The 70927-nt window shown below is 45.9% G+C and overlaps 3 protein-coding genes across 7 annotated transcripts; 2 read left to right on the forward strand and 1 right to left on the reverse strand.

Moving 5' to 3' along the window:
* Positions 1-3752: 3752 nt before the first annotated feature.
* On the forward strand, positions 3753-8105 carry ttpal (tocopherol (alpha) transfer protein-like). Of its 2 annotated transcripts, none has more exons than XM_018748983.1 (5): positions 3753-3789; positions 4758-5218; positions 5586-5779; positions 5949-6059; positions 6286-8105. In XM_018748983.1, exons 2-5 carry the CDS (start codon positions 4777-4779, stop codon positions 6562-6564), a joined length of 1026 nt encoding a protein of 341 aa, XP_018604499.1. In that variant the 5' UTR covers positions 3753-3789; positions 4758-4776; the 3' UTR covers positions 6565-8105. The 2 variants fall into 2 exon arrangements, with proteins under 2 accessions (XP_018604499.1, XP_018604500.1); XM_018748984.1 differs by lacking the exon at positions 3753-3789 and adding an exon at positions 4190-4325.
* A 782-nt stretch (positions 8106-8887) lies between these two features.
* Positions 8888-31393, forward strand: pkig (protein kinase (cAMP-dependent, catalytic) inhibitor gamma). 4 transcript variants are annotated; one of them, XM_018749028.2, is made up of 4 exons: positions 8888-9376; positions 10505-10651; positions 29005-29183; positions 30757-31393. In XM_018749028.2, the coding sequence occupies exons 2-4, from the start codon at positions 10608-10610 to the stop codon at positions 30840-30842; spliced, it is 309 nt and encodes a 102-aa protein (XP_018604544.1). In that variant the 5' UTR covers positions 8888-9376; positions 10505-10607; the 3' UTR covers positions 30843-31393. The 4 variants fall into 4 exon arrangements, with proteins under 4 accessions (XP_018604544.1, XP_018604543.2, XP_018604549.1 ...); XM_018749033.1 differs by lacking the exons at positions 8888-9376; positions 10505-10651 and adding exons at positions 10658-10747; positions 13886-14125 and having other exon boundaries at positions 30757-31392; XM_018749027.2 differs by lacking the exon at positions 10505-10651 and having other exon boundaries at positions 30757-31392.
* Positions 31394-32362: 969 nt separating this feature from the next.
* On the reverse strand, positions 32363-50302 carry ada (adenosine deaminase). Its single transcript, XM_018749026.2, has 11 exons — positions 50156-50302; positions 43445-43506; positions 42565-42687; positions 41208-41351; positions 40667-40782; positions 39303-39427; positions 37848-37919; positions 37214-37315; positions 35714-35781; positions 35468-35597; positions 32363-35354 (listed from the first exon to the last, which is right to left on the reverse strand). The coding sequence occupies exons 1-11, from the start codon at positions 50204-50206 to the stop codon at positions 35250-35252; spliced, it is 1098 nt and encodes a 365-aa protein (XP_018604542.1). The 5' UTR covers positions 50207-50302; the 3' UTR covers positions 32363-35249.
* Between the last annotated feature and the right edge of the window lie 20625 nt (positions 50303-70927).

Below are 70927 nucleotides of genomic sequence, written 5' to 3' on the forward strand. Positions count from 1 at the left end.
TCTCCCATTCATCCTCGTTATTTCTCCTCAGCTCACATGTGCTCCGCTCAGCGCTGAAATTTGACGTAGTGAATTTTTTTTAAACTTTTAAAATTGTGCTTCTGCGAAACAGTCATGTTACATTTCAAAGCAGTCTCATTTGATCAAAATTTTCTAAACTGAATTCTTATTTCTACTCTCATGTGCCCTCTGATATGGAGATAAAATGAGATTAGAACAAAATCTTTAAAAAGCTCCTTATGAATATGTTGTAGTCAAACAAAGCTCATTGTTGTTTTATTTTCCTCAACCTTTATATAATTTGCCCGCTTGCTCACTCAGTCATTCAGTCACTCGTTCGCTTGCTCGCTCACTCACTCACTCACTCACTCACTCACTTGCCTCAAGGTTACACCCAAGATGGGATGCCAGTCCATTGCAGCCTTTATATAATTACTGATAAAATGTGGAGGGGGTGCAGTGGGTTTGGCCAGGTCCTGCACTCTGGTGTGTCTGGGGTTCGAGTCCCGCTTGAGGTACCTTGTGACGGACTGGCATCCCATTCTGGGTGTGTCCCCTCCCCCTCCAGCCCTGCGCTCTGTGTTATAGGGTTAGGGTCTGATTCGCTGCGACCCCACTTGGGACAAGCGCTTTCAGACAATGTGTGTGTGTGCGATTAAAATATAAGGACAGAATTGGTTTCTGAATTATGTACATCCCCATATGAGCTGGGGAAATATGATGAATCAGTACTACTTCAGTTGCAGCTTCCTTCCAGCCTCCAAGTTTTGGTAGTAGTACAACATGATAAACTCTAGGTAACTAGGTAAATATTCCACTGAAGAAAAAAAACTGTTATGGTGTCCAGCTGGCACAGAACTGGTTTAAATGTTTCACCTGGGAAGACTGATAAAGGAATATCAGGATAGAGTTGCTTGACACTTTTGTGTTATGCCTTCATGCTTATGCCATCTCACTTTATGAATTGTGTACCAGTAATCAGTATCACGGCTGGCATCACAGTCATTTAAAAAGTGAAGATGAAATGATAGCAAAAAATGTATCATAAATGCATACGTATTGTATTTATACATTGCACAGCCAGAAATATAGCAACTAAATATGAGATATGGACCTCATATGAGGTCTTATAGCTCTACCATGAAGACTCACCTGTCGTTGGTGCCAATGGCCTAATATACAAAGTATTACCTGAGTGAAAGTTGTAAATTTTGGAAATTCGTGTTCCTTTCAATGGATCTTGATTTTGAAACAGAGCAAGAAATGTGAAACATTTTGTCTGGTGAGCGCTTAATAAAAGCACTGTACATCTCCCCAGATCAATTTTTTATACACAAACATTCATGAAGTTATTATCAAATAAAAAAAAATGTATTACGTGTTGCTATTTTTTCATAGAATCTCTAGTTTTTTCTATTGTTACGACAGTAGTATGTGACACGGTCGCATGAAAGAACAGGAAAGGCTAATATTATTTTAGAAGATCTGTGCTTTTATCTCCCATTGAAGTTCAGAATGTGCAGAAATTGTTTGCAGAGCAAATATTGGGAATCCAGCAAAGTTTGAGAAATTAGTAAATGGTTCAACCCAAGAAAAACAAAGCTGGTACAGGACAAATTTTCAGAGAAATATGCAAGGAGGACATTACTTGAAAATGTCATGACAACTATTAAAGTGATAAGGGATAAAAAAATGCCAGAGAACTGCAAATCAGACACTTGATATGAGAGAACAAGAAGAGGGTTTGGAGATTTTCCTAATACAACCTTTACTCAAGATTTTCATCATTCTTAATAGGAATTGCAACGTTTGCTGGGGTTACAAGATAAATAATTAGCTATGGTTACAGTCTTGGAGCAAAAAAGCCCAAACTTAACCGCAACTTGACCACACTCACAGTTTATTTAAACCATGCGTTGATGATCTTTACTCTCAACACAATAACAAATAATTACGTTCAACTTTTGAACGTATGAGGAGCAGTGGCTCAGTGGGCAGCGGGTTGCAGTGACTTGTGCGCTGACCTTTGGCCTGTTCTGAGTGTAATTTCTAACTTTTCCTCGCGTTAATCATGTTCTACGAATGGCAGTTTCCTCGTGCATTTTTAAAAAGAAATCGTTCAGGTTTATTGGTAAATGTGCCTTTGGTTTTTTTGACTCTGGCTGGGTGTGACTGTCCTGCTGCAAACTGGTCCATCAACCAGACAGCACCTTTGCCTTCACCCTAATACTTACCTGCAGGCGAGAACCACTATACAAGTAAAAAGGACAGGCACTACATATATCCCACAGTGAAGTGCATATGCAGGGGGAAAAGAGCAATAGGATAGGGTAAGTTCCACCGAGTCAATTTCAACTCCTTGTAACTACTGTACTCACAGCGTTTTCATGGTAAGGTAACAGGAGTGGTTTACCATTGCCTTCTGCCACCAAAAAGGACCAGAACCGTGCAACAGGTAACTTATGTAGCCAAACAGAGTATTCCTGTGAAAAATGTGTCATCTCAGCATTCACACCATGTCTGTCCGTCAACACTTGTCTCTGCAAAAGGGTTCAGGAGGCAACTCCGCAGCGCTGGATGTAGAAAATACCGGGAACTTAAATGTTTTCCGGTAAGTATTTAAGAAAAAGAGCATATGAATTATTTACAAACCACAGCACTACTCTGTCAACTGCATTAGAAGAGGTATCATAAATATTTAGAGGTCTACGTGGCAGATCACAGTCAAGGAATTTTTAGTAGCAGGGTGGACTTTATTGGTACAGAGTAATAAAAATGTCACAACCATTGTGCTAAAGATTATTCTCAGGATTACAGTAAGCCTACTATATGTATATATATATCTATAGAGTCGCACCTAACAACAACATATATATATATATAAGATGGAGAAGTATCAAGGGCTGAAGGAAGAACTGGAACGGATGTGGGAGGTGAAGTCCAGAATGGTCCCAGTGGTAATAGGAGCACTGTGGCCGTGACCCCCAAACCAGGAGAGGGGCTCCAGCACGTACTGGGAACAGCAGGTGAAGTGTGTGTCGAGAAGAGCGCAGTCCTAGAAACAGCTAAGATACTGCGCAGAACAGAACCCTCACACTCCAAGGCCTCTGGTAGAGGAGTCGAGCTTGAGGAAGACACACACACACACACACACACACACACACACACACACACACACACACACACACACACACACACACACACACACACACACACACACACACACACACACACACACACACACACATCTTCAGAACCGCTTGTCCCTTACGGGGTCACGGGGAACCGGAGCCTACCCGGCAACACACGGCGTAAGGCCGGAGGAGGAAGGGGACACACCCAGGACGGGACGCCAGTCCGCCGCAAGGCACCCCAAGCGGGACCCGAACCCCAGACCCACCGGAGAGCAGGACTGCGGTCCAACCCACTGCGCCACCGCACCCCCTATTTGACAAGACTTCCAATAAAATCCATTGGTCCCTGTACCACTGCAAGTTTGTATGTGGTGAGAGCGCCCCCTGACCGCACAACGCAGCATAACGTATCCTAGGGTGTTTCCCGGAGACGTTCAGGTTTGAAATCTGTGAAATATTTGCCATCGCCTGATACATAATTACACCTTAAAGTTAAATAAAGCAGCGCCTCAGCTCCCCCGCTGTACAGAACACCGGGCGAATAAATAAATACAAGAAGGACTAAATCGATGACGCGCATAGGGTCACGTGTTCCACACCAGCCAATGAGAGCTCGCCTTCCGGTGTACCCGGAACCACCGACATCTCGGCAAAGGTCGGTTTATCGTCGCTTCACTTTTCCTCAAAAATGACTCTCATGTCGTGGGTTGTGTGTGTTTCGGAACATAACTGCTTGCTGCTCTTTGGTTGCGTGTATGAAAATTGAGTGTTTCGTAGTAAACGGAAGAAGCCCAGGTATGAGGTAGCTAGCTGAGGGGCGAACAAGAACAGTCAGGTACACGGTGTGTGTCACTGCGGCGGGTCGAACCGAACGGTGGTAAAAACCGCGGGAAAACCGCACAGTGGAAAAGCTAAGAGCTAAAGCTCATCGCCTAAACTAAAGCCACACACTTAAACAGCTAAATAGCAAGTGAATTGTGCACTTACTGAGAGTAAACACAGCAGGAGGCTAGTAGAAATGAACTTTTTCTGTTGCCGGCCCACTATTTCATTCCCCTACTGTTGTTTACTCAGATAAATGTGTCACTTCACTGTTCAGCTGAGTTAGAGTAGGTATCTGTCAAGAGTTCAGCTGATGGGGGGTCTTGAAGCCAAATTTACTCATGTCCTTCACCACTACACCCCCTACTGGTAGGTCATTGTATCTCTGACCGAAAACAGATTTACTTTGATAAGAACTCATACATGATCCGGATCTTCATCTTTCCGGTCACAAGTGCAGTGCATTTAATAATGTGCTTTTTTTGTTTAATAATTATAAATACTGGAACAGCACTTCACTTTGGCTGCTTTTAATTACACCGAGGTTACATGTGACTCTCAGCTACACAGAGGTGTTGAGTGATGCATGAAATCGTGGAATAATTACGCTTAAATTATTCAGAGAAAATATTCCTGTGATATTTGCCATCTAACGTCCTAAAGAACATGCAATATTTAGTTGTTTTGTGGTTTCACTGTCTTTATTCTGCTTTGAATTCCATATAGAGTATATTATGAGTATTTCTGCTTGCAGTTACCGCTTTGTGTTTTGCGTCCTGATTTCTTTTTGCTTCTATCTAGAACCCAGCTAAAGTGAGAGATGGCAGAAGAAAGTGACTTCATGAACACTGGGCCTTCGGTGGGACCTCAGGAGGGAGGTGGGTTTCCTGCAGCACCGCCACCCATTTACACCTGCACGTTGACTCCTGAGCTGGTGGTTAAGGCGCGGGAGGAGCTGCAGGAGAAGCCAGAATGGCGGCTGCGGGACGTGCAGGCCCTGAGGGACATGGTCCTCAAGGAGCAGCCAAACCTCAGAACCCGGCTTGATGATGCCTTCCTGTTGCGATTCCTGCGTGCCCGGAAGTTTGACTATGACCGTGCTCTACAGCTGCTCATCAACTACCACATGAGCCGGCGTGCTTGGCCAGAGGTCTTCCATGACCTACGACCTTCAACCGTCAAGCACGTACTTGACCGGGGCTTCCTCACAGTTCTGCCGCACCCAGACCCACATGGCCGCTACATCCTCTGCCTCCGACCTGGTCAGTTCCTCTTTCCTCACAGAACTGGGGTTCACTTGTCTCAGTATGGCCCCCTCTTTTTTTTTTTTTTTTTGTCCAGATTGGACAAATAATGATGATTTTTGTCCAGCGGTTAAGTAATTTATGATATGGGAAGACTAAAAATATTTTTAAACTGCCTTTAGAAATGTAACTGTTTAGTCACACATTTCTTTTTTTAAATTACTGGTTAAAAAATTTAAAACAAGACTGTGCACTGTTAACATTCATGTTCTCCCCCTTGGATTTGAGATGGAAATAAAAGTGAGAAATACAACACTTTGTTTCCGTCACGCATCATATAGGTCATCTGGTTTCTTACTGAAAACTCATTTTTGGTTTTCTCCAGGGAAATGGAAACCAAACGACTACCCATTTGTTGATAACATACGTGCCATATACCTGACCTTGGAGAAACTCATCCAACCCGAGGAGACTCAGGTCAACGGGATTGTGATCCTGGCCGACTACACTGGAGTGGGCTTGACGCACGCCTCCAGCATAGGCCCCTTGCTTGCTAAGAAGGTTGTGGGTATTCTTCAGGTATGACACATTAGACACGACCGTCTCAGCTACACACCATCACATTTGCTCTCCTCCTTTTATTTGTGTTCTTTGTATATTCCACTTAATTGTTGTGAATAAGCAGAGACATCCATTGTTAATACCATGTGTGCCTTAGTGCTTGTAATGTATGTTTACTGTTTTTCAGGATGGATTTCCAATTAGAATTAAAGCAGTCAACATAATAAATGAACCACGGATTTTCAAAGGAATATTTGCAATCATTAAGCCTTTCCTGAAGGAGAAAATGGCAGAAAGGGTGAGTGCCCAGCTCGGCTGACAAATGCAGATTGCTCTTTGCAGACTTTGAGTCTCTGCTTGTGAAATAGAAAGTATTCACTACTTTAGACTTAGGAAAATGGGGCAAAGTAGAAATTACATTTCATCTCCTTTATTGCAGAAGTGGCTGTGAACATGTAGCTGCTGGGATGTGGTTAGTTGGGGTCAGTGCTCCTTGAGTGACGCTGTGTTGTGCCTTCACGCAGTATATACTTCACGGCTCACACCTAAGCTCCCTGCACCGCAACATCCCTCGCTGTGTCCTTCCCGAGGAGTACGGCGGGGTGTTGGGTGACTTGGACTCGTCCGCGTGGTCCAGGACTCTGATGGATTCCGAGGTGGAGTTTGTGGTGGAGTTCTGCCAGCCCGATCCCCTAGAGGGTGTCGTGTTTCCGGACTCCATGGTGTTCGAGGGGGAAGAGGCGAGGGGCCACAGCGAGGACACCTTTCGAGGGCTGCGCTCCCAGCTTTACTACTGCTACTGACCCAGGGTGGTAACAACTACTAGAATAGAACTGTTTCTCTTCTGCATTGTTTATTGCTCTTTTAATTCAGCCAGCTGGATATTGTTTCTGCAGAGGGCACTGCAGTTCAATTTGTTTTGCCTTCCACAATTCAGTTCTGTGAGGTAAATTCTTTCTTCATGGTACTGCCATTCATTTAATAGTCAAATAAGCTCTTGGGGCAGCTGACATTGAAACAACATTGAAGCAGGTCTTTGTTTTAACAGTCTGCAGCTATGCGATATTTTAAAGGGAAAGAGATTATGGTATGATCTTAGACTGCTCTGTGTATATCGCTCTCTCTTTCTTTCTTACAATCAGAAGCATATTGATTCAAATCTTACAGCAATAACATTTCTCAGTTTGCCTTTTCCAAACGGTCTTAAATGCAGTATACTTTTGTGAAGTACCTAAGCTCATAAAAATCTGTGAATGCAGAGTAAGGCAGCACCGTCTCCTGCAGTTTTAAATTATTCCAAAGATGCGTTACTTTCAGCTCTGCAAAGCGGTCTTGAATTTCGTAAACCTGACAATTTATAAAGGATTTCTTTATTGGGGCTTATGGAGAAGCTCACTGCGCCTTAATGATAGTCCACAGTGCAATATCAGATAGGTGCATACTTTACTTTTGCATCTAAAATATTATTCCTATAATCTAGACACTACAAACACTTATTTGAGGCACATTTAGAGTGTAGGTTGAAGGTTTAATAATTTGTGCGAATGTCCAGTTCTGTACTATTACTCTCTTAATCTTCACAGTAGGAGTCCAGAGCAATATTATTCAGGCATTTGTTAATGATCTCTACCAGGGTTTTATGGATTTTTTTCCTTTCGTTTTAGAATGTAGTTATTGCTCATTTAATATTTTACCCTTACTGTGTCTAAGTAGTATATTAATATAAGTAGTCTGTTAGGAAAATAGAAATTAGTAATAGTCTCAACTTTTTTTTTTTTTGAAGTGTTCAGCAAACAAGGGTATTAGTAGGGTAGCAAAATATGAAATGGCTTAACTGGCCTTTATACCACCATGTGTTTACAATAGCAGAGTTTATTTTTGTATTTGCTGCAATCCGCCTTACGTGTGCATTTCTGTATTTTTCCAATTACTGTATGAATTTCCTGTATGTGTCAGTCCTCATTATTTACTTTCTAAGCTGCTGAAGACCTGTCATATAGGACGAGGGTTCCTAATGTGGGGATAGTTCCTATCTGTTACATGCACTGTAAGCATTTTCCAGGCATTGCCAGTGGGTTATCAGTAATGTTTAATTTTGACATCACTCTGTGATCCCTGTGAGTTGTGTTGCACTTAAGTCACTGTTTGCCAAACATAACCAAGAGTCATGTAGATGTCACACTCTTTTATTACATTTTCTAGACACGTGTATATATATATATATATGTGGGTTATTATTTATGCTATAATAGAATTAAATTTTTTTTTTACTTATTTTTGTGTGCCATGTTGAATTTCTGTAATCAAGCCAAACTATTAAAATTGTGTTGCGTGTGGTCACAAAGTAAGAAGTGTATTGGCTTAATGTACCATTAAGCAGATAATAAACTGGTGCAAAATAAATGCAATGTGCACATTGCCCCTTCACTATTAATATACATCATTGAGCTTAAGATGATTTAGTTACATAACTTTAAACAAGGGACTTATATGAGCTGTTGAAGTTTGTTCTTTTATGGTGTTACCTGAAGAGACTATATTTTTTAGATCAAGTGCATTTTATGTAAAGCAATGGTAAAATGTTTTATACAGAAATTGTACATCTCTTCATTTGTACAGTCTGCACATAAATAGTTCATAAATATGATTTCTAAAGTGTTGCTTAATTACCTTTGCCATGCAAGGCCACTTATTTTTAGTAGAAGAGAAAATCTATACACTTTAATCATCCACCCATCCATGGCTCCCTCCACCCAATTTCAATAACTGAGTGGGTCGCGGTGATCCGGAGCACTGGGCTGAGCTCCATGTCTTTGGACTGTGAGAGGAAACCGGAGCACCCGAGAGAAACCCACACGGAGTACATAAAGTCCACGCAAACCGGTTCGAACCCATGCCCTCTCACACCAGCACCTTAAAAATATTATCTCAAGATCAAAACTTCGAATGTTCAACTATTTTACAGTGATTTAGAGCAAGTGTTATTGTGAAATTTCAATAAACACGAATACGCAATACAAGTTTAAAAAAATTGAAGACACGGCGAGCACTGTACTATTGTAGTGTAGGAAACGCACGCGCTGCTATAATCTTCATTCCACATCAGCGTCCCTACATGATACGGACGATGTTGGGGGGCGGCGGGGGGCACCTCCATGTTGAAAATATATCTATCCTGTGTGTGTGTGCGCGTTCTGGGCTCAGGCATGGCTTCCCGACTCCGTCGCCAACGCCACACGGACCGATCGACCGGACCTCTCTGAGCGGCGCTCACTGGACACCAGTTTGCAGGAGAGTCGCTGAGGCGACGAGGTGTCGCGGCGGGGCTTCGCTTCCATTCCCGCCGAGGCGCTTACTTAGCGGTGCGACGCGCCGATGTTCGACAGCGCTCCTCCATTTCAGGAGAGAGCGGACGCAGCAACCGCTTGCTCCTGTTTCTGCGCAGAAACACACACACACACAGAGAGAGAGAGAGAGAGAGAGAGAGAGAGAGAGAGAGAGAGCGACGCGGCGGCTGCACATTATCATTGTTCCGCGTTTCCCGGCTGAGGCGGCAGAGCGCAGGTCGGAGCCTCGGCGCCTCTGCTTTCCCGCGCTGCACATCCAGCACAAACGGTAAGAAATGGAGGCTTTTCCGCGCAACAGGAGACACCATTTCCGCGGGTTGTCTCGGGTGTGAAGCGCTCGAGTGGAGGACGGGGGCGCTTCCACGACCACGGAGCAACGCGTGGACGGCCGGGCTCGGTTACATTACAGAACCGCGCTCTCGTGTTCCTTTTCATCCAGGGGCCGTTTGCGCGCTGCTGGCGATGCGGCCCGCGCCGACTGCACGTGCGCGCGCGCGCGCACACACGCAACGAGCAGTGTCGCCCGCGAGTGTTTTCTGGTGCACACGCCTCTTATTCTTATTCCAGAGATTAAATAAGTAGAAGGTGGGAGCCCCGCCGTGGACACTGATTCTCCCACACGAGTGGTTTTTTTTGGTGAGTCAGTTCCCGCGGCCGCTCTCTTGCTGCGCTTCCCCGAGCGCGACCGTAGGGGGCGCTAGAGAGGCCCCGGTGTGAGCGCAACAGGGGGTTGAACTCCTATTGAGAGCAAGTGGGATTTAGTGGCACATTCCCCCCGGCCTCCACTGCTGCCTGTGTTGTGCGGAGAAGAGAAGGTGAGGAAAGGACGGGGAGCTGGTGGCGGTCGCTCGCTGTGCGAGACCCCCTGCGGAGACCTTCTCCACCAGGAGCACCAGACAGGAATTCAAGCTCTTTCCTCCCCCTCCGTGAGCTGCCACGCTGCCATGCGTTTCTTAAAATGACCGAAACCCTACTGTGTCTAAGCAGAGTGTGGGCGGAAACCAGAGCGGCTGATGAAAGCCCAAGTACAGACAGGTTTGCCCGCCGCGTCAGGGGAAACGTGGGGGTACTTATCTCTGCTCATCTCTGTGGCGGATCACCGGGCACTAGGGGACAAAGTGGTCGATTCGTGGAAGGCCCCCCCATGGCATGTTGAAGGTCCACCCCTTTTTCCCAAGCAGCCGGTGCCATGGTGGGTAGAGCTGCTGCCTTTGGCTTTGAAGGACCAAGGTTAAATCCCACCTCCTGCTGTAGTAGCCTTGAGCAAGGTACTTACCCTGAACACTACAGTAAAAATTACCCAGCTGTGTGAATGAGTAAATCACTGTAAGTTACTTTGATGAAAAGTATCAGCTCCGTGAATGAATGTAACACTTTGCATCTGTCCCCACAACAGAGGACGCGTTTATTTTCCCTGCACCTCATCCCTCGTGCTCGATGGCCTCTCGGCGGTGAAATAAAGACTCGGAACGCACAAAGAAGGAAGGAGGATTAAAACGATGAGACCTTTGAAACGAACGTCACGATTTGTCAAGCAACGCTGGTGAGATGTGAAGTGCTGCAGGGTACGAGCGCATCGAACACCCCATCGCTCTGCTTTTTCAAGTCCCTGTGTAGAAGGAGAGGAGCACCCAGTAAAGTAGGTCTTATGTGTCCTTTTCTGAATAAATGTAGTAAATGCAACAAATAAGCATTAATAAATAAATTTTATTAAAGAAATTTATTGCAAAGGGCCATAGCAGTGGACGTGAAGTGTCTTCATAGCTCTAAAATCTCATCTCATGCTTCAGATGCATTTTATAGATGTAGAATTAATATTTTAAAGAGTGATTCAAAACGAGCGTTTGTATATAGATGCCACCTGTTGTTCTGCGTTTGCTTACTGTGCACAAACACCAGGTCCAAAATAGGGTATTTGTGGGAGAATAAGCGAGAAAAACGGCACAGTGGCACAGCAGGTAGCGCTGGGGCCTCGTAGCTCCTGGCTCCGCTGGCATGGAGTTTATGTGTTCTTCCCGTGTTTGCATGGGTTTCCTGCGGGCGCTCTGGTTTCTAGGTGCAGTAACCCGTGGGGAGCCCGTGTTGGAGCACTTCCCTCTTTAAAAACGTGAAACATCTGTGGTTGAATTAATGTTTCTGGGTCATAGTTTAATTTCATAAATTAAAAAACATACATATATGTATATTTTGGAGCTAAAGACAGCCGCACATCCAGCAGGACGAACCCAAAGCTCGCAGGTTCGATCCGCATCTCCAGCTGTAGTACTCTTGAGCAAGGTACTTACCTTGAATTACTCCAGTAAAGTTACTGAGCTGGGTAAATGGGTAAATAGTGTAACCTCAACATTGAGTTGTTTCAGAGAAAAGCATCAGCTAAATGAATAAATGTAAAGAAGGAGCGGGAGCCGGTTGTAAGTGATGATCTTTCGGGTCTTGCAAAAGTCGGTGGTTTTGTCCACGCAGGGAGCACACGCTTCGGAGCGAGAACATTTTTTTTTTTTTTTTTCAGTTACCGATCTTTCGCAACAAGATGATCGTACTGGAGGAAACGTGTCAGAAGTGATGAGCTGAGCTTCTGGGATGTTCTCTCTGTCGGCTGGGTCTTCCTCTCTCTCGCAGGCTGCCAGCGCTCACGTTCACCTTGTGCGACGGCCTCTTTACCTCGCTTGAGCTCTGGACGGGTCCCAGTAGACCCGTCTGCAGATGGACCTGTCTGATGGGCTTTATTCACTTATTTTTATTTACTTTACCTTAAATGCCCCTGTGCTGCTTGTGTTTTTTAAAGGCCAAATACCTTCCAGAAGTGTGTCTCCCCCCCACCTTACCAGGGGATTGCAGGTGCATCCAGATGGATTTGTGCCAGATTCACTTTCGACAGTCATCTGACAGTGAAGTGTAGCCACCCTGCAGCCGCGGCTGCGTTTCTCATGCTGGCATCGACACCCACAGGACGAGGTCGTCTTCCGCCAGTCGTCGCGCTGAACTTGTTAAAATGACGTTTGAAGCGAGTTGCTCGCGTTGAAAGGGAACGCCACCCGACTCCTTTACCTGTTTTCCATCTCAGGGAAGGAGTACGGCTGGGGGACACTTGGTAGGATACTTTTTAGAGCTGCTGCCTTTGGATCCAAAGGTCGCAGGTTTGAATCCCACCTCTGGCTGTAGTACCCTTGAGCAAGGTACTTACCCTCAGTTGCTCCAGTGAAGTTACCCAGCTGTATAAATGAGTAAATAATCGCCTGCAGATCAACATTGTAGGTTGCTTTGGAGAAAAGTGTCAGGTAAATGTAAGTTGTTTGCATGATGGCAACACACTCATTTGAAAATGCAGATAGAAGCAAATTTTCGGCCTGGAACAACCACAGTAAATACAGGTAACAGCACCAATTGTGAGTTCACTGAACTGTGCCACATTCCACCTTTAAACTACTCATCTCACACACACACACACACACACACACACACACACACACACACACACACATATATTCTTATCCCAAGCAGGGTCGCAGCAAGCCGGAGCCTAACCCGGCAGCACAGGGCATAAGACTGGAGGGGGAGGGGACACACCCAGGACGGGACGCCAGTCCATTGCAAGGCACCCCAAGCGGGACTCGGGATCCAGCCAAATCCGCTGCACCACCGCACCCCCCCTTACTCACATCACATGTTTTGTTAAATATTCATATTTGGTTTGGCGTTTTCCACGCTGCCCTGCTGTGTTTCGGTGCTCTTCGTTCGGTGATACAGGTCACACAGGTGACAAGGCTACCTGCTCAGCTCCGATCGCAGCGGATCCGTTGCGCTGTAGGGGAGTTTGATGTTGTTTAGCGGCAGTGTTGCAATTCCCTGTGTCACTCCGAAGGAAGTTTGTTTGTTCTACTCCACTCTTTTGCTTTTTGAGGACGATCCAGCACCCACGAAGCGCGGAGCCAGGGCTTTAGTGACCTCGCTGAGCCAATAAACGCATTGTGGTATCGTGGTAAAACGAACGGGGTCGTTCTTGGTAGCACATGGCAGACCAGCCTCGTTCGCCCCCCCCCCCCCCCCAATGCTCCTTATAGCAATGATGGATTATTAACTTCCTCACTTCAGAGTTTTCCAGAGGCTGGATTTAGATGTACCATAAACGGTCAGGAAATGGTGGGGATTGTTAAATAAACCAGTTTTGGGAAACGTTACGATCCGTCGTTCCCCGTTTAGCGGAAACGTGCCTTTTAAGAACTCGAAGGCCCGTGTGCCAGTGGATGAATTTATATGTTTTTCAGTGTCATCGTCATCCATCCATCCACCCAAGTAGCACTATTTTCATCTTTTGTTTCATGTTTTAAATTTTATCCGAGGTAAATGACAGGGTTAGACAATCAGCTTTGCAGACTGATTAGTCCGCTTATACAGCAGGCTGCTTCAGAGCACGGGCCACATTTGAAGCGGGGACCTTCAGGCTAAAAGGCAGCCCCCGCCCCGTTATGTCCTCGTCTGTTTACACCGTGTGCAGGATGAATGTAGAAAAAGGGGGACGTGTTTACTCGCACCTTTGCCAAGGGGCTTAGCGGCGCAGCGCGGAAAGCGTTCCCAACAAGTGGCGGTTAAGGCAGGCCGCGAGCGTACAGCGTTTGGGGGGGGCTGAGGGTGCGAGTGGAGGCTGAAGCCCACGAGGGAGGCGCGAGAGCTCTGTCTCCGAGACTGACGTCTGCCTTTGTCCCTTTGATCGCGTTCGTCTTTCCGCGCTTCCTGCCAGGGAATGTTCTGCCTCTTTCTTCCCCCTCACGACTCGCAGCAAATCAGATTCGCTTCACGCCCACGTCCTTCCAGAGCGGCCGGGGAGAGGCGCGGCGCAGCTGTGTGGGATCGCCTGGCTCGGCGCGTCGAGGAGGGAGGCGACAGACGGCGCTCCGGCGAGGGAGAGCGAGACGTCGCTCGGCTCCGCGAGCCTTTCCGTTGGAACGAGAGCCGGAGCTCGAGGGTCGTTGCTCGACAGAGGGGCCTCTGCGCCCGAGTCGTACGGCGCTGATTTTAGGTGAGCAGGTGGTAAGTTAGCCAGCGCTCATGAGGCTGAATGGCGATAGGGCGTGCGGGCGTCCGGCCATCCGGCTGGTCAGCATGTGGACGCGCAGCCGAGGGGCGAAGGGTCTTCCAAACAGGTGCGGAATAAAGAAAGCAGCCGTCCGAAAAGCGATACCGACAGCCCGTGTTCTGCGGACTCCGCTTTCACATATACTTGTCTGTTTCTCCGAACATCTTCGGTGCTGTTTGTACAACTGCGTTAAAGTGTAATGATGCTGACAGGATGGACCTTCGCGATGCAGGACGTACAAGAAACGTGCCTTTGGGAAGTTCCTTGAACGTAAGCATATTGTAGCACGTCTGCTTGGCACCGCAGTTCAGGCGTTCGCTTTAGTTTTTGGGCACAGAGCCGCAGGAGGCCCGGAGGACGACTTTTACTTGCCGCTGCCCACTGGTGGATTTGCAGAGCGCATTTCCTGGTGAGTCACGCCTTTGTGAAGGAGGCCATTGAGGGACTCTTGGGGATGTGGAAACGGTGAGCTGGTGTGTCACCCTAAGGGTTAGTTACGAGTCGCTGTGCTTTTGCATGCCCTGCATCCCACGAATCTTCTTTTGTTTTGACCTGTTTTCATTTTTGGTTCGCTTGAGACACGTGCAGCAAAGGGTGGTAGCGGTGTTGCCAGCACTAACCTTAGGGACCTTATTATTTCGATGGTTTGCAGACACATTTATCCAGAAAGTTTCTTTCATTCATTCATAAAGCTGAAGTTCAAGTTGATTGGGGTGCGAACCAGCAACCTGCAGGATTCAAGTGTTCAGCCTCTGAGGTACCTGCTGCTCCGAGGCACCAGGGGTAGCTGGTAGGGTAGTGGTTAGAGCTGTGGCCTTTGGACCCAAAGGTCGCAGGTTTGAATCCCAGCTCTGGCTGTAGTACCCTTGAGCAAGGTACTTGCCCTCAATTGCTCCAGTAACAAAAAAAAAAATAAAGACCCAGCTGTATAAATAGGTAAATAATTGTAGGTACCTTAACATTGTAAGTCACTTTGGAGAAAAGTGTCAGATAAATGTAAGGCTGTGTGTTCTTTTACAGAACTGAAAGTGTCCCAATGGTTCTGCTGGGCCACAGGGCTGTGAGGAGGGCATCCCACACAGCTGTCGCTCCTGGTGCCGGTAGATCCGCCACAGTTTGCAGCGTGACAGCAGACACTTGGTCAGGTGTGCTGGAAGTTCTGTCACACACGCGAACACGTGTAAAGATCCGTTTCCCTTTCAGCAACAGTAACAAGACCGATGGAAACGCGGTCGATCTTTTCTATTCCTGCGTACGCTTTGGAAACATTTCGTGTGATGCTTCATGACTCAAATATGTTCCTGGCATTTTTTTTGTGCTGAAAGGTGGAGCGTCGGAGCCTTTTCCGAAAAACAGTTTTTAGTGGTGCGGTAAGGAGTTCCCTCTCGTACTTTTCTTTGGAAATTTAAGTGAATGCGTCTGGGATTTTACTTTTAACAAGGATCATTATAATAAAGTAAAAAAGCACGGCGAAGAAAGCCTTAGTTAAAAGAAGCACTGCTGAGAAAAAGCATTATTACGTAACATCTGCAGTCCTAATTATCCATTGTTTTCGATGCTACAATATTCCGGAACGCCGAAAGCAGCCGTTCCATATGGGAGAGCCACATTGCTCGGGCAGCACTCTTCGTTCCTCCTCGTGTCATTGCGTGCTTGGGTTCGGACCTCTGGCCCACCCGTGCTCTCAGAAATACGAGACAAGCGCAAGCGTGAGATTGCGCTCCTTACGCGATGACAGGTGTCCAGAACTCCGTGTTTCCTGGGACGCCCTTGAGATAAAACGGTGCTCTGATCTGCAGGTCTGTCTCACCGCTTTGAGATCTCGCACTTGTCGCAGGTGTGGGCGGATCCCGTGGCCTGGCGATCCCCGCTCCCCGAGTCAACGTTGCTGTAGAAACCACTCGCGGTTGGTGGCGGCTTTGCGTGACCTATGCACCCCCCCACCGGGTTTCGACAAACACGCTGTATTATTGCTGGAGCCATCCGATCCCCTGCGTCACGTCCGTTTGAGTTTTGCCAACCTATGGAATGTAATTGTGGCATTTTCCATTTGTCAGGGCGTCTGTTTATGAGCGTGGGGAGTGTCTCCAAGCGAGCTGCCGGTCCACCGACAACGTGAGCTCGCTCTTCAAGGGAACCATCCTGGCAGCACCGGTACGGGCCGGAAGCGAGAGCCGCTCGGCAGGCAAGCCCCGTTGCCGTAGGACGGCCCGTGTCGGCAGGGCACGCAGCGACGCCCGTGCAGTCCGGCCGCACTAGCCAGCTTCCCGGGCTGTTTTCTGTTTCTTTCCAAGAGCGGTATTCCAGTCTGATTTCCATCACATGCTGCTGCATTCTTGGCTGGGTTGTGGGCTTTGTTATGAGTGTCGTGTCTTGAGTGTATCTCATTATATGACCCCCATGTCTGCGCAGGAAAGTCTGCACGGTATTAAATCAAACAATAACACTGCAAGACTCGTGTATACGAAACGTATACAGTGCAGGCACACGCCCAAACGCTCGTGCATCTGTGTTTGTTTTATGCTTTTGCTTAGAAACCCCACAGATGTGTTTGCGTAAACAGAAGGCGACTAGAGCGAGATGCTCGTCCCTCCCCGGGCACCCATCAGGCTCAGGGTAAGCGGTGCTCCTCAGTCCTACTGTAGCACCTGCTGCCTAGTCAGCGCAAATGTGGCCCTTCCCTTATAACCCGGGGGGGGGCGGGTGCTCCTGAAGAGTCATCCTGCCTGGGAAAGCCCTCAGCCTCCAGTCGTCACATGACAGCCATCATCCGAGGGAAAGCGGCACGCCTCTCTCTGGATCCCGTCTTTGCTCGGCGCTCGAGTGGGGCGGTGACATCATGGCAGCCCATGAATACAAAGTAGTCAGATTGTCACTCCAGTGTTGGGGAGTCGTCTTAGTATATACATCAGTGGGTGTGGCAACGATCATCACGTGAGGGTAGGGTGGCGTGCAGAGGCTTGCCCTAGAGCGAATGGGGACGGCGCACTGACACTCTTCCTTCGGGGACGTGTTGCCGCACTTTCGGATATTCCCGCGCGAGATCGTTGGGGCACAACACCGCCAGGGACGCTGATCTGTAATCTGCAGCACCACATTGTTCTTAGGAACGTCAGAGATGAGGGTTTGTCTGTGGAAATAAACTCCGCACGCACGGCTCTGCACCTGCTGGCGTGTTTGAGACGTAGGAGTTGGACGAGGACGGATTTCCTGCTCGCGAGCGAGTCCAGGACCCTGAAGTCACAGGCGGGCCTCCTTTCCGAGCTCGCTCTCGCTCCCTGCGCCGACGGCTCCGCTTGTAAATACGTTACGTAAGGATGCGCTGCTGACCCCCTTGGGCCTTTGCGGCTCTCCAGCTCTGTTTGTTGCTGATAATGAGACAGATCATTTTCCAGGTTTAAAAAAAAAAAAAAAAAAAAAAAGAGCATTGTTTTTTTTTTTTTTTTTTTTCTTTTAGACTGAGGTTAATGATTGTCTTTTTCAGTAGATGTTTTGCTTGCTTTTTATTATTGCACGTTACGTGTAAGCTTTTGTTTGGCACGGATAGTTCCAGTCAAAGTGGGAAGCGTGATATTTTCGTCAGTGGCATATCAACACACTTTGGCTGCTTCTTTGAGAGACGCCTGCTCTTTACCCGTCCGGAGCCGAGTGACGCAGAACGGCCGGTCAGATAATGCACTTTGCAGAGGTCGCTAACAAATGCAACGGAGCAAAGTGCGCATCTAAGTAGGTGCAGTTTTGTTTGCCATTAGCTTTGGAGATAATGGTGTCTAGATGATGGCTGCTGGAGGGGACACTGGTGGGCTGGAAAAATCGCAGCGGTCGTGGAAATCGCATCGGTCGTACAGCCCCTTTGCACGATTCCCCCCCAAGGAAAAGATGAATAGAGAGCCGGCTTTCTGGTAACAGCCACTATGGATAATCTCTACACATCCGAGACCATATAGGCACTCGGCTATTCAGGGAGGATGAGGCATCTCGCACATTGGGTCTTTTGTCGGAAATGTTTAGAAAAAGCAGCTTTGCTGGGGCGCTGCTGTTTGCAGTGTAGGAGTCGGACATCCTTCTACTTGTGTGATCTTGGCATGTTGACTGTGTGGTCGAGCCATTTCTGATTCCTTATAATGCGATTGGCCTTCTCTGAAATGCGGCCTTACGTTGACCTCTAGCCCATATCGACAATCGATGAATCTGCCGCGAAAAGAGTTAATGGGTGGGAATAAAGTCAAAGTCCCCAATGTCCGGGAGGCTGTTTCTGGGCAGAGGGGTTGGACCTGAGTTCAGCCCATTTTATCCTCTACACGTGGCCCTCCCCCAGGGAGAGCAGCCGACTGGCACGGTAAGACGATGCTCGCTACTCGTACTTTCCGCTGCAAGCCTCCAGTGCCGTGGGTGCGAGGTTTAACCGCAACGGAGCTGAGCCGGAGGCGGCCGTGACCAGTATCATGGCGCATCACGTCCTCTTACTAAATCAGTAGTGGCATGCTTCGGCTTCTGTGTCGCAAGTCTTCAAACAAATTTCGAGAATGCCAAAGGAAACCTTTGAGAGGGTGCCGAGGATAGAGTAGGTGGGTGAATGTTTGGATCCGCAGGAGCCTGTGCTGCGCTGATAGTCCAGAGTCAAAAAATGCCAACAGGCAGGCAGATAAATATTTCATTGCTTCCAGAAACGGTTAGAGATGTTTCTGTCCGTCTGAAAATAAAAGCGTAATTACTTCAAACCGTGCCCTGAGAGTCAAGAATGTTCACGGAGACCAAAAAGAATGGTCCGCGCCACGGAGAGCCTCTTGCTTCCTGCGGCTGGACCGTGGGGTTGCGCTGCGAGCCCGGCCCGGTGGCAGCGGGGTCGGCAGCAGCTGCGTGGCCATTGGCAGGCTCTCGTCACGCTTCTAAATAAAACCTGGCACACGCACGTCTGCGCCTTCTCCGGTCGCAAGGACGTACCGGCGAAGAACAGGCTCTTTTTCTCAAAGCAGCTGTGCTCCGGGTGGGAAGCGGAACGCGAACCCTCCAGGCCCTGGCCAACTGGAAAGGGAGGAAGGATGTCGGAGGGGCACGGACAGACCCCCTCTTTTTGCGGCGGACGGGGCTTGTGTTTGTTTTCTCAGACTGAGCTCGGCGTTGGATGGCTGCTCTGATTGGCCCGAGGAAATAAGACTCCCTTGTGTTTGAAGTGGGCTGGCAGTCGGACAGGGCTCTGCTGACATCATGTGAAGCCACAGCACTGGTGACCAGGCTGAGGAGCAGGAGGCGTGGAGCTGCCCCTGACCCATCCACACTGCCTCCCCTCCGTCCTGGGGGCCAGTCTAACGAGGAGCGCTGGCCTCGCTCGCACGGTTTTTGTAGGATCTCATCCTGTGGACAGAGTGGAAAGGCACTGAGTGGGAAACCTCAATTCCGGTAAGCTCAGAGCACTTTTTTTCTTCTCCGTGCCCCATATTTTGCTGCATTCTGCTCAGACAGGCAGGCTTTAGCAGTGGGATGGAATCCCTGTGAGGTGTTAATGGTGCAGAGTGAAGGCTGCAGGTAGCTTCCTCGATTCTGCTGTGGAGACGAACGTCATACTCAAGCTGCTCTTCCAGCCTCAAGGAATTTAAGAATGGGACATGTATTCTGTTTCCAGGCTACCGCTTATTCCCATAACAATGATAGGTTTTCTTTTCACTGTCTATTTTTCATCGTGAGCAGAGTGCTGCTCCCCCCCCCCCCCCCCCGCCCTGCTTTCGTATATTTATCTTTTTCTATTTCTGTATTTTACTGGACCTGGAACTCTATTTGGTTGTGTTTATATGCTGCTTGTTTCTGGGGATCCCACACGGTAAGATGACAATGAAATAAACCAATCTGACCTCAGTCATCCACTTTATACCCTAATTAAAAGAACAGCTTAGAGCAGCTTGCAAATGTGCATTACACTCCCATGTATTATATAACAACACGGGTGCAGGAAACAAAACAGCACGAGGACGCGAACTCGAATTTGCCCACCGGGGTGAAACCTATATTGCCCATACGTTTCCATAGTTACGGAGAAGCCCTGCTCAGCGCATTTAGACAAAACCTCCCCAGGAGAACACCGTAGAAAAAACGTCCAAACAAAGTGGTGTGTCTGATGGCGGGGTGCATATCTCCACCGATGCTGTGCGTGCGAGTCTCGGTGGCGCCCTGTGGAAAATGCTGCCAAATGACGATCTGCTACGAGGGAGCTCTGGGATCAGCCTTGAGGAACTTTCTTTCGCTTCCCGATGCTCGCTGGACAGGGACAGTCTGTGAGAAAACCGGGCCGTGACTCCAGATGATGGCAGAAACTTTAAAGTCTTTCAGTGGAGGAGATCGCAGCCGCCTGTATGCACTACTTTGTTTTTATTACCCACGGCAACAAAAAGAAAGCGTAAACAGCTCCCGCGAGATTGTATTTACCTCCATCCCTAATGGCACGCTGAAAGGAAATCTGCTGACTCATATTCCCAGAATGATCTAACTTGCTTTTGTTGATAATGTGAGCCCAGATCTCCGGTTACAGACTCCGCAACAGGCCGTGCTTCCAGGTATAATGGAGTTGCTCTGTTGTAGCGGCCCCCATTCACAGGACTAACGTATACCTTTGTTTAGGAACTCGGAGACTCCAGCGGAGGTTCTTGCAAATAGTATATTTGTCTATTTTGAGTACATTTATGTAAAACGGAGTTCATTTAGCATATGTCTTATGCAGCCTCGAGCGCGATTGGCCTGTAGAGTAACAGCTGACTAATAAAGTGTACGAGTGAAGGGACGGGTCCCTTAGAACGATGTGTCTAACTGTTCCTCGATTTCCCTCCAAAAATGTCATTTTGCTTGTTTTTTGTTTGATCCCTTGCAGTACAGTTCTCCCTGGTGTCAAAAAGTCAATGGATTACAAAAGACTGGATAATTCTACAAGGCTCCGGAGGAAAAAAAGCACACATTCTGGAACTGTCTGGCTTTGCCGTTTGTGAACCCTGCCTACTTTGGCTGTGTCTTTAGCTGGTATTTCTCCCAAGAACTTTATGACAGGAAGTAGAGGTAAAGGTCACTAATGTGTGGATATGTATTGAGTGAAAATGGAACAGGATTGTGGGTGAAAATCAGAATTATCCAGTGCACCAAAGGATGTCGTCTGGAGCTAAAGAACAGCGCACTGTGCTGTCACGGGCTACGATTTAATGACCTCCGCACAGGGCTCATTCGAAAGGTTGTCCCCTGGAACTGTCACTGCATTTCCTATTAAATATGATGTGTGTCGGAGCTTTGATCCACTGCATAAGTGCAGTGTATTTGTACTTTTTTAAGTAGGTCTCGGTCTAGTATCTATTGCTGTCCACTGGCCTTAATGCAGTACTGAGGTTTGCAAGGACCGTCGATGTTGGGCGTATTCTCAAAGCCCATGGGCAGTGCAGATATGGACGCGTGCTCTACGAATACTTCTGCGCTCCGCATTTTTTTCCCCAGCCTTTGTTTCACAGAGAGCTGCGCTTCCATGCATACAAAGGGCTATAATTGGTAAATATCAGGCGCTCTGAGACTTGTGGCACGTGTACCGAACTGGGTGGAGTAGAGTTACGAAGGCTGCAACTACAGCGTCAGGAGTTACGAGAGATTTGCAGGGCTGAGATGGAAGTGGGCTGAATAGGGAGGTTGTGCGGAGACACAGCTCAGTTGTAGCAGGGAGGCTAAAGGATGCGTTAGTAAGCGTACGCTCTCCTTTTGGCTGGTGCGGCATCTTGTACAGGGCTCACCTGTGATTTAGCGCTGGGGCCGTTAGCGGATCACTCAAAGAACCGTATGCTTTTGTTTCTACCCTTAGCTCTACTGTAACGGAAGGGTCCGAATGAATTCCTGGCTCAGGCTAGAAGCTCTCAGTCGGAGCATTTCCTCCGCTGCTGCGCATTGTGAAAATGCTTTCCTCAAACGTGCATTTATGAATCAGTTCATCTGTAAAGATAGCAAAATGGTTACTGGAGCAGCGCCGCTGTGGGAATGGGGTCACGCGAAAAGGAGCGGACGCCGGCTCGATCGAGAAGTTAGCTTGGGGAGTAACCGGGGTTCCATCATCATGGCTGAAGGAGATTTTTCTTGTGCGAGAACATTACTGGCGCTGCAGGAGTAACCCGTACCGAAGAGGGCTGCTGGGACTCGGTGCTCCTCACATTGCTCACATGACTTTGATATAAAGGAGGTATGTTTGGAACAGAGGTCTTGGCTGGGGTGAGCGATACGGGCCCTGATGGATTGCAGCGGGCCCTCGCTGCTAACAGGGGCAGGCCTGCTCTTTCTCAGCTCGCCTCCAACCCTTCTTCCCGGTTAGCTGCGTGTCAGAAGCCCGCAGTTTAAAATTGGGTTGCGTTTGTCTCGAAACACAAACTCTTACAGAATGAATTGGGTCACATGTGGCGTTTCGCTGCGTCAATAACTCAAGTTATTGGAAAGAAGATAATGGCGCTTAGCGATAGCGTTTCTCGAGATACCGCGTTTTGGTTACGATCCAGCGAACAAAAACAGCGTCGCGCTACTTGCTCATCTCGCATTCGCCACTGTTGCCTGGTAATTTGGCTACGTTACGCGTTTTATAAATACCCGCATGCACTGGCTCTGTTTACCGATGACCATAAAACAGCCATGTCGCTAATTAGCACATGTCGCTAGCATACCGGCTAAAGGCAGCAAAGCAGAGCGAGGGCTCCAGAGTGACTGTGCCAGTGAAGACGCTCAGAGACGGTGCGGACCATCAGATGGCGGAAACCTGGCGATCCTCAGTGCGATCGGCACCTGTTCCGCCTGTTCCTGGGAGAACAGAGCCAGGTTGTAGGAGCTGCCAGCTGTCAAGTGCCCTTATGTTTATGTTTCGCAGCACTAGAAGATAAGATATTCCTCCAGGCCGTTCCAGCTCTCCCGGGCAGCCTGCGGTGTGTAAGGAAAGAACGGCACCGGAGTGACACACGCTCGCAGCGTACGCGTGGAGCTGTGGCTGAGACACACCTGCGTCTCGCACAGGGGTGGAAACAAGAGTCTTGAAACATCAGAGGAAAAAGTGGGCTTTTAGTAGCGATTGCTGCGAGTTCAGAATAAAGTGCATTTCTAGATGTGATGGATTTGAGTCGAATAAGATAAATGAGTGGAGTTTGACCTTTTTTTTCGTGCTATACAATGCTTTGAGTCTGGGAATTCATTATGTTGTAACTGCACATGGACAAGTGAAAAACTCAACAAGTTCAAATATTAACCAAGGAGCTGTATTAGAGGCCTATCAGATGCAATGAGGTGTGATTCTGAGGTAAATCATTAATGTTGCAGGTGCGTAACGGTTCAGGAAAATGCAGTATTTTTAAGGCTGTGCTATAAGCAGGCCCACACCAGTGCTACGTAGAGCGCAGTCGGGGACCCCGGGGACACGGAGCTATAAAAATCACTGCTGTGGTTTGGCTGAGTGACTCTACTGAGAATGTAAACACGAAACGTACTAACAGGTATGACTAGGAGTTTGCGGGGTAGTGAAAATTCAAAACGAGGCCCTATAATGAGAGTAGCGGAGTGATTAAGGAGGTAGCAGAACTTGACAAACAGGTAGAGCTTTTGATCCCAAGGATGCCAGCTAACCTTACCGAATGCTTCAGAGCAAGGACTTTAAATATACCCGTGAACATGCAGCGAAATAAGTGGTTCAAAGTATAATCAGAGTGGGGTGTTTGAAATAAAAATATCTTACATTTATTTAGCAGATTCTTTTATCCAAAGCAACTTACAATGGATACTATTTACTGTCATCAGCCCACACATCTTATTCACCACGGTGACTTACACTGCTAGATACACTACTTACACTGGGTCACTCATCTATACATCAGTGGAACACACACAGTCGCTCACACACTATGGGGGAACCTGAACAGCATGTCTTTGGAGTGTGGGAGGAAACCAGAGCACCCAGAGGAAACCACGCAGACACGAGGAGAACATGCAGACTCCACACAGGCTGAGCGGGGATCGAACCCACGTCCTCTCGTACCACCCAGGCACTGTGAGACAGCAGGGTTACTTGCTGTGCCGCCATGCCACCCATCAGCTTAACAACAGTAAAGCAGATGTTATAGGGTGCAGTGTCATAATAATAATGATGATAATCTTTCTGATTGGGTTAGGGTTTTTGTCTTTCCCTTGCTGAATGTGATGTAGGATTGACATTGCACCCCACACACACACACACACCCACCTGTTGTGCTGCTCTCCTGGCAGAGCTACAGCTATATTGCCTTTCCTCTCATTCACTGCACTTGAGCACTTCATTTGGCCCAGTGGACTGGAGCACACAGGGCTCACAGAGGGTAGTATCACTTACAGGACGAAGCAGAAAGACGGAAAACTCCAGACAAAGGGCCTGACGGATACGATGGAAATGAACCAGAAGGATTATCGAGGACAGGTTGGTCCAGCAGGGTTTCAGAGCATTGTAAGCTGAAACGACTATTGATGTGAAGGAGTATTATGTATTTGGACTGTTTAATCACAGAAGGAACAGTTTATTTTATGCATCATATACAAAATGCGCGATAATCGGACCTTGTACGCCGTCCGCCTCTGACCATGCTTTCCTACAGCGTACTACACAATATGTAAACAAACCCACAATAGAGGCTGTGGACAAGTTCAGCCCAAGGTAACGGTATGAATAAATAAAACTTGCTTCCTCTTAACTTCTAGACCACATCTCCTACTGAGCGGTAACCCTGCGCAATGGAGCAATTGGACCCTACTTTCACGGAAACGTGCTAATTATCTCCCGGCTCATTCCTTCCTTCGCCGCTTTGTTTATCTGAACCTGTTGGCTACTCGGCTGGAGAAGGCCTAATTAATGAGCGCAAACTGTGCTTTAACAAGCTTTCCATAGTCTGTTATTGCCATTAGAGCCTGAATCATATGCAGTAAGTCCTTAAAGGACTATGTACTGGAGAGTCTTTCGCTTTTCGCGAAGCTCAAGGGAAGCTGGCAACAGGGAGGAGAATGTAGAACATGTATTTCGCTGGCAGACTTTATTGACCAGCAAGACAGGATTAGAGTCTCATAACGCAACTTGTAATGAAGATGTTTTCATTTCAGTTCGGTCACATGCTTAACTGTGTAGCAAAGTGCTGTTTCACCGGGGGACACTGAATGAGTCAAGGAGGCCACTTTACAGATCAACATCAGTAAGGTTCCTTCTTGCACTGATCTGATTTCAATACTGAGTTATATAATAGAGCTTTCACACATACTTGTTGTTAAACTTTGATCTGTAATTAATGCAACCAGTTTTGCCAACATTGATTTTCCACTGGAACACCGGGTTTGGCTGAAGTCAATCTCTTGGATGAATGAATCGAGAGCTTTGGGGACATTGTTGGCCTGTTTTGGCTCATACTGGTGCTAGAAATCTCTCCGAAGGAATAAGTTTGAAGTATGTTCTCACTGAACGCTTATGAGCTGTAAGGTCTTTTTGCAGTCAGTTTGGGGAATGTGCTGGAAGAAAAGCAAAAACGAGAAAGCGAAAGCTTGATGGACCCCCACCTTTGCTGTGGGTGGTTGATGGTCTCAAAGGCCCAAATTACCATGCCTTGTAACTGTAGAGGAACAGTAAGCCTAGATGAGAAGATGACACGCTTTCATTAATGCTTTGGGCCCCTAACCAACAGGGAAGCGTACCGAGTTCCTCCACTTGACATGCACTGCATCCACTTCTAGGGAACAATAAAAATAAAAATCACTGTATTGCAGCCTACATTTCCAGCTAGTTGGCACGGAGTATACTGTAATTTTACTGGGTAATGACTTGTGGTGCACTGCGTTGGGAGGGAGGGGATCAACACATTTTTAGAACAACACACTTGGTTTTCAGGGATTCTTTATAAAAAAAAAAAAAAAAAAAATTTCCCATAGCATGTCTTTGTGTACGGTCAGGCAACGCACCTGTGTTTCCTTTACTGGTCAATTCTGAAGAGTTACTGGTTTATAATTAGCAGTGTTCCAGTGTCCGGCCTCACCCTTCCCAGCAGGGCCTGCAAGCCGTCAAGAGGTCAAAGCTCTCTACTTACTGATGCCATCTCCATCCATTAACGTCTGCTAAGAGCTCTCTTGAATTCTCCACAAAGTAGGGTGCGAGAGATTATGTGGTTTGTCGGGGAGGGGGCTGTTTAAATACAGAAACACTTGAGTATCAGCTCTTTCAAGTGGTTTTTTGCAGATGGAACGAATGCTTCTTCGAAACGTTCGAGTCCCTTTGAGTTGCAGACACTTTCTGCTTCCCGGGATCTAGCCTACTTGAGGAGGACACGACTCATTCCGTCTGTATGTCGCAGTTGTGGGGGGCGAGCTCAGCGTGCACCGAGAACACGTGGAGCAGTCTGTGTTTATCTGTCCGTCGCTTGAGATGGACCCAGGATTTGTGGGAAGGACGCTTTCATGGTGTGGTTGAGTGTCTCAGCGGCCACAGTTGGTGTCGTTGAGCTGTCATACTTGAAGTCCATCTTTTTCGATGCAGAAGGCAAGAGCCCCACAGCTCATGTTTGAACTTGCCAGTTATTTCTACTGATTCTTAATATCGCAGCAAGACTAGTACCGTAGAAGCCTCCACGGTCTAGGTGTGCTCTGATGGCTCCCAACTCCCTGGTTGACAGCCACTGAACAAGTTGACACCAAGTGGGTGTATGCAGCTGCTGAATGTCGAGCACCACCAAAAAGAGCTCAGTGCGTGGAATGGTGAGGAGTACCTTGGCGGGTGTTGCGGCGGCTGTCTGCTGATAAATTGTACTGCTTGTCGGCGGTGGGAGGAGACTGCAGAGCGAATTTGCTTCTGCGTGGCTGAGAGGTCTGTTGGTCCAGATGATACCGGTCCCTTTCTCGGTGTGACTGTGCTGCGTGCTCCCCGAAGCCTCAGCTTTCTTCCTCACTCCGTAGGGGCCTGAAGACATGTCCTATGTGGCATACTTTTCATCTGAAATAAAGCAGTTCTGGAACAGAGTGAGGATGTTTGAGGAATGCAAGGTTTGGGAACCAGCAAAGCTTGGGTCACAGTGTCACTGGGAAACGCAGCCTGCCAATTTCCTTCTACAGGAAGAGATTGCGGTGAGTTGTTGGGTTTGGACAAACAGTTTTTTCGCCCACCCCCACCTCCTTCAGAATTTCGTAGCCACTTGTGCCCTTACCACTAGATCTTTTGGGTCATGGGTGTAGATAAACGGGTGGTTCCGGTGGCTTCCCAGTGAAGTTCAGTTGGCATTCCAGTGGACTTCAATTTGAGCTCCATGACAGCTGTTTTGAACACTATAGAACGGTGTTCACCAAAGGGGCTTCAGACAGCATGTAGCGAAGCGGTCGGAGCTGCTGCTTTTGGATCCGAAGGTTGCCGGTTTGAATCTCGCCTACTGCCACAAACCCTAAATTGCTCCACTTAAAAAAAAAAAAAAAAAAAAAGGAAAAATTCCTGTTAATGGGTAAATAATTGCAAGGGGGGCGCGGTGGCGCAGCGGGTTTGGCTGGGTCCTGCTCTCTGGCGGGTCTGTGGTTCAAGTCCCACTTGGGGTGCCTTGTGATGGACTGGCGTCCTGTCCTGGGTGTGTCCCCTCCGGCCCACAGCGACCCCGCTCGGGACAAGCGGTTTCGGCCAGCGTAATTGTAAGTAGCTTAATGTTGTATGTTGCTTTGGAGAAAAACATCAGCTAAATTAATAACTGTAAATGGCCCTGCGGTTGAGGCCTCCCGGATCCTCGGCTTTTCAGTCCCCACCTAATAGTGTAACAGGTTGTGATTCAGAGCAGAATGAGGAATAGGCTTCTTCCGAGAGGAACCTTGTGCTCTCCCTCTCCTTATGTGTTGTCACCATTTCAAGGGCTCCTTCAGCTCAGTGGTGCTCTACTTGCTGGCCGCTTTCGTGACCCAGTTAAATATTGGCTGCAAAGAGAGCAGAGAAAGGGAATGAATAACTAATGTGTAAAGGGCTTAGAACATTGTGCTGTTTCTTTTTCTCCTTTTACTACGCTGGGCCAAAGTATGCCACTTTAAAGGTTTAATGGGAAATTTCAGCATTGTGAACTTCTGAGGTTAATCTGCTGTAGGTGGCTGGGTCAGGACTCATAGAGCTATACCATACTCGCAGTGCAGTGCTCGTAGATATACCATAGTGAATTACGGTTTATTTTCCTGTGGATGATTTTTATGTGTCAAGGTAGTGCTGAACAGGATCTGAAAAGGCTAACGGCGGCTGGTTTTCTGATATCCATTTGGAACAGTTTTTTAATAGACTTACAGCCACTCTGAGAATAATATACAATTATCATCTGGAAAATGATGTTGCTGAAAAAGCCAAGGTCTCTGTGCTTAATGGATGATACACAAATGCCACTATATTTAGTCAGTATAGTGGGAGTTCTTTTCATTTCGTGGTGCAGCACACTCAATTATATATTTTTACTCTTTTGTTTTGTTTTTTTTCTTTTTCTTTTTTTTCCTCGTTCTGGCAAAAAGTCAGCTGTGTTCATGTTCAGAACAGCCAGCATACTGGATTCTCATCCTTTTCCAAAAATAGCTCGGTGTCTAGCTGTGCGTAGAAATGTCCCTCCAACCACAAAGTCCCCGCAGAGTCCCAGACTGGGGTCAAGGCCTCTACTCGTCCCAGGAGCAGCCATAGCTTCTGCGGGTCAGTCCACCTGAGCTCAAAGGCAGCGGCGACCCTCTCGGTGCCGTGCCGCGTTTCGGGCCGTTCGGCACAACGCCGTGAAAACCCAGCTCGGCTGTCCGCGTCCTGCTGCGTAACGCTTCCGTTCCCCTTCCGCCCCCAGGTGTAATGTGAACTCTGGCCATGGGCAGATGATGGACGTGGAGACGTCGTACTCGGAATTCATCTCCTGCGATCGGACGGGTCGCAGGAACGCCGTGCCTGACATCAAAGACGAAGCAGCCAGCGTGGGCGCCGGCGAGCTAACCAAAGACATGTCCGAGATGAGCCTGAAACCCCCAGGTACGTGCGTGCGAGTGAGTGAGTGAGTGAGTGAGTGAGTGAGTGAGTGAGTGTGTGTCTGGAGTCGGCAGCCAGGAACCTGATAGGGAACCACCAGTGACCTTAAGACTGTAACAGTCGACCGCGCCGCTCTGCTCTCGGCAATGAACCCGTAAAGCTATACGTGCATTTGTGGTGTGTGCTGGCCTAACCCTAACCCTAACCTCATCCCTAAATAAGAACGTTTGCCAGGTGTGTGTCTGTTATCGTCGAGCGCTGCAGCAGCCGAACGTTCAGAACGACAGAAGAGCTTCGAACCGTATTTCCGAGCTGTTGAGGTCCGGGGCTCCGATTAGGGCCTTGGAGCCTCTCCGTGGAAAACTGCGAGTTCGTTACGTAGCTCGAGGGTTTCGCAGAGCGTTCTGAGAACAGTCAGCGAGCGCCTCCTCTTTTTGGGCCGTTCCATTCGTTTTGAGCTCTGGCCTCTGAGATATTTTCCCAAGGTCACGCGCCCGTCCTCCGCCGCCGCTCTCCAGAATGAAGTCGCCCGTGCAGAGAGGAAACTCTCCGCAGCCACAATACAGAGATACAAGGCTCCTTAATCTTGCTTGTTTTTTTGACCCCCCGAGATTTGTATGGGAACCGGGTGTCTTTTGCGCAGAATGGATGGTCTAAATAAGATCCACATCTGCTTGGCGCTTGCTATATTTAAGCCTTTGTCATGAATGTTTCTGTTTTATTTATTTTTTTTTTTTTTCGAAATGTGCCGCAGATTCTGAAAAAAGTCCAGAGTTCGAGCAAATCCCATGACAACCACTTGAGTCATGTTCCGGCGGCCTGTTGGTCAACTTTGTGCAAAGCTCTGCTTCCGTCAAGGACTGCGGGACGTGAAGATGTTTGTTTTTTAATTTTATTGGTCCCTTTCGTCTTTATTTTACTCTTCCTTCTGAAGCTATCGCCCACCCCTGCTCCATCCCAGCACACCCCGCAGTTCAGTTACCAAAAAGTGGATTTGAATCGGGAAATTATTGGTAGAACACATGCAAACCTGTGGCTGAAAAGCTCCGTTTATTCATGTTCGGCTTTTACAGCGGCGTATTTCTCACAGTTTTTGATGTTTTACCTCTTTTTTTTTATTTTTATTTTAAATTCCACATTGTTGAATTTTTTCCTTCATCTCAATACTGTCCACTTTATTCCTGTATTAATTGAATTTTTAGTTTTCCGTAAATTGGCTAGTGGAGCTGTGACCTCGGTCTCAGATGTTCTTTATATGCATAATTTGAGGTGTCATAAATTTTGAGAGAACGCTTTATTCTGAAATTCAGTGTTGTTTTAATGTAGTTGTCAGAAATAACAATGATAGTTACGTGCATTTGTAATGAAGCTCTTCAAGTGCTTCTGCGTGTGGCACTGACACGTTGCAGTACGGTACATGTTTACATGTGTGTTTTGTAGCTGGACACCATGAAGAGGGGTTGCCATTCTCCATTCGCATGTTTACTTTGGGTTCCAGGGGCTCGTTCACATGTCAAAAGTCAGTTCCTGCAGACGGCCGTGCTCTCAAAAGGCTTTGCTCATTTGTGCATTTCAGAGGGGGAGGGCCCTTCTGAGACTCCGCCCCCAGAAGCGGACGGACCCAGGAGCGAGGAAGCGCAGGCTGCCGAGAACACCTCTTAGGCACTCGAGAGCTTGTCCTGCAGCCCACCCCCAGCAATGCTTTCTCCTGCTCTCCGGACGCACACTGTGTCGGCGGTCCCTGGGATCCGCCCCCGAACGGCCGAGAGTTGCGGGTTCGCGTCCAACAACCGTTTCTGACAAACGCAGAAGGAAAGAGCCGCTGGAAACACCGCAAAACCAAGTAGGTCAAGTTGGTCAACGAGAACGAGAAGCAGAATGGCCTCAAGTGTCGCCGTGGATTTGCCTCTTAACACTTTGAGTTTGTGCAGAAAAACTACTCTTCTGCCCTTAGTTTCCATCCTTTGATCAGCTACTGGGGGAGCAACGCAGTCACATTAAACACTATCAAGCACAGAACTACCAAAAAAGACTACAGTTATTACCTGTTTTGTATGTATCTGTTTTTACCCATATATATATATAATATACATTGTTTGTTTTTCATTATCTGAATGCTGTTTATGCTTACATTTGTTTTCTGACCTGCCTTTTACTATTACAAACATTTGGGTAGCAGTCAAAATGTAATGTAGGGAATAATATTTATTTAAAATTTTCCTCAGATATGTTTGTATTAGGATTTGAAGTAATAAAATTTATAGACGTGTATCCAAAATGTGAGTGCACATTCTTTTTGTTCTTACAGCATGGATTCTCACTGTTATTTTTCCTCTTTTCACAAGGGCTGCAAGTTCTGCTGCAATACAGGAGAGGTTAGGATTGCAGCAGGAGAGTTAAAGGTTAAAATGTTTTAAAAGGTTTAGGAGGAACGTGTTCTCTTGAACCTCGAGCCTCATCGTGACACCTGTTATTTAGCAGTGGCTGAAACCCGTGCGGTTCTGGGTGATTCTTAAGTTTGTTGCAGTGGGAAGAGTCGCTGCCTGAGGGTTTACACGGGAGGTACTGGAGTCTGGAGACTTTTATCCCCCCGAATTGACAGCCTTCCAAGCTGCCACAGAACATCCCAGCTGCCGCTGCGTTGGGTGAACTGCACCACGTGGCCTTGTAACACGTTCAGGACCTCGGCTTCGTCTTCGGTCTCGAAGGACTCCGATTGTTGTGACCCTGCTTTGTCCCCAGCATCTCCAGTTGAGAAGGTCCCCGTTTTCTTTTAGAACTAAACACAGAACCAAGATTTCACAAGGTTTCACCTGGAGAATCACATCAAGCCTGAAGGGTAATGAGTGGCACATGGAGTTATGAAGCATTTCATTGCTCACTTTGATGTTAGCCATGTATGTACAAGTGAAAGCACTAACTGCTCAATGTTAAATGTACTTCAGTCCACACTTGCAGTCCACTGGTTTAACGATTCTTTATGTATGAATATGTCTACAGTCACTTTCCGTGCTGATGAACCAGCAGTGAGAAAATGCGACATTCACTCCAGAAGTCCAAACAATAAGCCATTTTCTTCAGGTAGGCAGCCTTTCCATCACGTATATGTTACCATGTGTACACCCAAATTGTCAGTGAAGTAATGCAACTCTAAACGTATGTTGAAGGAGGTGGACCTGCTAACACCATGCTGTGTTATTTTAACATTTGAATGCTAGTCCCTCCAATTTCCTTATTTGGATTGTGTTTGTACAAATATGCACTTTGAATGTTCAGGTCTACACTTTAGCAGCTTGATTGCCTGTCTGATTTATTTAGCAATAACGACTTTATGGTTGAACAGGAAAGACACAAAGACAGTTTTAAATGATGCAAAACTTTTATATTGAAAGAATACAATGCAATTAAAATATAAGCAGTATCTATTACTAGCCCTCATCACTTGTCTTAAGCCATTTTTATTGCATTTTTACCACAGCTGAAGGCTGTAAACACTTATCGAGTTAGTCAAATGCTGCACAAAATTACGATAATCAAATGTATGTTTTTAATAATCTAAGCTGGAACAAAAAGACATTTTTTCAAAATAACATTTGTCAACCATAAGACCACTTGAGTTGTCCTGATTGACTAAAGGAACACGTTTCTAGGTGTAAAATGCTGCCACCTGCTGTGCACAGAAAGTACTGCAGCAGCAATTTGGTATGAAGCTGCTTCACCTGAGGTGCGAGACTCGGGGTGGGACGCAGTGTCCAGCTAGTCTCCAAAATGAGGCTTGAGATTTGAGTCCCTCAAACTCACCAGCCACAGTGCCACATAGCCACAGACGTAGCAAACGCATCCAAAACTCATACGTGTGTGTCCGGAGTCTCCGAAATGTCACCCTTCCACTCTCAGACGCCGGCTGTGTCGTCAGGAATCTGACAGGACGCACCACTCGGCACAAGAGGATGAATAAACTCACACAAAATGAACTGAATGAAAACAAAAGGTCATGTCACACTGGAGGAGTTACCGAAAAAAAAAAAAGAGAATCCATGAGGAGGGGAATTAAATTATCATGGACTATTAAAAACACAAGTCAATGGCAAACTTTTACCATTCATAAGGCGCTGTGGCTCATGGACCAAAGAGTTAACGTCCCACCCTGCACATGTTTTTCAAAAGCGAGGAAAGAAGGCCCTTACAGCAGCGTCAGAGTTCAGGCACCGCAGTGCTTGTCCAGGTACTCGGAACATAGTCAGGAATTGCATTTTATGTAAATTACAAGCCACGACCTGAGATTTACGGTATTCCAGAAGCCATACACAAAACACTGAGTTGTCAATTTACAAGCACAATTAGCACCGGAAGTAGAGTTGACTAAAGTTTGTAAACCAAATCCCAAGGGCACGGTAAAAGTTTAATTATACAGATGTTATTTAGGCTCTTCTCAGTTTAAAATTTACTGTAAGCCTTTTATTACATTTCATCAGGTACTCATCTTATGCTGGATCCCTTGTCTATCCTGACAAACAACCCATGCAGAGCATGCCAGCGTATGCACGAATATGCTTTATTATTCAGTATAATAATGAGACTTACTTTGAGTAAATCACTGGGTAGGTTCTGTAGCTATAATATGAAGTGTGCTGTAAGACTTGTGACATTTAATGAACTTCAAGCTGCATTAAAATTGAAGCTAATTTAAAATAGCTGAAAATAGAAATGTTTTCTCAATTGCAATTAAAACCACAAAATTTTCAATCTAATGTTCATAACATGGGGACCCAGTGTTCACACACTGAAACTTTAGCAATTTGATCCTTTTTTTCTGGCTACGAGAACTGGCATTTCAACAGTTAATACTTATTACATTTACTCTGTGGCTCAGTAACCAGGTTGGAAAATCACAGGAAGTGATAGTCCAGATTAATGATTCCATGTATTAAACGAGCAGTTTGTGCTTTAATTCCTGTCTATACACAGAGTACCATGGTATTAGTTCCCAACTCTGAGAAAGCATTTCAAGATGATATCCGTTTCTTTCATTATTTATGACTATGCGCATGACGACCTTTTAAAACAAGGGTGCATAACTGCTCTCCTTCAGGGGTGGAGTCCTGCAGCTTGTAATGTGCTTTTTAATGAGCCTCTATCTGGCACCTGAGGCACCTCCTGAGGGGAGTAATTGTGCGAACGACAACAGAACAATTAAGAGCTGCAGTTCAGTGGAAACCAGCAGTTCCTGCCAGACCTGAGGCTCTTCAGTTGTGTGCCTCCTGGTTTCAATATAAAAAGAAGTATGCAGAACTCAGATTCAACATGCACAAATACCACGAGGGTCGAACGGGACCAGAACCCTGGCTAACGGAGGATCCGCTCCGTTTAAAACAGGTTCCATTGCAAATGTGGCCAGCAACTCAAATCCAGAGTGTAAATTACTAAAGGGGTCCAACTAAATGTTTATCATAGAAAGATGGGCTGCAGGGGGGGGGAGTGCTGCACAAAGATATGGTACAGCTGTTAAGAGTAAAAATTGTTTAGCATTTTCAGGTCATTTGCTTATTTGTTATATGGAGACCTGTAATATTTAGGCCACATGCAGTAACATTGAAGCAAAGCTTTTATAATGCCCCTTGCTTCTGTTGCGGTGCCTGGATTAATAAGGAATACGTCATGCATATAAAATATACTCAATTATTGTAGATAACTTGCAAGACATTTTATATATGAATAGGAAGTACAGAATTACATATTTGCCTCGTAGTTTGACTTGTCTTGAGAGCAACAATTTATTTGCACTTGAATGTGCATTTGCATGACTAACAAGTTTAACTGGGTGCAGTCAAGATTTAGTATAAATACACTTGTATATTAAAGACTGACTTTAAAACCTCCATTTCATAATAGAGACATATAAGACTTTTGATTGCTTTTAATGACTTGTTCTGGAGGTTTCCTATGGGTGTCTGACCAAAGTCATCAACCAGTGGCCAAGCTGATTTCGGTGTGCCAAAGAGGTTGGTCAGGGTTAGGCAACCAGGGTGTTAACCTGAAGAGAACTTTGAAAAGCAGGAAGCGATGCCATCAAAACCTGCTTTTGTCTACCATCCCATAGGACTCATACAAGCGGTTAAGGAGGTCCTTCTTCTCCTTATGAGGAAGGAAACTAGACTTGGCAGCATTTATATTCTGCAAAAAGAAATCACAGACGTGAGCTCCCACTTCAAGTGGCTTCTGACAGTGTTGCACACAATCCTTGACATTTACAGAGGGGTTACATACACAATGGTGTTTGTTCTTACCAGTCTCATGAATTCCTTCTCAGTAAAGCCCATGTATTGCTTTGTGACCTGATAGTCCATGTCTAAGGTTGAGTTGAATATCAAGGGGTCGTCTGTGTTCAGCGAGAAGTTAGCCCCATCTTCCCTAAACCTATAAACCAGTGAAACACTTAGCTGAGGCCCCACTAAGTCGTATCAGAAGGCGAATGGTTTTTAACGCTGACACCTTTGACCGTTTTCCTAGTTTAAGATGTTTTAATGTCATACCTGATGATGGGGTGCTTCGTGAAGTCTGGATTGCAGGCTCCCGTCAGTTTACTGGACACAGGACACATCTAAAGGACACACGTGAACCACAGATCAGAAATGCACGCAGTCTGATGCTAATTTATGTCAGATACACACACAGCTTAGGAGCGTGTATGGTGGGGAAACTAACATGACACCACCAATATCCAAAAGAGTTTATTTAAAGATTAGATTGTCTAAAGGGAAAGAATATCAGGAACATAAACTATGCTAATTTGTACCAGCAAGTGCTAATGCTACATTAATTATCCAGCAGAGGGCAGTATGTGTCTCATTATTGTGGTTCAGTATCTTATAGTCCGTATGTCCCCCTAGTATGTTGTGTCCTCCGCTTGCGGGTTCTTGGTAGAAAGTGCAGTGTCCACTAGTGCTGTGATTGAGTCCATTTGGCTGCTGGTCATCTTTTTCTCCCCCCCCTCCAAACTACCCAAGTGTTACTGTCTTTTTTTTTCTTTTTTAAAAGAGAATCTGATGTCTGCGTGTGCCCAAGTATTATACCCTCCGTCTCATCTGTGCTTCTAGATAGGGTTCGAGCCTCATTTCATCCGAGACCCAGCTGCCTGTTTTCCTGGCAGTCCATGATGTCCTTAAGTCTCTACATCCCAAGAGATAAAAAAATGTCAACGGCTTCTAAAACTAAGGGACACAGTGGCTTCTTCTGCACACTTACATTTATTCACTCAGCAGATGCTTTTGTCCAAAGCGACTTACAATGGATACTATGTAGTGTCACTAGCCCACACACCCTATTCACCAAGGTGAAAACTTACACTGCTAGATACACTACAAGGGGCTACTCATCCATGCACATTTAATCATCTTCCTGTGCATCAGCTCTCCATTTTTAATAGAATTTCAAGGCCTTCTTTCCTCCTTGAGAGTTGTCAGCATATTGGAGATTGTTGACGTGTACAGGTTCTTCATCAGTGCAATCAGATGTTATGGTACCATTTTTCTAAGTAAGATCAACATTTTGACACAATCCACACAGGCAAAGCCTTTGCTCTAGCCAGTGAAACATGGGGCATTCCTCTTGACATTCTCTTGTCATTATCCATTGACTTCAAAGTGACAAATGCAGCGTTACTATAATATGTCATTAACCACTTTATAATAAAATAAAATGTACCAGTTTATTAAAATTAACATGTTTCTCTTATTTAATTCCATGACTGACAGAACCATCGACAGTGGGACTGGAGCCTGCCGGATAATTTCTCTGGATGTTTTCTGCTTTGCATAACAACAAAAAACTGAGTCCACCTGAGACGGATTTCAGCACTTCCTGTCTATAAGGGGGGGTGGGGGAGAACTGGTAGCGTAGTAGTTAGACGTGCCATTGGACCCAAATGATTATAGGTTCTAATCCCACCTCCTGTCATACTACTGGTATCTAATTAAGATTGGGATTTTAAATCATTTACTGAGATTTAAGATAAATATTTTAAAAAGCCTCACCTCAAAATGCATGTTCTGCTCAAGTAGCTGTTTATACAAATCCAGGTCTTCAACTGTGTGGTAACCATGTCCAATCCGTTCAGCTTTAAGAACTTCTACTGCCTGGACAGGAAAAAGGTCAAGTTATCCCCATCTTCAGGGAACCAACATTCAGTTATTTTTAATCCCCAGGGCTGCCCCTCCTAAGCCTTTTTCCACTCTGGCTGCTAAAATAAATGTCACATCAGTCCAGCAGTGATGAGAAGTGTAATGTTGCAGCATGCATCTATCGAATTTGGTACCTCTGAATTCAGTAACGGACAGTGACAAAGTCCTTACGTACTGTTCAGTTTAACTGCACTGGCCTTTCCTGTTTTGCTTCCTCCTCTAATCACGTTCCTCTGTTACAATTGTGTTTCGCTTCCTCCTCTAATCACGTCCCATTACAATTGCGTTTGGAGAAATGTTTTCCGTTTCTGAATTATCAGCAGTGAGCTGATGACAGTCATTGCATTATAAAAGACAAAAGCTGCATTGCACTAAAGTGAAACTCCCAAAAAAATGTTAATAAAGGCACAAAAACATGAGTGCTCATGTAAGTTGGGGTTGGTTTTCAGAGAAATGAATTCATGTGTAAAAGGTGCAGAGAACCCACCTCTCTCACCACACTAGGGGGGCCCACCTCCCCAGCATGAACGGTGCGATGGATGCAGCTCCTCACAGCTTCCTGTGGACATATAGATCACCTGTCACATCTGGTTCTGGAAGTGTAACACAACCTCTGCTTCTCACATACGTGAAAGATACAGGAATGCCAGTTTGCTGTCTGAGCTGCCGATTCATCCAGAATTCAACATCCAGAGAGCACATCAGTAAAATTTCATATGAAACAACTTAACAGTACAAAATGCCTGTTTGCCCTTTATTATGTAGGTACTACTCCAACAGCAAGGTCCTTTCATGATCTCTAGGGTATGTACAAACTGGGGACCTTTTCCACATCCATACACAAATATCTATGTATTTTAGCATGATCAGACTGTAGCTGTGCACTTATGCCCTTATACCAAAGGCCATTCTTATATAACTGCTTAAATGGAAGGATATACAGTGCTTCTGCAAATTAAGTCAAGCCCTTGTGCCCCTTAGTTTCATCACAAAACAGTTATTTAACAACATAGTAGGAGTGTAATGATCAACGGAGGAAATCGTGTGTAGTAGAAACATGGCGGCAGGTGAGTGCAGAACTGCTGCGGTGAACAGACATAACTAGAAGGCTGTGGGTTTGAGCATCACACTTGCTGCTGCATACTTCAAATACTGCTTTTTTGTCTTTATTTTTACATATTACTTTGATTTCTCAGTTCTGCAATGGACTGGCATTCCATCCAGGATGTACCCCCCAGCCTTGTGCCTGCGATTCTGGGACTGACTCCTGACTGTGGCGACTCTGAACAGGGCGAGCCGTCAGCAAGAGTGAGCGAGCCAGACATCTTTCAGTTCTCGCCTGTTTTAGAAGTGGCGTGATGTGGTTTTGGTGGTCTGTCCGGCAAGATCTTACAAACGGCCCTTTAAGGGTAGTTAAACACCCTTGAGAGGTCCTATTTCTGGTCTAATCTGGCTTCAAACTGTGACCGTAAAACCCCCCATAAAAGGCCCCTGACAATCACATAGTAAACTAGAGAGATAAAGAAACGTGCTTTTCATAGCTCTAAGAGCCCTTGAATGGCACTGCTGTGGCGGGACATTGACGGCAATAAGCCTAATGAAGGCTGGTCTCAGTTATACTTTTACTTGTTCATCTTATGCTGTAGCAAACCAAAGGGCTGGACGGACAGAACTCCCACATGTACGCACTGCGCTCCATCTTTACTCATGTCTGCCGTTGGACCGTGGTCATTCATGTCAACTGAGACCGTGGCCATGACATTGAAATCGTTTTCAGACACTGCATTTGCAAAGATATGATTTTTCTTTGGAGAAAAACATCTACCAAAAGGAACTCTTCCACATGGGGATCATGAGGACCACACTACCTTTACAGAAGCTAAGCATGGCCACAATTCAGTGGCACCTGGATGCTGCCCAGCTCGTTCCGCATCTGTCTTACCTCGTAAGCCTTCCTGTGGCCTGGGAATGCTTCGCAGTTCAAGGACTCATCTCCAGCCAGGTCGATGGCCACCACCCCATCGTTACGATACTTCTTACACAACTCAACAATGTCCATGGACCAGTCTGCATACACACAAGCCCAGACAGAGCCATTAGAAGACCAGCAGACTGTCTTATAAGCTCATGTTCTCAACAAAGCTTCCAGAAACATTCCGGTAGGATTCTTTTTAAAAACCACACCAGTGGATCAAACACTTCTGTAAAGTCAATAAATTTAAATGTCTTCTGCTCACATTTCAATTACATTTATATATATCTTTCCCCACTATTATCTATGTTTGACCTTTATTCATCTTTATGATGCATATATGCATAAAACATACTGAACAAGATTTAGCCAATTCAAAATAATGTATCAATAAAAGTTTGTTTCAGCTCATAATTTTAAACAGTCAACATTTTTATGTATTTAGTGACTTTTCACATGCATACAGAGGAAGTCTAAATTCTGTGGTCATTTTTTTTCTAATCTAGTTAAAATAGTGGGGACAGTTCTTTTTCATTTATAGTTCTCAAGGTTTTTCCCCTCACAATACCAACAAACTGACATCGTTCTACAAAAGAAAAACCCCGAAGCATGTTTTCTGTGGTCAATAAAAGAGCCCAATTCTTAGAACTTAGTGCGGTTATGCTCCTAGGAATGTGTCAGGTAGAACAGTTAAACACAAAACAGCAGATCTGAACGAGATGAGGGACCCCATGCAAGGAAAATACAAAATGTAGGAACACCACTTCAGCTTGGGGAGGTGGGGGGTTGGGGAGGTGGGGCACTCCATCACCAAGACTAGCACCGGGTGCTCAACACGAGATTTGACTCGAAGGGAAAAGCCACAGTGAGCAAGGGTGCGTGTGTTCATGGAGACCAAACAAAACCACGTTTACTGCATCACTGTAGGGTACTTCACACTCGGTAGGTGAAGAAAAAACAAAAACTAACTCACTGAGAGAACTACAGTCTGGGCATGTGAGGCTGAGTCTTGAGAAGCTGTGAATTCACAAGGGCTCTACCGCTGTAGAGGTCTGAAGCGGACTGCTGCTCTCAGGGGGGGGGAGGGGAAGGAGGGGGGGTCTTTCCAAAACAGAAAGGAGGGGCAGCTGATAAGGGCCTGCTTTATCTGACAAATGCTCTAGACAGATGTAGGGTGGAATCTGCAAAACTGACATCTGAGGCAGATGGTGATGAGGGGCCCTGTGGGACCGATGTCTGGGGTAGACCCATGGGAGGGTCTCTGCAATGCTCATAGCTGAGGCAGGAGGAAAGGGGGGCTGTGCAGCCACACGGACACGTGAACAGGGCATTACTTGGCATGTGGCGCATGCAGCACAGAATGGACCTGGCTTTAATCCCGAAGGCCTTTTCCCCCTCGCTGAGCCCCTGGTTGACCAGCTGGACCACCTTGTCCGGAGTCACGTCACCCCTGTGAAAAAAAGGCAGCTGTGAAATGAAGCTGCTGTGAGAACCCGGGCGAGGGGAGGAGGAAGTTCGTCTTGTGGGATGTGGTCTGAAACTATGACACCAGCACCTCAAGTTTCTCACAAGCTGGAACTTATTCACCTTCTAAAAAAAACCTCTTCTGTACATGCCTGCAGCTTATCTGGGAACTACATTCGGGGCCTGCACTTTTGTGCATGAGATGAAGGCTGTTAAATGGAGAGAGAAAAAAAAAAAAAATCACTTGCTGGAGTTCATGCATAATATTCTCTACCATGAATTACAATATTCCCCTCCTGCAAGCTGTGCATAAATAGTTGTGAAAGTTGAAAACGTAACTTCAGGTATTAATACAATGTTTAAAGCAATATCTTTTGCCAGCTGTGGCCCAGTGCTGTACGTGAAACTTACTCTCTTTGGTTCCATGATATTGGCTCCACGTTACAGTTGGCCAGTAAGTGTGGACTGTACCTCACTTCCACATATACCACACCTTCTTTGGCTTTGGTCTCCACAAATTCATAAGCGATTCTCTTAATGGCCTTCTTGTCCCCCCTGGAGACAAGAAATAAGGTTGAAGAAATAGCTGCTCACTAACAAGAAATGGGGACACAATGAAAAACTGAAGAAAACCAAAACAACCCAGAAACACATTAAGCCTTTATTGACAACAAATTAAATTATTGGGTTCACCTCCTCAATTAGTGACACAGTTATCTGGTCAGGTGAGCAGGGGTCAATGGTTACAGCTTCACTATATACGTCCCTTGCACTGTTCTACAGCCACCCACTTTCTGGAATACGCTTAAGGCTCTGTGCCCCAACACTGACACTGAACAGTTGAGTGCCAGAGTTCTGGCGATTTCGCACCGGTGGCCAGTGGCGGGCAACATGAAGAGTGTCCTGCACAGGTGCCTGTGTCCCGTGACAAATGCCAAAGAGCGCAGCACAGAGACATAGATTTGATGAGTCCGTAGGAATACCACAAAACCCACAATTTCACATGACTTGGTTAAGACTGCAAAACAACTTGTGACTTCCTTAATTTTGGCAAATTTATCATAGCTGTGCGCTCGTTTTTAATTTTCCCCTTTTTCTATCTATACACTCAGAGCAGAAAGTAGAAATCAACCCTTAGAGGGCACCTCACTCATGTAAAAATGAGTACTTCTTTCTGGCTTGTGCCCCTCTCCCCCGCTTATAAAAAGCCCTCATTCATCTGTACATGAGCCACAGGCAGCCAGCAACTTCTCTGCATTGTTTGAACCAGGTGATGCTTAAAAGCAGTGCTTTCAAGGACCTCAACAAAGCCATTTCAGTCCACAATACCGTATGCTGCTGTGCAGGTGTGACACACACTACTAGTGTTTCACTACACTGGCCCTTGAGCGTTTTCTGGAACTTGGACAAATAAGTGAAGGTTGGTCACGGTGTAAGAAACAGCCCAGCAACTCAGACAATGAGGTATGGGTCCGTTGCCATGGCAACGCCCAACTGAACACAGTCCTTAAGGTTTGCGATGTTTCCTGAACATGACCCGCATGTACAAGAGCCACAGGGAGAATTTCAGCAGTTGATCGTATTCCGTGTGACCATCCAGTAATGACTCTGCTCACCAAAACATTTATTGTAAGGCTTTTGGTGCTGTTTTGGAATTCCTCTTCCTGTATTTCTGATGTCATGTTTTTGGGATACTTCCAGGCTCCCTGATGCTGTGTGCTGCGCTGGACACAGAGAGGAGAGGCCTGGGGAAGAGGGGGGAACTCACGCAATGACGTGCATGAATTGGTTAAACTTGCTGAGGAAGTCTGTGAGCGTGGTGGGCTCCTTCAAGGTGCAGAGCTGGCAGAAGGCCTCCTCTGTATCTGCGGGCAGCGCGATTCCTCGTCTTCTGCAACCAGAGCAGGGATATGTGTCAAGGAGATGCCTAAAGCCAATTATAATTCTAACGCATTATAACACCTTCGCCTGACACACCTCCAAGACTTATTCGCTCCTTACCAGCATGCAGCGGACCAGTTAACACCTCCACCTTTGAACTCAGAGGTCACAGGTTCAAATCCCACCCTGTCCTGTGGTACCCCTGAGCAAGACACCCTGAATTGCTCCAGTAAAAGTTAACCCGGCTGTGTAAATGGGTCAGAACACTAAGTCGCGTTGGAGAAAAGCGTCACGCAAATGTCAGATCACTTTGCATGATTCACACACGGCTGCAAGGGGTTACATTTCAGATGAGCCTCCCCAAACAGTATTTGTTACTGTTGTTCTTTACACAAGGGGGGTGTGGTGGTGCAGTGGGTTTGGCTGGTGCCTGCTGTGTGGCAGGTCCAAGGCTCAAGTCCTGCTTGGGGTGCCCTGCGATGGATTGGCGGCCCATCCAGGGCGTTTCCCCTCCCCCTTCAGCCTTGCGCCCTGTGTTTCCAGGATAGGCTCCAGCTTGCTGCGACCCCACTTGGGACAAGCAGCTATTGACATTGGTTGGTTTTTTTCCCCCACTTGTAGTTATATTTTACAAATGAAGCTACAAATTTTATATATATATATATATATACACACACACACACACACACACACACACACACACACACACACACAGTAGTATTGTGAGCTAGTAGTTCTGTACACATACGAACATCTTTTCTACTTACTTCGCAACCTCCAAAATAGTCTTCAGCCTGATTGCGCCATCCAGATGCACATGGAGCTCAACCTAGAAATAAAAGTAAACAAAACCATTACAATGATAGTTGTAATGATAGCCTCTGCTAGGGATATTTCAGGACCCCTTCCAAGAAATATCATTTATGTCCTGAAGGATGAGCCCAGCACAAAAAGATGGAAAGCAGATCAAGCAGAGTTGAACACCTTTTTATTCTGTAAAAATTAGGAAGGACCCAGATAAACAGACCTTTGTGAATTAACAATGACGTGTTGGACCCTGTCGTGCTCTGCATACAACTCAAACTTGAGCGTAAACACAAAGTGTGGGCTATTAAATATTTGTAAACAAGGTTGTGCTACACACCAAGATAACCACTATTCTAGAGACAAACATTCCGGAAAGTGAGTGCTTTTTTAAAAAATAAAAAAAAAAAAAAAAAAAAAAACCTCTAACATTGTCTTCACAAAGTTTTCAGGCCTGTTTTCCAAATGCACAAAAGCTTTGATGTCGACTCCATCACATTCCACTGAATTTTAAGTCAAACCTATGTTTGGTAAAGCAGCCTATAGGATGCAGATAACGTGCTTCAAAGGGCACGTTTCATGAGCAGTTCCTCCAAAGCTGTGGAGTTGTTGCGCAAGCATAGTGTGAACATGACGTGGTGGTTTTGATAGCTTGCCCATCTGTCTGCCAGCCAGATGAGACTTGACGCGCTGCAGTGATGTTGCGCAAGGCCCTGGCTTGACCACATCTAGCATGCAGAATGCTAGCGTGACTTGTCATGCAATGAAAAGAGCCAAAGGAATGATCTCCCAACACCGTAGGTCTCTTCCAATGCCAAAAGGCTTGAGTTACAGGGAGATGAAAGTATTTTAAATCTTGTTCCCCTTCCAACAACCGAAGTGTGGTTGTCATCATCTAAATGCCACAACAAAAACAAGTGTGCGCCGAAAATACTCCATTAGAACATTGATCGATCATTTCCTGTCTTACAACCAAGGGCTTTAACACAGTAAATCTTGATTTGCAACTAAGCCTGCAACATTTTTGTGGACTTTACATTTTTAAAGACTAGTTAGTGTGAACTGGTGACCTAATAAGGTCAATATGTACTTATAGTTCTGCTTGAAAGTATGTGAAGCCCCCATGTCCCTTAGTTTTACTATGAAAAAGTTATTTATTGGGAAATACTTTTTCCCATCTGACATAATAGGTGTGTAATGACCAATTCCATATGTTTTAGAAGAAAGTGTACAGTAGAAACAAGGACATAGTGCAGGTGCAAAAATAAGTGATACCCAAATAGGTGAGTAGAATCAGGTGCATAAATCATTAATTTTTTTAAATTGATTTTAGGATTTTCATTTTATAAGTTTTGTTTTAATATTTCATACAAAAATCATGACCATTCCTACCGGATTCACATTCTTTCAAGCAGCACTTTATATGGCACTGTATAATGCCAAAAAAGAGAAAAAGCATTGTAACAAAGAGACAGGTTACTAACACAATTAAAAACAAGGGTGTTTGAATTTATTTAAGCAGTGATACCAGAATGGTGAGGATTTAAAGACTAGAATGCAGTTATTTTGTTGCAGCGGAATAAATTTTTGCCTTAACCAATGACACTGTGCTTTTCCAACAAGTTCCCATAGGATTTGTGTCGGCAGTTTACTACATAAAGAACATTAACAGATGTGTGGGAAAATCTCCGCAGTGCCAAACCACTCTTCTCAAAGTCAAGTATCACAACTGGAATTCTAACTTTACCGTGTATTTAAAACTGCTAATGTGCGTATTTAAAAATGACGCTCAAAGCCATGATTCACAGGGAAGTTGCCGCCCTTTAAGGCGATGTGCTGTTGACAGTCGAAATACTTCTCAGCTCACGCAGATATCATGACAGTTGAGTCTGACCTTCTGCATGGTCCTCCTCTCACTATTAGATGGGCCCAAAACTTATTATTTCCAAATGAAACGAGGGAAAAAGACAGCTTTTAAAAATTACTACCAGTTCTGCAGACTTCAACCTCTGTTGTCTTTCCGATAAATTCCTCTTGCTTGTTCATTTCACGGTTCTGCCCGAGTAGTTACATGAACACTGCTTCTGTAATTAAAACGGCTTTAAATCTCCTGCACACGGATGTAAAATACAGAACCAGCCCCACATTCCAAATGATGTGGAGGAAAAAAAACCTAGTCTTGTACTCCGGGATGACTTTGTAAATGACACATTGCGCGACAGTGCATTCATTTCAACATTCCAGCAGAAAGGAGTTTCTTTTCTCTAACAGTGAATCCTGAACACTGTTATTACTGTGCTACATTTTGCTTTCATTGTTTCATATCCAAATGAGTGCCATATGTTTCCAAAACCACTCATATGCATTATGTTCTTTAATGGTTAAATGCTCCGGAATTATGGAAATCTCTTCGGAAATATGTAATTTTTTCCATTTTGTTAACAGTAATGTCTGTACATATTCACTGAATAAGCTACACTGCTGTGCAACTTTTTATTTCTGCTTATGTAGAACAACCATTTGTAAGACAGCTTTGTTTGTTCAGTGCTCTTAGGTTTGATTTTATGAGTCTACATACAGGTCCTGTTCCATTGCTCTTTCCTACCCCTGCTTCTCTGATGCTTTTTCAATTAAAACTGAACAAAACTCTTGCCACACTTTGTGCATGCCGGCTTCCTCTTCACTGTTTTTTTAACCAACCATTCTTGCAAACATTTGCCTGGTCGTTCACAAGCTGCAACTGAACTAAGATTTTAGATTATGTCTGATGTTTACTTTTTAAATCAGTCTTTGTAAAGTCCCCCAGAAATTAAATATTCAAAACAGTATAAATGTGGGGGGCGCAGGCGTGCTGCGGGCTTGGCCTGTGCCTGCTCTCTGGTGGGTCTGGGGTTCAAGTCCTGCTTGGGGTGCCTTGCAATGGACTGGCGTCCCATCCTGGGTGTGTTCCCTCCCCCTCCAGCCTTACGCCCTGTGTTGCTGGGTTAGGCTCCGATTCGCCGCGACACCGCTCAGGATAAGCGGCTTCAGCCAGTGTGTGTGTGCGCGCAGTATAAATGTTGTCTTTTGCTTTGATTAATGGCCACAAGTGAACATTTTGCTTAGAAATGCACTCGTTTATTATGTTGCAATATGACAAAATCTCTAGGTTGCCTTTCAATATAGGAATATTTGCATCACTTTTGATGAATGAAAGTTTGTTCTCTCTAAAAACTGAAATTTTATTGATAAACATTAATTTCTTAGTAAACTGATAATGCTCCCTGCTGTGTTTATTTTCACCATTCAATACTGCTTTTGTGAAGCTCACATGGCATTACATGCTACTGGTTTCATAAAACTGATATATAGTAATTGTATCAGTATTTAAGGGATTTTCTCCTCTTTACATGTGTTGTTTTATCTAATCTGTTCCTTGCCAAAAGATCGATTTAAATAAAGAATAACAGCCAGGTACAGCAACTAGGCTCAACTATAAGGAATATTGCTGTCGTTCCTGTGACCGAAAGGAGTGTTATTGCCGTCTCACAAATAACGTCATCTGACAAGGTCACCCATTTCTGTATCACCATGCATTATTTCCTCACATTATCATACCGGGTGCTACATGATAAAGTGTATAGAGAGTGTGTCCACAGTCTCCTTCAGGTCTGAAAGACTATTACTTGTCAGGTATCAGCTATCATGCAGGCTCTTTCTACATGCTGACTAAGACTTCCGTGACTCCAAAGGGCAAACGTGTTCCGTCTGCAAAGAGCTTATGGCACAGGCAAGACGTAAATAAGTAGGCTATGAACAACTAAACACATTCTCCAGAATCAGTACATTACTCAAATACTTTGTTTTTTGGATAATTCCTGTGACTCACTACAGACAGCGTGTCAAATCTGGATCACAGTGGTCTAGAGCCTATCCAGAAAGCACAGTGTGCTAGGCCAGGCAGGGTGCGCCCTGGATGAGACACCAGTCCACACAGTCACACACTGCAGGTAACTCAGTTACTAATCAGAACACTTGTCTTTGGACTGTAGGAGGAAACAAGAGCACCTGGAGGAAAGCCACATGAACACGGGGGAACAAAGACTGAGCACAAATCAAACGTAGCTGCTGTGCCACACTGGATACTTCCACATTTTTCTCAAGAAATTTTTTTTTGGAATATTGCACTTTTTCCTCCACTACATTTGCAAGACATGGAAAAAGTATCACTCTTTATTGCTCTGTATATGACATTTATTCATTTAGCTGATTCTTTTCTCCAATGCGACTTGCAGCGTTAGGTTATTTACAATGATTTACTCATTTATAGAGATGGGTAATTTTTAATGCAGCAAAATCTGTGGAGGGACTACAATATTGCACACACTACACTATCTTTCCATTACTCCATAAAGAATTTGCTGGTAATTGTAGGACATATATTTGAAAACTATGTAACTAAAAGCAACATGTAAATTTGTACACAAAATTGGAAAAGTTCTCTACATCAAGATTTGTTCTTCATTTTCTAAATATCTGTAACACATGTCTGTTGAACTGAAGACTGCAACAAAATACATTGAAATTTTGGATTGCTCCCACACCCTTTTGTTGCAGTCACAGTATTTCAGCATACGCACGCACGCAACTGCTTGTCCTAAGCAGGGTCGCGGCAAGCTGGAGCCTAACCTGGCAACACAGGGCGCAAGGCTGGGGGGGGGGAGAACATACCCCGGACAGGACGGGATGCCAGCCAGCCGCAGGGCACCCCAAGCAGGACTCGAACCCCAGACCCACCACAGAGCAGGCCCTGGCCAAATTCACTGCACCCCCATTATTTTGCACCAATCATTTAAAATATGTAAAATTTGTTCAAAAAGCCTTTTTTATATTTTGACCAGGACTCTTACCATAAAACTGCTCTATTAAATGCACCCAGCTGTAAAAAAATTCTTTAAACACTAACCTTTCACAAGGACATCACCTAAACAATAAATTAGTTTAGTGCTAAATTCGAATGTTTTTTACATGTATTTTTACTAGCCTCTACTACATTTTAAAGATTAATATCAAAATACAAAGAATTAACACTTTCCAGAAATCTGCATTACTGTTAAAGGGCAGATGTTCAACTCATAGCATAATGGTTAGAACTGCTGTCTTTGAACCTAAAGGTTGCAGGTTTGAATCCTACCTCCAGCTATTGTGTCTTTCTACCCTAAATTGCTCCAGTAAAAACATTCAGCTGTTTAAATGGGTAAATAATTGTAAATAGTGTAATACTGTAAGTCACTTTGGAAAAAAGTGTCAGCTAAATGCACAAATTATGTAAAGTGTCCTTGTTTTGAGACTTCCTGGCCCTTTGTCCTCTGCAGTACCTTGTCCTTCATTAAGCTGGAAAGCTGCAGTACGGAGCACCGCTGAGTACAGGTGGTACCCAACTTACAATTTTTTCGACTTTGGCGAGCCGGCGATAGACATTCAGTAGAAACTGTACTTCAAATTCTGAAGTTTTCTGCCAGCAAGCGATATGTGGTACGACGATACTCTGTCGTGACGATGGGCAGTAGCAGAGATCCGCATCTCCCAGTCTGTCACACAGAGGTGTATTAAATGCATTTTCGACTTACGATGGGGTTACGTTCATTCCGTGAAACCCATCGTAAGTCGGGGACCACCTGTATAACCGGCTTCAGTGTGCAGTGCCCAAGGTGATTTGGGGTACAGAGAAGCACTCCTTACCAGTATCTCCTTGTATTTCAGCCAGAGCCTGGTGGTACCTGGGAATTAAAGAGTTGCCAAACAGCCCTCATCTTACTGTATATATGTGGAGTCTACAGTCCTGTCACTGGCTCAGTTTATTGAATCTGCACGTGTCACACAATTTAACACTGCTACTAATTAGTAATTGTCTACTTATTCTAAGTGTTACTAATAGTTGAACCAATTACTAAGGGGGGGGAAAAAAAAAAAAAAAAATCAGGTGCGATCATTAAAATGATTTATTTTTCAGCCCTGTTGTAATTAGACGACGTCTGCATTTCCCCGAGCCACAGTGCGGTGCCCATGATTCAAAAAGTGCATGTTTTGTTGTTTATTTTTGTTAGAGGAGCGCGCGCAGCAAACGCGTCATTTCATCCGAGATCGCGATATATAGCGGCGGTGGGAGCGGAGCGCACGGACTCCGAGGTGAAGTCGCCTTGGCTTAGCACGGAGGGAGACGGAAGTGAAACAAAGATTAACACCGATTGCCAAAAGCAGTGTCTGCTCTGTATCGTCATGAGTTTTAGTATGCATAGCTAAGTAAGTCTTAAGTTTAGCGCCCTGCTTCAGCTGCCACCGCACCCGGCAGTGAGGGTGACCACCTTGCTCTCTGCAGCAGAGTTGTGTTTGTGCGCCGCTTCAGCCAATAAGTGTCAACTGTCTGTGTCTGTACCTAGTAGAATCTCCGGAAGGACACGCGGCTTTGTCAGTCGCACTCTAACAAATACCCAGTGACTTAAATGGATTAGGTTCACATAATCTCTCATACGACTATCCGAAGGAAAAGTTAATGGCAGAGACTGAGAGAGACAGAGAGCGTTGCGCGGTCGGGTCGACAAAGCTGAACCCAGCCCCGCGCGCAAAGCGCGCCCTCAGGACACTCGAGAGAGAGTTAGTGCCGCTGCGGCGGGTCCAGCTCGCGCTCTCCTCACCTTGTCTTTGGCGAAGGTCGCGTGCTGCTTGTCCGTACCGCGCTTTGCCATGGTGTAACCGTGCTGCCCTGCCTCTGTCACATATCTTGCGTTCACACGCACACATGTCCGGTCTTCCCCGCGCCATCCACTGTTATATACTCGGGCGCGCCTGCGCGCGCGCACACACGCTGCACCCGAGTGACGTCCTAGGCACCTCGCGCCACTCGCACCGCTCGCGCCACACAGCGTCCCGCTTTCCCGCCAGCGAATCGACGCCCTTTGTTTGCCTGTTGTGGCCGCGCGTGTTGATTATTAGAGCAGGCGAAGGAGCTGAGCCATCTGCCTCAAGAGTTTCCGACCTAATCTCATTAGTCCCTTCGTAAACGGCATGGGCTGCCCTCGTACCCTACTTTACTGTGCTGTACTCTACCCCTTTAGTGTAAGGAACAGTTCCACGCGCTGATTTCATATTTACATCATGAATGATAGTGATGTAAAGTTACATTACTATAATGATAGTATAATGAAGAAGAGAATTATTTTCTTAAATTTATGTACAGAATGAACAGTACAAGGGCAACCATTGCAGATAACACTGGCTTTCTAATGTTGGTGTACACTTTATTTCCATCTTTTACAAGACAGAATGGAATTATTTCACATTTACCTTCATATGATATGGGCATAACATGGAGAAAAGGAACAGGAAAGAAGTGCCCCTGATGTTCCTGCACCGTAGTTTGTACCCCACAACATTGTGGATCAGTTCTCTGAGCACTGACATTTTTTCTATCCCTCACATGTTTCATTTAAGCCTCACATTGCGTTTCCAGAGTCATGGAGCCATACAATAACAACACTGATGTCAATCTTGCAGATGGGTTTTACCACAGTTGATAGGATCTCAGTAGGTCCATTTCCCACAAGCCCCAGCTGCTGATTCAGAGCTACTTGAGCTGAGTATGGACATTGAAGTGACAGATATATGAACAAAAAGGTGATAATGCTACAATTGCTGGACAAATAAATCTCACAATGTAATGATTGCGTCACTGAACCATACTAAAAATGTGCTCTTTTAAACATACTATTTATTCATTTTTCATTTGACTCGTATGTAGCTAACTGTGAACAATTTGTACTGAAATCTGATGACTGCACCCCCTCCATCTCAGTTACGGTTCAGTATGGTGTGAACTTCCTCCAGCTCAACCTGGGGGATCCCCAGCCGTTCCCAAGCCAACTGTGAGATATAACCCCGCCAGCGGGTCCTGGCCCGACCTTGGCGCCTCATCCCAGTTGGCCGTGCCTGGTATACCTCCAAAGGGAGGCGTCCAGGGGGCATCCTTATCAGATACCCGAACCACCTCAACTGGCTCCTCTCAATGTGAAGGAGTAGCGGCTCTACTCTGAGCTCCTCCCGAATGTCCGAACTCCTCACCCTGTCATGGAGAGTGAGTCCCAACACCCTGCGGAGAAAACTCATTTCGGCCGCTTGTATCCGCGATCTTATTCTTTCGGTCATTACCCAGAGCTGATGACCATAGGTGAGGGTAGGAATGTAGATCGACCGGTAAATGGAGAGCTTTGCCTTATGGCTCAGCTCCCCCTTCACCACTACAGTCCGGTACAGCGACCGCATTACTGCTGCTGCTGCTCCCAGTCTGCGGCCAATCTCACGCTCCCTTCTTCCCTCACTCGTGAACAAGACCCCAAGATACTTGAACTCCTCCACCTGGGGCAAAAACTCTCCCCTTACCTGGAGGGGGCATACCATCCTTTTCCGTGACAGAACCATGGACTCAGACTTTGAAGTGCTGATCCTCATCCCCACCACTTCACACTCGGCTGCAAACCGTTCCAGTGCGTGCTGGAGGCAGCCATGTGACGGTGCCTAAAGCAGAGACGTCACCTTCCGACTCCCACACAGAATGCCCTCCTGACCTCGACTGCGCCTTGATATCCTGTCCATGAAAACCACAAACAGGAGTGGAGACAAGGCACAACCTTGGCAGGGTCCAACACCCACACTGAACAGGCCTGACTTAATGCTGAGTATGTGGGCACAGCTTTTGCTCCGTATGTACAAGGACCGAATGGCCTGAAGTAGTGGCCCCGGTACCCCATACTCCTGAAGCACCTCCCACAGAATTTTCCGGGGAACATGGTCATAGACCTTCTCCAAGTCCACAAAACACATGTAGACTGGATTAGCAAATTCCCATGCCCCTTCAATGATCTGTGAGAGGGTAAAAAGCTGGTCCACTGTTCCACGGCCAGGACAGAATCCACATTGTTCCTCTTCAGTCTGAGGTTCAGCTATCGGCCAGAGCCTCCTTTCCAGCACCCTGACATAGACTTTCCCAGGGAGGCTGAGAAGTGTGATACCCCGATAGTTAGCACACACTCTCCGGTCCCCTTTCTTAAAGATAGGGACCACCGCCCCAGTTTGCCAATCCAAGGGCACTGTGCCCGAGGTCCATGCAACATTGCAGAGGTGTGTCAACCATGATAGCCCTGCAACATCCAGGGCCTTAAGCATTTCTGGGTGGATCTCATCCACCCCCGGACACTTTTATCCAAAGCAACTTCCAGTTGGCTCTATGTAGCGTTATCAGCACACACCTCTTTCACCAAGGTGACTTACACTGCTAGATACACAATTTACAATGGGTCACTCATCCATACATCACTGGAACACACTCTTTCTGTTACTCACACACTATAGGGGAAACCAGAATGGCATGTCTTTGGACTGTGGGAGGAAACCCAGACAGAGATGGGGAGAACATGCAAACTCCACACAGACTGAGTGGGCAATCAAACCCACGTTCTCTCGTACCACCCACACCCTGTGAGACAGCAGCGCTATCGCTGTGCTACCATGCTGCCCATTCAGCCCAATTCCAAATGGCAGCTGTACAGTAAATATAGACTTAGTAAAACTCACAAAGTAGAGTTTTACTGAGATTCTGCCACCGAGATGTGATTCCAGATGAGCAGTAGTTCATAGGCTATTGTTTTAGTGTTTATCAAATTTCCTGTGAAGTGTCCAAATATCCTTGGTGAGCTGTGAACTGCTGCCTTGTTTACCTTTTATGATTCTGCTTTTCCTCATTTTTCCTATGCTGTCATCATTCTTGGCACTATTTCCAGTTATTAAAAGATTTACAATGTTTGTGACCATTGCACTGCAGTTTTGGCACTGATTATTTGGCAGCTGTCAAAATGTGTTAACTTTCACACGTGGTTTTAGAAACTGACATCAAAATGCTGATTAAAGTTTTGGTAACTGGGGTTCAACTCAGTATGACTCAGTTCGGTTAATGTAATCACATCACTTACATATGTGTCATTTACCTGATAAACGGTAAACTAAAGAAGCAGAAGTAGCACAAGAATGTGTAGCCATGGAGAATAAGACTAAGGACAAAGGGCTGCAATTTGACTATAATTGCCCTATTCTCTCTGCTTCTCTTTGGTGGGTGGTGATGCTGAAACTCTCAACATAATTACGCCAATCTTTACAACAAATGGTATTACCTTCAAGCATACGGATTGTGTCAAGGATTTGGGTGTCCTGTTGCATGGGAAGCTGTCATTTGTATCTCATGTAAATGCTTTGACTAAGTTGTGCTTCTTTCAGTTAAGTAACATAGCTACGGCGATTCCTACGTAGACGGGATGCTGAGGAACTGGTTCATGCTTTTGTTTCAAGCAGGCTGGACTATTGTAATGCTTTATTGTCAGGTTGTGCATACCAGACTGTATCCAGGCTACAGTTGGTACAAAATGCTGCTGCAAGAATTGTCACTAGAACTAGGAAGTACGACCATATAACACCGGTACTTAAATCATTACATTGGCTCCCGGTTACATTTAGAATTGATTATAAAATCCTTCTTTTGATCTATAAGGCAGTACATGGCATTGCTCCTGCTTACCTTTGTGAGATTATTGATTCTTATATCCCAGGACTGTATCATCATTCATTGGATGCAGGTTACATTAAAGTACCTGTGATCAATAAGACCTCAGTAGGAGGTCACGACTTTAGGTATAGAACACCTAAACTGTGGAATAGTCTACCAGTTACTGTCAGAAATGCCCCATCTGTTTCTGTTTTCAAATCCAGACTAAAGACTTACATGTTCACTTAGGCATTCCACCTCGAAATGTAATTCCACTTGCCTTGGTTGTTTCTACTGCCTTTATACAAATGCATATTAAATTGACTTGTTTAAGTTACAATTTACTAACTCTGTTCTTTTGTCTTGTTGAGCATCGTCTCGCTACACAAGACTTGAGGAGGCCGGGCGGTGGCGACAGACGAATCCCATGCTGACTGAAGATGATGACCAGTTGGTAGTTACCATGATGGACGAGACGTTCAACGCTGAACTGGGGATTCAAGATACCATGTAGCAACAATATAATTATTACTTGTTAACTGGCTTAGAATCGTTACTTAATCTAGAATACCCAGGAGGGGTGGGCAACCACTGGCCCTTGGAACCCCAGAGGTTTTTTCTCCCTCAGTCTTCAGTTGGGAGTTTTTGTTCCTTTCCCCGGTGGCCAGTAGGCATTCTTATAGCTCTATAAAAGTACTTTATTATCGTAGCCATTAGTCGACTGTCTTCTTTGTTTGTATCTGTTTTTCTTGCCTTATGCCTGTGTTAAAGCGCTCTGTGTCACTGCGTGAGAAGAGTGCCCTATAAAAATAAATTGAATTGAATTTTTAAAAACATTAAACTCCTGCATTCAGTGCCTTCCCCACCTTGCCTCTTGTGGGTTTTTGAACTGGCACATGATCACTGTGACCCTCAATGGATAATCGGTTACTGACAGTAGAAGGATGGGTAGTCATTATATAAGGATTGGGGTAATTTTACTGTTATCTCAAGCGTGGCAATGTTTCATAGTTTATGCATCATTTCACAATTTCGTGCCTGTACGTTATATATAAAGCAGCACACTCTGGGTTGATGTCTTTTAACACCTTGCCTGGTTCTACAGTACAAAAGTAATCCACTAAGTCATTTGGTTGTGTGTTCTCATGAACGACATAATTAGTTCATCACATTACAAAATATGTTATAATGTATCTGACATTATGGACAGGATCCAGCCAGCTGAGCATTCAGGACTGGAATCTCCAACCAACCGACAGCGAATAATAAACAGGAAGAGATGCTGAAACCACGACTAAAATAAGCAGTGCAAACAAAAATCAGGTGCACATGTTTGTGGTTTATGATGCTCCACCCATATTCACCTTTCACTGTACAGAATGCAGTACAACCTACTGTACTCACAATTATGCTATGGAAATTGGTATTGGTTGCAGTCAGTGTTAGACACAAATGTACATGAATGAGAGATACTGTGTGTTTCACATACAACCCACTGTAGTGACCAGGGAACCACACCCTTGGAAATCATGTGAGTTTTACCATTCCTACCCAATATTCGAGTCTACTAACCATACTTAACCAACTTTAGAATGCCATTAGATTGCCTACGTATATCCTGTGCTCAACCCGGATCTCCAGTCCCAAAGGTTTTGATGTTCTGAAAATGTATTACCTGCCTTGTCTCATTCTGTCTTTTTCTTTCACCACCTTTCTGAAGATTATGGGTGATCATAATCTTTTTTTATGGTTTTTTATGTTTTCTGTTTTTTTTGTTTTCCCAAGCAATCCTGAGCCCAAGTGTCACCCAGATTGCACAATTATAGTTAATGATTAATGACACCTAATAATAGGAGAAGACTTTAACATTTTTCTTGAAGCCGAGGATGATGGAAGTATTAAACATTTTAAAAGTTTTATACACAGTTTTAGACTTACTGGCAGTTTTAGAAAACACAGCCTCATCAATCTGGGCATTACCTGGTGCAACAGCTGCGGTGCCTGTAGTTGGTTAGATTACATCAGGGGGCACCAGGTCGCCCGCAAGGATCACATGAGTCGCCCGCGGGCCTGTTCTAAAAATAGCTCACCATAGCGCCACTTACCAGTAAGCTGCATCTAATTTTTTTTGTTGCTATTCTTTTTAAATCACACTTGCATTGGTGTAAATTTGAAAATGACAATATTAAAAAAAAACTTTAAAAATATTTCATATTAGATTAGAGCTAGCTGGTCTCCACGGCAACCGTTGCCGTAGAGAGCAGCTAGCGGGCGCAGTGAAGGGGAGGAGATGATTTACCCCCGAAAACATGGCAGAAAAAAGAAAGAAAACATATCATTTTCACAGTGAATGGGAGGAAGAGTTCTTTTTTACCACTGTGAAAGATTCCTGCGTGTGTCTCATTTGCGGGGCGACTGTGGCGACGGCAAAGCGACACAATGTTGAGAGACATTTCAGAATGTGTCACGCAAGCTACCATGCTAACTACCCACCGGGCAGCGCATTACGAGTGGAAAAAGCCCGCGAGTTAAAGGCTGGTTTGTGCAAACAGCAGTCTTTTTTCACGAGACCGGTGAAAAACCCCCAAAAAGCAACCGAAGCCTCATTTAGAGCTACACATTTCTTGATTAAGAAAAAGAAGGCATTTTCAGACGGGGAGGTTTTCAAAGAAGCGATGATAATAATTGCAAATCTGAAAGTTGATTTTTCTATGTTACACAATTGATAACCTGTACAAACATGGTACAACGTAGTGCATGATTTGTTAAAAATTGTTAGTGGCTAGTGAAAATGTTGTAGAAGTGATCATTTGAAAATGTAAATACTTGCAGAGATTTATAGAAATAAAGTGTTGCATATTGATATTTATCTGTTTCCTACCTTGTTAAATCATTGTTGATAATTATTGTGAGAAATCATTAATATGATCAGTGTCTTCACATAGATGAATATCATTAATTATTAATAATAATGTGGCGCGCAGCGTCGTGGGTTTGGATGGGGCGAAGGAGGATGCGGAGGCAGCGTTCATAACGAACGGTTTATTTGAACACCAACACAAAGGGAATAATGCTCTCGGTCCGAGGACCCCTTTTCCTCCAAGACCTGCGCTTACAGCCAGCCTGCTTTAGCGCCCCTAAGCTCTCTCAACACACCAAGAGACACGGTCACCCCACCATTTCCCCCCTAAGTGCCCCCAGTGGTTACGGACATTATTTACAGATATCCCATAATGCAACTATTTACATTAAAGCAGTAACGTGGGTCGTTACATAGCCCCCCATCAAAAAGAATAGCAGCGTCCCCGCTGCTGCCTGCCCCACATTTGTCCCAACGTCCAGCGCTGTTCTCACGTGCATCCGGTCGGGAGTACAGGTCCCAGACGCTCACCGCTGGTGGTTGGGGCGGGGAAACCTGCAAGAGACCCCCATGGCGGCGCGCTCGGGGGTCGGGGTGGCCATCCTCGTCCCCCGTCCGCCCGACCTCGGCCCCTGCAGGACTCCCTCACTCGCACGTGGCGAGTTCTTTTAGGGCTCGAGGTAGACACATGGGCCAGGATTCAGCCGCAGGGGCTATACCACCATCTGCAGGACTTGAACTGGAGGTGTTTACAAAGTAAGTTGCCGGTCAAAGTGGTCCTGTACAAGCACACAGCCACCTAATCAGCCTGCGACTCCAGTGTGGTGAGAGCTAAGTTCTTGAGCATGCATTTTGGGACTGCTAACAGGTGTGGGAGGTCTAACGTTTGGTGACTCACCTGTGCAGGAAGATCGATCCACAGATGGTTCTGACGTACAACAAAGTCTGTGTACCAGGGTGTGTTAGGGTGTGTACCACAAAATCCAGGCTGACCTAATCTTTAGGATAGAGAAGGACGTCACGCAAAGGGGTTACTCAGAAGGCCGAGAGAGGTGGAAAGGCCTCTTTTGGCTGTTTTGGTTTGTCGCAGGCTCTCCATCTTTGGGTAAGTAAGGTGCGTCATTTAATGCTTACAAAACACCGCAACCCCTATTTTTGGTGTGTGTAAGTGTTGTGTTTTGTGGTGCGTTATGTGTTTTACATTAGATGTAGGGTTTTAATATTTATTTTAACTCACTTTATTTAATTGCACATTTTATATAATATATAGCACTTTATACGGGGGGTACGGTGGCGCAGTGGGTTGGACCACAGTCCTGCTCTCCGGTGGGTCTGGGGTTCGAGTCCCGCTTGGGGTGCCTTGCGACGGACTGGCGTCCCGTCCTGGGTGTGTCCCCTCCCCCTCCGGCCTTACGCCCTGTGTTGCCGGGTAGGCTCCGGTTCCCCGTGACCCCGTATGGGACAAGCGGTTCTGAAAATGTGTGTGTGTGTGTATAGCACTTTATACGGGGGGTACGGTGGCGCAGTGGGTTGGACCACAGTCCTGCTCTCTGGTGGGTCTGGGGTTCGAGTCCCGCTTGGGGTGCCTTGCGGCGGACTGGCGTCCTGTCCTGGGTGTGTCCCCTTCCCCCTCTGGCCCTACGCTCTGTGTTACCGGGTAGGCTCCGTGACCCCGTATGGGACAAGCGGTTCTGAAAAAAAGTAGCACTTTAAGTAGTCCATGAAAATGACAGCCTGTGTGGTGTGTATTTATAATAATAATTTAGTTATTTTTGGTTAAGTTTAGTGTAGTTTAGCTTTCATTATGCATGTGGGGGTTCCTTCATTAATTTTGTTTTCTTAACCACAACCGCAACCCTAACCCTAAAATTGTTTTTCAGTAAATTTGGTTAATTGTATTTGTGTCTGTATCGTTATAGGTTTTCCCAAAATGTCTCAATAGGGGGAAACATGATGCGAAAAGAGAAACACCCAAAGGAAAAGGTAGATAAGGTGTATGGCAATACCCGTGGAACAGTCCAGGGAATCGCCCCTCTGCAGTTGCCTGGTAAGTTTCCTTAATTTATTTATTGCTTTAGACTTAGGGTGTGTTTTGAAGATTCTCTCATGCTGTGTTTATATTGGTTGGTCTTATTGATTTTATTTTAGTGTAGATATTTTAGTAGTGGCATGATAGTTTTTATGGTTTATTTATGAAATAAAGATTTTTCAACGGTGGAAGTGATGGAGAAATTTTGTCTCTTGTGTTGGACAGTTTGTGGTACCAGACACTTTTAGTGTTCTGGTAATCCATTCTGATCCGTTACAAAAAAAAAAAAAAAAAACTGTATTGTAGTTATTGTTAACAGTTATTAATTTCCAAAAAAATCAGAGTATTTGCATTATTTAGAAAACTGGGAATTTTACTGAAGCAGTTCAGTTTAAGCAAGTTGCTTAAGAGTAGGGAGTGGATGAAAGTCATATTTTCTGTGTTACCTGTTGCTTTGAGTGAGGAGGCCTTGAGTGAGTTTCAGTTGAGTGATGTCAGGCTTGTGTCAAGATTTCCTCCTCAGAACGGACTATTCTGGTTACAGTCGACAAAAATAGTTTAAGATCACACTATTATTTCATCTGATATTATGCAGTTTCTAAGCAGCTGTGGACCAAAAGTCAGAATGACAATAGAGTTTAGTAGAGATAATAGAGATAGTAACAGTGATAGTGATAGTGGACAGTGGCTGTATGCTTTTTTCCATAAGCGGTTTATTTGAGAGAATTAAGCAGTCTTCTTGGTTAAAGTCAACCTCCTTTTCATGGTTAAGGCAGCTAATGTTCTGTATATCTCATGGTGTTTAGTATAATTGTCCAAGTTGTTCAATCGACAAATCTGCAAGAAATGTTTTTCCTTTTCTGTTTAAAAGAAAAAGAAACACGTGGTGTCTTTACAGTAAATAATTCCTAATTTACCCATATTTACATTTATTTAGCAGATGCTTTTCTCCAAAGAACTCTATGTAGTGTTATCAGCCCACACACCTTATTCACCAAGATGACTTACACTACTAGATACACTACTTACACTGGGTACCTTCAACCATACATCAGTGGAACACACTCTTTCTGTGACTCACACATTATGGGGGAACCTGAGCAGCATGTTTTTGGGAGGAAACCCACACAGACACGGGGAGAACATGCAAACTCCACACAGACTGAGCGGGGGTCAAATCCTCTCACACCACCCAGGCACTGTGAGACAGCAGTGCTACTTGCTCTGCCACCGTGCTGCCCAGTCATCTCATGATCTCACGCAGTCTCTGTTTTTGGACTTTTTTTAATTACAGTCAAGATCTGATTTCTTTAGTAGGGGTCTAATAATGGTAAGATATGACCAGTATCAAGGGAGGTAAAACAACACAGGTGAAGTCTGTTTCAGTGCTGTGACCAGGGTGGAAATGAGGCTGAAATTTATACATGAAAAAAATATTTTAAAATGGAATTATTTTTCAACTCATATATCAGTAATTATAATTTCAAAAAGAAAAAAATTATGTACAATAGTACAATGAACATTTGAGTTACGAATTTTCTACTTTAATGTATTATTTATTGATTAAATATTTTTCCACCATTCTATTTTCTAAATGGCCTGGGATTCTCCTGGCAGTAAAACACACTCAGATAAAAACTCTTTTCTGTTTGTAGGGGGGAGGCACGTTCATGGGGCTGTATAAGAGTGATTTCATTTAGCATATTTTTTATTCAGTATTGCTATAACTGAGACTTTTACTGAAGCTACTCAGAGAATAGATAGAAATACTGTATATGTCTATTATATTTTTTTGAGTGCAAACTGAAAGTGCCAGATGTTGACAAACATGCAGCCTTTTGGTCAGTTTTAAGATAATACAATCAAAGTGTCACGATGCACATTGTCAGGTCGGTGTGTAGACAGGAACAGATCGTAACGTTTCTCCTCACAAGCTGGGATAGGTGTTTGTGGCACTTCCTGTGAAGACATCGCGGCATCTTACGGTGTAGTGGTGTCGCTGCCATCGGAAGGGGCAACAGTAGACGTGGATGGCACATTTCCTGGAGCACCTTCCAAAGAAATATCTGCCTTTCTCAACTGATCAGTATGCTGTCTCCAGGTGGTGTCTGGTCCAATCTCTACTGTGTAAGAAAGTGGTCCTGTTCTTTCTTTTACCTTCACAGGCATCCACTTGTGATCCCCGCGGTAGTCCCTAGCGAGCACACTCTCACCAATTTCCAACTCTCGTACCGGTCCGTCTCTTTGCACCTGTCTCAACTGGTTGTCCTGCACAACCCTCTTCACATTCGGTCGCAACAGGTCCAGCCTTGAACGTAAAGGTCTTCCCAAGAACAACATAGCTGGCGTTCAATTCGTGGTAGCATGTGTTGCGTTACGATATGCAAACAAAAACCTTTGCAACTTATGGGTTAACGTAATCTTGTCACCCACCATGGCACGCAGCGCATTCTTCAAACTTTGTACAAATCGCTCCACTAAGCCGTTTGTAGCGGGATGGTATGAGGCAGAGGTCACGTGCCTGATCCCATTGTTCTTTAGAAAGATCTGGAACTCCTCAGATACAAACTGGGGTCCATTGTCACTCACCAGTTGTTCTGGGACACCAGTCCTCGCAAAAAGTTCTCTCAGCACTGTTATAGTTTGGGTAGCGGTTGTGGACGACATGCTAAACACTTCTGGTCACTTTGAACATGCATCGACAACCACCAGAAATGCAGTGCCCATGAAAGGTCCTGCAAAGTCAACATGAATCCTTTGCCACGGCACAGCAGGCCATTCCCAAAGGTGCAACGGTGCAGGTTTTGGCATATTTTGAACCTGTTGGCGTCCTGGGCAATGCATGGCGAGTTGCTCGATCTGCTGATCGATTCCTGGCCACCACACAAAACTTCTAGCGAGTGATTTCATCTTCACCACTCCTAGGTGACCAGCATGAAGCTCTTCCAAGACCGGAGCTTGCAACTTCGGAGGTATAATAATCCTTAATCCCCACATGAGGCAACCTCCATCCAGCGTCAGTTCATCTCGGCGTCGATAGAACTGCGGAAACTGTATCTTCTGTTCTTCATTCCAGCCAGTCTGAGTAGCTGTGTAAACTCGGGACAATATTGGATCTCTCCTGGTTTCCCTCTGAATCATTTCAGCTGTAACAGGGGAACTCTCAAGCTGAGCAAGAGTAAAAACATCCAAGGGAATGCTTCCTTTTGCCGGATTTGCATCATCACCACCGCCTAACGGTAGCCGTGAGAGTCCATCAGCATTTGCATGACTGTGAGTTCTTTTGACCTCAATCTTGTATCTATGTCCTCCCAAAAACAACGCCCACCGCTGCATTCGCGCTGCTGCTGTCAGTGGAACGCCTTTCCGTGGATTAAAAATGGAAACCAAGGGTTGGTGATCAGTAACCACAGTAAATTCGTTTCCATACAAATACTGATTGAATCGTTTCACACCCCATACTAGACTCAAAGCCTCTTTATCAATTTGTGCATAATTTCTTTCTGCAGCATTGAGAGAGCGTGATGCAAAAGCTATGGGGCGTTCAGTTCCATCACCCATGACATGTGATAACACTGCTCTAATACCGTACGGTGAAGCATCACAGGCTAGCTTGATGGGTTTGCGTGGATCAAAATGGGTCAACACTGTTTCTGATACCACCAGTTTCTTCGCTTCCAGAAATGCTCGTTCACACTGTTTTGTCCACATCCATTTCTGTCCTGCTCGCAATAACGCATTCAAGGGGTGGAGAACAGTGGTGAGGCTTGCCAAAAACCGGTTATAATGATTAACAAATCCAAGGAACGACCTCAATTGTGAGACATCTTTTGGTTGTGGGGCCTCTGCGACAGCCCTTATCTTGTCATGACACTTGTGCAAGCCATTTGCATCAATTTCGTGTCCACAATATGTAATAGTACTCCTGAAAAACTCACACTTATCACGCCTCGCACGCAGTCCATAACTTCTTAGTCTCTGTAGAACACGTGTGAAGTTCTCCAAATGACTGGCGTCATCCTCTCCAGTGACTATAATATCATCAAGGTAGCACTGGGTACCTCGACATCCTTGAAGTACCTGCTCCATCGCGCGTTGCCATAATGCTGGCGCTGAGGCAACACCAAAAACCAGTCTATTGTATCGATACAAGCCTTTGTGAGTGTTAATGGTCAGGAACACCTTTGAGTCTTCCTCCATTTCCATCTGCAAATATGCTTCTGCCAAATCTATTTTACTGAAAAACTGTCCTCCTGATAAGGAAGCAAAAATATCCTCTATTCTTGGTAGTGGATATTGTTCTGCTTGCAGTTCAGAGTTGATGGAGACTTTAAAATCCCCGCACAGTCTTACAGTTCCATCCTTCTTGGCAACAGGAACAACTGGTGTTGCCCAGGGGCTCCGGTCAACTTTGGACAGTATTCCTTCAGCTTCTAACCGATCCAGCTCCGTTTCCACTTTCTGACTAATAGCATAGGGGACTGGCCGCGCTTTGTGAAATTTGGGTACTGCACCCTCATTCAGGGTTATTCTCCCTTTAATATGCTTCAATGTTCCTATTCCTGGTTGGAATACCACTGCAGCACCATCCAACACCTTTTTCAGTTTCTCTTGAGTGCCTGACAAAACAGGAACTGAGATTTGTAGAGAGTAGGGGGGTGTGGTGGTGCAGTGGGTTGGACCACAGTCCTGCTCTCCGGTGGGTCTGGGGTTCGAGTCCCGCTTGGGGTGCCTTGCGACGGACTGGCGTCCCGTCATGGGTGTATCCCCTCCCTCTCCGGCCTTACGCCCTGTGTTACCGGGTAGGCTCCGGTTCCCCGCGACCCCCTATGGGACAAGCGGTTCTGAAAGTGTGTGTGAGTGAGAGAGATTTGTAGACTTTTTATGGATTTCCAGTCCAACTGTAACTTTCTCAACCAGTCACGTCCCCAAAGTGCTGGTCCTGCCGTTGGAACTATATACAGATCTAGTTCGCGCTGTTGATCATTGTACCTTACAGTCATTGGCATCACACTCAGAGGAACTATGGGCTCACCAGTATATGTTTTCAATTTAACAGGCGATGGCTTAAGTTTTGCTTTTGTGAAATGTCTTTCAAACTCAGTCTGTGACATGACAGATACGGCAGAGCCTGTGTCCAGCTCCATTAGGATTGACTTTCCATTCACTTGTGGTGTTAGCCAGATCGCTTGTTTCAAGTCACCTCTCAGACTGTAGATTTCCAGAGTTGCCAACCCTGTGTCGCTTTCTTCATCAGATTTTTGAGCAACAGCATGCACATCTCTACTTTTCTTTCTCTGAGCCTTGTACTGTTTGTTTTTCTCGTGGTGTGAAAGATCGGCGCGACAAGCTCTTTGTATGTGTCCAGCTTTGTTGCATTTTCTGCACGTTTCAGTTTTAAATCTGCACTGGTTTGCTTTGTGTCCGCCCTTGCCACAACGGTAGCACAATTCTGCATTTTGCACTGTCCCTTTTAATTTACACACAGTGGTCACTTTGTTCACCGACATTTTTACTCCGGATCGCAACTCTACAGCGTCTCTGGCTGCTGTTTCCATGGCGACAGCAATTTCAACTGCACGTTTGAACGTGAGATCCGACTCCGTAAGCAATCTTTTCTGGATACTCTCTTGTAAAATACCACAGACTAGACAGTCTCTCAGCGCATCACTCAGTCCATCTCCAAACTGACAGTGTTCTGACAGCTTCTTTAATTCAGCCACATAAGCTGCGATAGACTCCCCTTCGTTTTGGTTACGTTATGGAACCTAAAACGTTCCGCTATAAGCAGCGGTTTTGGCGCTAAATGATCCTGCAGTGTTTGCACAATATTATCAAAGCTGAGGTCTGCCGGCTTTGTGGGAGCAGCGTGTGAGGGTTCTCAGCAACGCATACGCTTTTCCACCCATCGCACTAACAGCACCGACACCCGCTTGTCGTCGGCAATGCCGTTGGCTTTGAAATACTGTTCAATTCGCTCACAGTACATCGGCCAATCATCCGTAGCACTGTCAAACACATCAATTTGTCCGATATATCCAGCCATCTTTCCTATAGAGTATGTCACTTACAGGCGTGAATTGCGCTTCCCCCTCGGAGCCGGAGCCGTCGCACTTCGTCGTCACGTTCGTCTCCCAGGAAAGAAAACGTCCGTCCACAAAAAAAAAAAACCCAGGAGAAACTGCAGGGCAATATCCAAAAAATCCTAGTTGCCAACTGTTGTGTTTACGGGTGCAATAACTACACTCAAACACAAATAAAGATAAGACGCGATGGATAATGTTTTCTTTCCCTTTACTGAACCACGTGCAGCAACAACTCTTCTACCCTTTTTCCTGTACATATTGCCTGGCCAACCAAACTCTAACCCATGGTACTATTAAGAGTGGCCTATTAACACTTAGCCCGGAGTTTTCACTATATTCAATACACAACAACTGGTGTCACTCGTCGCAGTACCTTAAACGGGCTGATGTAGAGTGGGCTCAGCTTCTTGGAGGGGAGTTTCAATCGGAGGTTCTGCGTGGAGAGCCATACTCTTTGGCCAGGTACGAAGAACAGGGTTCGGCGATGTTGATCAGCCTGCCGCTTGTAGCGCTCCGTGGTGTGTCGCAGAAAACGTCCTGCACGGTCCGGCAGACATCACTGCTGTCGTGGTGCCAGTCCTCCACAGCCGCAACCTGGCTAGAGGGGGTCTGCCACGGGAACAGTGCTGGTTGGTACCCCAAAACGCATTGAAAAGGGGACAGTCCGGTGGCCAAGTGTGGCGCGGCATTGTGGGCATATTCCACCCACGGTAAAAACTGGACCCACTGGTGTTTTTGCTTGGCACAATACGACCGAAGATACAGTGCAACGTCTTGTTGGACCCCCTCCACCTGCCCGTTAGCTTCAGGATGGTATCCAGAGGTTAGGCTTACCTGAACACCCAACCGCTCCCAGAAGGCCTTCCATACTCTTGAGATGAGCTGGGGGCCTCGATCCGAGATGATATCCTCCAGCAATCCGAATAGTTTGAACACATGATGGAACAACACCTCGGTGGTCTCCAAAGCAGAAAGGAGCTTGGGTAGAGGAATCAAACGACAGGCTTTCGAGAATCGGTCTACCACAGACAGAACCACAGTCTTACCCTCGGAGACCGGGAGGTCCACCAGAAAGTCAATGGCAATAGGGGTCCAGGGATGGGAAGGTGCAGGTAGCGGCTCCAGAAGCTCTGCAGGTCTCAGAGTGGGAGTCCGGGCTTGTGAACAGACAGTACAAGCTTCCACATAGTCTTGGAAATCCTCTGATAAGGAGGGCCACCAGAACCGTCCTTGTAGGTGGGAAAGGGTCTTCCGGATACCGGGATGCTCTGATTCAGGGGAGTCATGAGCCCACTGTAACAGCACTGACCGTAGGTTGGGGGGCACGTACTCCTTTCCCAGAGGTTTGCCAGGAAGAGTTGGTTCCGATGCCTGAGCCATCTGTAGATCCTGAAAGAACTGCCAGCGGACCGGAGCCACTATGCATCCATCTGGTAGAATGCCCTCTGGTACATCCTGGGGAGGCTCCGGGTCATGAATCCGAGATAGGGCGTCAGCCTTGATGTTCCTGGAGCCTTGTCTGTACGTGACCGTGAATCGGAACCTGGTAAAAAACAAAGCCCACCGGGCTTGGCGGGAATTCAGCCAACGGGCCTTTTCTAAATACTCCAGGTTGCGATGATCGGTGAGCACTACAAATGGGTGTACTGCACCTTCTAACCAGTGCTGCCATTCCTCCAATGCGAGTTTTATGGCCAACGACTTGTGGTTTCCAATATCATAGTTGTACTTGGCTGGTGATAGCTTGTGCGAGAAGTAGGTGCATGGAAAGAGTTTAGGCGGAGTTCCTTGTCTTTGAGACAAAACTGCTCCTACTCCTACCTGTGATGTGTCTAACTCGACCACCAACGGCAACATTGGGTCGGGTGTTTGAGTATTGGGGCTGTGGTGAAGCGGTCCTTCAGGTCCTGGAAGGCCTTCTCGGCGGTGTCACTCCGGGGTAACCGGGGTCCCTTGGAGGCCGTCAGAGCTGTGAGGGGGGCTGCAAGAGTACTAAAATCTCTAATGAAACATCTGTAGAAATTTGCAAAACCTAAAAACCTTTGGAGGGCTTTCACAGTAGTGGGTCTAGGCCAGTTGGTCACTGCACTGACCTTCTGGGGGTCCATGGACACCCCATGGGCGCTCAGAATGTATCCCAGGAAGGATATGTGACTCTGGTGAAACTGGTACTTCTCACCCTTCACATATAACCTGTGACTCAGGAGTAGCACCACTCACACATGCTCGATATGTTCTTCTCGACTGCGGGAAAAGATCAAGATATCGTCAAGGTAGACCAACACAAAGCGATTGATGAGTCCCCCAGTACATGATTCACAAACACCTGGAACACCGAGGGAGCATTCGAGAGACCAAAAGGCATCACAAGGTACTCATAGTGTCCCAGTGAGGTGCTGAATGCTGTCTTCCATTCGTCTTCCTCGCGTATGCGAATGAGGTTATAAGCGCTTTTGAGGTCCAATTTGGTGAATGTGGTGGCCCCATAGACCCTTTCCAAAGCTGCCGTGATCAGGAGTAATGGGTGAGGATAACGGACGGTGGTAGCATTTAACCCACGATACTCAATACAGTGACGGAGACCTCCATCCTTTTTCGCAAAGAAAAAAAACCTGGCAGAGGCAGGTGAGGTAGAGGGCCTGATGATGCCCGCAGCCAAGACTTCCAGAATATAGGCCTGCATGGCTTGCTGTTCAGGCAGGACAAGGGATATATACGGCCTCTAAGAGGAGTTGTACCGAGCAACAGATCTATGGCGCAGTCCCACAGCTTATGAGGTGGTAGCTCAGCAGCCGCTTGTAGCCGCATGTAGACATGTTTTTTTAACTGATCACACCAAAACACAAGTTGTCCTAATGTTTTAGCCTGGAATTCCCTGTGTGCTTAATCGCCTGAGCTGAGAAATTGTTTACAATTTATGGTTACGTTGTCAGTGAACACTACTGACACTGACAACTGAAACAGCAGGGCCAAAGTGTCTGAGCTTCTTTTCTCAAAATCACACTCAGTCTCCAGACAGAGCAGAGGCTGCAGCACCTGCAAGTCCCCAGTTTGGGCAGGGGGCAGTAATGCTCCTACACAGAGCTTTCCAACAACGTAAAAATGATTTCTCTCTGGTTGAGTACATGGGCCGCACCGGGTCCCCTCCGTGTCCATGAGAATGTAGGTGGCATGTCGGGATCATGTATTGGCTCTCTGCCCAGGCCCTGCAGGCCACTCACTAACATGGTGCAGAGAGAATCAGACGATCAGAGTCCCATCCCAGCTTTCTGCGCACTGCATGGCCACTTCTTTGTGTTCATGTTTCTTTTTTGTCACTTCATATCTTTCTACTACCAAACTTAGCCCTGTCCTTGCTCAGGACAACACTGTTGTGATTTTTGCATTGCACGCTCTTCAGGTTTTTCAGGTTTATCTTTGTTTTCTTGCTTGAATGTAACAAAATTTCTTTAATGGTCACAGCATTTTTGGCTAAATGTCTTTAGTACAGTTGTGAAACACTTTTGTTTTCGATTTTACGAACAAAACATTTTGTTGTGCATCCATGTTTTGTGCTAGCAAATTTTAATGTTTTCCCTCATCTCTCAACACTCTGAATTCTTCTGTGTATTGTAGAGTAAAAGATATTAAAAGTAATGTAAAAAAGTTGAGAAGACAATGGTAAAAATTAGCTTTAAATGGCTTTATATGGGAATTAGCATTTTACATTTACTGACATTTACATTTATTAATTTAGCAGATGCTTTTCTCCAAAGCGTCGTACATCTCAGAGGATGCAATTTGTGCATTACATCAGGACATTTTATTGTACAGGTGGACAAAATAATAGAAATATGACAACAATATATGAACAGTATATAACTGAAAGGGAGGGAAGACAAGCTTCTGGCTTTAGAACAGATGCATTCCTATAATGCCTCCAGTTTTTTCAGAAAACATTCCACAACTTCCTCTAATACTTGTATGATGCTTCTCAGCTGCTACCAACTGTACTAAAGACACACACACACACTTTTAGAACCACTCGTCCCATACGGGGTCACGGGGAACCAGAGCCTACCCAGCAACACAGGGCGGAAGGCCGGAGGGGGAGGGGACACACCCAGGACAGGACACCAGCCCGTCACAAGGCACCCCAAGCAGGCCTCGAACCCCAGACCCACTGGAGAGCAGGACCCGGTCCTACCCACTGCGCCACAGCACTAAAGACACTTAGCCAGAAATGCTGTTACCATTAAAGTAATTTTGTTGCATTCAAACATGAAAACAAAAGCAAACCTGAAAAACCTGAAACAGCACACAATGCAAAAGTCACAACAAATGCTGTCCTGAGTAAGGTACTACAGCTATGGGTGGGATTCAAACTTCTAACCAAAGACAGTAGTGGTAACCACTATACTGTCTGGTGCCCTATTTTAAAGCAGGTTTTTGGGTTTCTTCTAGGTACAGGGTTTGTGTACATAGTCAAGGTTATAGGTTTCATTGAATTGGCCCTGGATTTACCATCCATTTTCTTCCATCTTCTGTCCTGCTTGTCCTAAAAGGGTCGCAGTGGCAGCAGGGAGAGGAGAGAGGCCCAGCCGCCCCTGTGCCCCGCAACTTCCTCCAGCTCAACCTGGGGGATCCCCAGCCGTTCCCAAGCCAACTGTGAGATATAACCCCGCCAGCGGGTCCTGGCCCGACCTTGGCGCCTCATCCCAGTTGGCCGTGCCTGGTATACCTCCAAAGGGAGGCGTCCAGGGGGCATCCTTATCAGATACCCGAACCACCTCAACTGGCTCCTCTCAATGTGAAGGAGTAGCGGCTCTACTCTGAGCTCCTCCCGGATGTCCGAACTCCTCACCCTGTCATGGAGAGTGAGTCCCAACACCCTGCGGAGAAAACTCATTTCGGCCGCTTGTATCCGCGATCTTATTCTTTCGGTCATTACCCAGAGCTGATGACCATAGGTGAGGGTAGGAATGTAGATCGACCGGTAAATGGAGAGCTTTGCCTTATGGCTCAGCTCCCCCTTCACCACTACAGTCCGGTACAGCGACCGCATTACTGCTGCTGCTGCTCCCAGTCTGTGGCCAATCTCACGCTCCCTTCTTCCCTCACTCGTGAACAAGACCCCAAGATACTTGAACTCCTCCACCTGGGGCAAAAACTCTCCCCTTACCTGGAGGGGGCATACCATCCTTTTCCGTGACAGAACCATGGACTCAGACTTTGAAGTGCTGATCCTCATCCCCACCACTTCACACTCGGCTGCAAACCGTTCCAGTGCGTGCTGGAGGCAGCCATGTGACGGTGCCTAAAGCAGAGACGTCACCTTCCGACTCCCACACAGAATGCCCTCCTGACCTCGACTGCGCCTTGATATCCTGTCCATGAAAACCACAAACAGGAGTGGAGACAAGGCACAACCTTGGCAGGGTCCAACACCCACACTGAACAGGCCTGACTTAATGCTGAGTATGTGGGCACAGCTTTTGCTCCGTATGTACAAGGACCGAATGGCCTGAAGTAGTGGCCCCGGTACCCCATACTCCTGAAGCACCTCCCACAGAATTTTCCGGGGAACATGGTCATAGACCTTCTCCAAGTCCACAAAACACATGTAGACTGGATTAGCAAATTCCCATGCCCCTTCAATGATCTGTGAGAGGGTAAAAAGCTGGTCCACTGTTCCACGGCCAGGACAGAATCCACATTGTTCCTCTTCAGTCTGAGGTTCAGCTATCGGCCAGAGCCTCCTTTCCAGCACCCTGACATAGACTTTCCCAGGGAGGCTGAGAAGTGTGATACCCCGATAGTTAGCACACACTCTCCGGTCCCCTTTCTTAAAGATAGGGACCACCGCCCCAGTTTGCCAATCCAAGGGCACTGTGCCCGAGGTCCATGCAACATTGCAGAGGTGTG

This window comes from Scleropages formosus, chromosome 19 (genome assembly GCF_900964775.1).
Source record: "Scleropages formosus chromosome 19, fSclFor1.1, whole genome shotgun sequence".
Taxonomy (NCBI): Eukaryota; Metazoa; Chordata; class Actinopteri; order Osteoglossiformes; family Osteoglossidae; genus Scleropages; species Scleropages formosus.

Excerpts from the sequence above, each read along its gene's own strand:
- ttpal (XM_018748983.1), top strand. The coding sequence starts at position 4,777 with ATGGCAGAAGAAAGTGACTTCATGAACACTGGGCCTTCGGTGGGACCT. Across the intron at positions 5,219-5,585 it reads CATCCTCTGCCTCCGACCTG|GGAAATGGAAACCAAACGAC; the intron begins GTCAGTTCCTCT and ends GGTTTTCTCCAG. Across the intron at positions 5,780-5,948 it reads AGGTTGTGGGTATTCTTCAG|GATGGATTTCCAATTAGAAT; the intron begins GTATGACACATT and ends ACTGTTTTTCAG.
- pkig (XM_018749027.2), top strand. The coding sequence starts at position 8,889 with ATGTTGGGGGGCGGCGGGGGGCACCTCCATGTTGAAAATATATCTATC. Across the intron at positions 9,377-29,004 it reads CTGCACATCCAGCACAAACG|GTGTAATGTGAACTCTGGCC; the intron begins GTAAGAAATGGA and ends TTCCGCCCCCAG. Across the intron at positions 29,184-30,756 it reads GATGAGCCTGAAACCCCCAG|AGGGGGAGGGCCCTTCTGAG; the intron begins GTACGTGCGTGC and ends TGTGCATTTCAG.
- ada (XM_018749026.2), bottom strand. The coding sequence starts at position 50,206 with ATGGCAAAGCGCGGTACGGACAAGCAGCACGCGACCTTCGCCAAAGAC. Across the intron at positions 39,428-40,666 it reads CTGCATGCGCCACATGCCAA|ACTGGTCCATGGACATTGTT; the intron begins GTAATGCCCTGT and ends GTGTGTATGCAG. Across the intron at positions 35,598-35,713 it reads ACGAAGCACCCCATCATCAG|GTTTAGGGAAGATGGGGCTA; the intron begins GTATGACATTAA and ends ACTGGTTTATAG.